The sequence below is a fragment of the Aegilops tauschii genome, chromosome 7, assembly GCF_002575655.3.
Source record: "Aegilops tauschii subsp. strangulata cultivar AL8/78 chromosome 7, Aet v6.0, whole genome shotgun sequence".
Classification (NCBI taxonomy): Eukaryota; Viridiplantae; Streptophyta; class Magnoliopsida; order Poales; family Poaceae; genus Aegilops; species Aegilops tauschii.
The window spans coordinates 27,006,277-27,077,978 of NC_053041.3; the positions used below are offsets into that span (position 1 = coordinate 27,006,277).

Here is a 71,702-nt window from a genome sequence, read left to right on the forward strand (position 1 = left end):
TTTGAGCAAGTTAGAAAGAGATTATTTTTTAAAAAAAATTATGTACAATTTTTTTAAAATACTAATATGTGTATTTTATTAAAAAAGGAAAATAAAAACCCGGGAGAAAACCGTGCATAAAAAAGAAAGAAAAACCAGAGTGTAGGTGCTGTGTTTTTTTTCTTAGCGTTATTTATCTTGCACAAGAGGAAGAAAACAAGGTTAAAAGGCACATCAAATTATCTACCCCAGATGGATATGTGCCTACGCATTGTTCATGAGGACTGTAGTTCGAATCCCGGGTTGGACATCTATTTTTTGATTTTTATAAATCTTAAAAAAGAACTAATCGGGCTGAGCCCATGAGGGAGGGTTGTACGATGGGAATGGTACGAACCTACGGGGTACACCTTTTAGTGGATATACAATTCGTGAAATGGCCATACTACACTTTATACGTTTTGTGAGGAGGGGCTACCTTTCGGAGAAGAGGCGAACATGCAAAGCTCCAGCAGAGAGGAAGAAAAAGAAGAAGAGAGCATAGGCATGGCGTGCATGGGAGGGTTTTACACTCATGATATATAAGTGTTGCATTTAAAGTATTAGAAACACAGTGCAGACGCATCCTCTCACAACACGCACACAAAATCACCCATATGAACGCACGCAGACAAACCGTAGCTATCCCTATGGATACAACTGACATATTGGGTGTGCCCTGGTTGATTGGATTAACTAATACAAAGCAGGAGTACTGTCGATTCCTTGCTTATCTGCCATGCAATCCTTTCCATTTCAAAACTAAGAACATCAAAAGACAAGAAGTTGAGTCGGGAGTTGTAATGGCTTCGGTAAAGTTTGTTCCCTCCACGTGTCTTCCATTTTCTACTGGCTAGGAGGTACGTCCCTACTACGTGCTTACACGCACACACAGTCTTTTCTTTCCTCCCCATAGAAGAGGAACGAATTTTCATTCCAAAGTTTGATCAGTTTGGACTTGGGACGCGGGAGCTCTCACAGCTTTGTGCTGCTCGTGCGTCTTTTGTTTTCTATACTAGCATGTAGTACATCCGTATGTTTTCCCACACTCTCCTTTTCCATTTCCCCAAGAAGAGGACTAAGAATCAATGTCTTTGGAGTTAAAATATGGCAATTCAAGATTGCTTTATTTTAGAATACTAATTACTAAAGCACATTGCCATGCTTTGTACTTGTTTGCGTGACATGATTGGCCAGAGTTTTTGTGCCAAATACGCGGCATTGCCATGCTTTGTGCTTGTTTGCGTGACATGATTAGCCAGAGTTTTTGTGTCAAATGCGCGGCAACTACAAATTTTCGTGATCATCAAGTTTGTTTCCGCGCACTTCTGACAGGACTATGACATGTGGAGTATCGTGCTGAGAAAGTGCGGTCCGGGCACTAGGCAGGAATATCTTTAGTAAGAAAATGGTTTGAAGCAGCCTTCAGGACAGTTCAAAACACTAAGTTAGGTGAAAATTCGTGGAATCCAACCAAGACTTGGTTCAGCTCAAAGGTTAAAAAAATGTACAAAATGGGGGAGATAGATGGAAGCCCGGTTCTAGCCATACCCGTACAGTGAGACAAGTGGAAATCATTCGGTAGTGGTAATTCCATCTTTTATCAATGTGCAATTCCTCAACAATGATTGTCAATCGTGGGGCATTACAATTATTTTTTCCGTGAGCCGATTCAATGGTAGAGAGATGGTTTTATTGGCTCTACAAATGATCCATTGATTTCCCGCAAACAAAATTTGATTAATTGATAACATGAGCCAGTGAACCACAATTACAAGATACATCATTGCAGATGGTTCCAATATATCTAGGCAACTTACTTTGCTCTATATGAAAGGGAGTCTGCCATGGCCCTTATATTGCATAATGTTCCCATGTCCCTAGAAGATAATGAATACGGCCTCGACAATAGTATGTAGGCGTGCGTGTATCAATGGCTATACGAAATTCCATTTCCACGGTGTGAATAGACTTTTGAAGACGTGTTCCTGTAGGAACTTGAAAAAACTAGAAATACATGATGATCGATACCTTTGCCGATTTGCTACAAACCAGTCCACATTATTTCTTTGAAAGATTAACCAACTATTATCATGTGTTTTTATTAGAGCTATGTGCTCCGGGGAGCTATTTTACGAGGCACCTGTCGTCAATATCAAGATGTTGTGCATGCTCGGTATCTCGAAGGAGCTCATAGGGATTGATAGTGAATCTTAAAGATCATTAAAAATAAAATCAATAAATTGCAATTTTATTTTTGAATTCATTTTTCCTAATTTTTAAATGGAGCTTCACCACGGGGTCAAAATGCACACAACAAATACATACTAGAATATGTTTTTTGGAAAACCCAGAATACAAAAAACCCTGGGAAAAAACAAAATACCAGGAAAAACCCAAAAAAACATGAGCAAACTGTGTAAAAGTGAAAATTTTAACTATGCAAGAATGCAAGATACACCCAACGGGACACCCAAATCCTAATTGGCGCCAAATATAGTGTACTCGGTACAGGGCGCACACACCCCCTACTATGTAGAATTAACTGGCTGCCGGCCCATGTATTCCCCCACCGGTGTCCGTCGTGAGTGGGATCATCCAAGCCCTGAATCCTATTTGGCACCGTTAGTGCCAAATAGAGTTTATTCGCTACATGGCACACACCCCACTGCTCATTATTAACTCGGCTGCCCGCCTATTTATTGCCCCAACCACTTTTGGGAACCTTCTCACCTAAAAAAAGTTTTTTATTTACCTTCTGTCTTTCTATTTTCTGTCTATCTCATTCTTCACATTTGTTGTATTTACCTAGAAATACATATATAGCTAGGCTCTTGCATGAGATCTCACTCCTCTTACTTTTTCCTAACTCTCTTTTCACATAGATAAAAGTGTCATGTAAGCATGCTATAAGTCCGCTATTGTACTTGCTCTTATAAGGGCATCTCTCCTTGTCCCTTGGATGAGGTGTTAGGATATAGTTATGCTACATGCACACCGAAAATATATCCAGCATGTGCGCTCGCGAATTTAGTCGCGAGATAGACTTAGGACTTTGGATGCTTGGCGTGGCGACGTTCGATGTCTTGTCTTTCTTTATAAAATTCTCCTTTTAATTTTCGATTGTTGCCACACTTCAATGACACAGCAAGCACTTTGATTCCCAAGGTAAGAAACCCGTAGAAAATTTCCCAATACAGGGCGATCTCAAACGAATGCCTTTTTCCTTTTTAGATTGTTGCCACGCGTCAATGACACAACAATCACTTTGATTCCCGAGGTATGACCCAAAGCAAATAATGACAAATTCTTTGACCCCGATTTTGTAGAGATTGCACTATTCCACAATATGCAATAACAAGCATATAGTAGTGAACTTATACAATTATTATGATTCAAGTAGATCGCCTACCAAATGAATTCCATTTTAAGTTCTAACACAAAACTAAGTAGTGGCACATTATGGCAACGTCAAATACATTGCCACGTGCTGTTGGGGAACGTAGTAATAATTCAAAAATTCCTACGTGTCACCAAGATCAATCTAGGAGATGCTAGCAACGAGAGAGAGGGAGTGCATCTTCATACCCTTGAAGATCGCTAAGAGGAACCGTTACAAGAACGCGGTTGATGGAGTTGTACTCGCGGCGATTTAAATCGCGGTAGATCCGATCTAGCGCCGAACGGACGGCGTCTCCGCGTTCAACACACGTACAGCCCGGGGACGTCTCCTCCTTCTTGATCCAGCAAGGGGAGAGGAGAAGTTGAGAGAGAACTCCAGCAGCACGACGGCGAGGTGGCGATGGAGCTCGTGGTTCTCCGGCAGAGCTTCGCTAAGCACTGCGGAGGAGGAGGTGTTGGAGAGGGGGAGGGCTGCGCCAGGGAAGGGGTGTGTCGCTGCCCTCTCTCTCCCTCACTATATATAGGGGGAAGGGGGGAGGAGGAGGCGCCCTAGGGTTTCCCTAGGGGAGGGGCAGCGGCCACAGGGGAAACCCTAGATGGGTTTGGGCGCCCCCACCCCTAGGAAACTTGCCCCCAAGCCGGGAGGGGTGGCTGCCCTAGGGGAGGCGCCCCCACCTCTCCACGTTACGTGAGATGGGGTGGGAGGGGTGCACAGCCCCTTAGTAGGCTGATGTGCCCCCTCCCCTTGGCCCATAAGGCCCCCCAACGCTTGTCGGGGCCTCCGAAACCCCTTTCGGACACGTTGGTCGTTACCTGGTACCCCCGGAATAATTCCGACTCCAATACCCTTCGTCCAATATATCGATCTTCACCTCCGGACCATTCTGGAGTTCCTCGTTGCGTCCGGGATCTTATCTGGGACTCCGAACAACCTTCGGTAACCACATACTATTTCCCATAACAACTCTAGCGTCACCGAACCTTAAGTGTGTAGACCCTACGGGTTCGGGAACCATGCAGACATGACCGAGGCACCTCTCCGGCCAATAACCAATAGCGGGATCTGGATACCCATATTGGCTCCCACATGTTCCACGCTGATCTCATCGGATGAACCACAATGTCGGGGATTCAATCAATCCCGTATACAATTCCCTTTGTCCATCGGTATGTTACTTGCCCGAGATTCGATCGTCGGTATCCCTATACCTTGTTCAATCTCGTTACCGGCAAGTCTCTTTACTCGTTTCGTAAGGCATGATCCCGTGGCTAACTCATTAGTCTCATTGAGCTCATTATGATGATGCATTACCGAGTGGGCCCAGAGATACCTCTCCATCACACGGAGTGACAAATCCCAGTCTCGATTCGTGCCAACCCAACAGACACTTTCGTAGATACCTGTAGTGCACCTTTATAGTCACCCAGTTACGTTGTGACGTATGATACACCCAAAGCATTCCTACGGCATCCCGGAGTTGCACAATCTCATGGTCTAAGGAAACGATACTTGACATTAGAAAAGCTCTAGCAAACGAACTACGCGATCTTGTGCTATGCTTAGGATTGGGTCTTGTCCATCACATCATTCTCCTAATGATGTGATCCCGTTATTAACGACATCCAATGTCCATGGTCAGGAAACCACAACCATCTGTTGATCAACGAGCTAGTCAACTAGAGGCTCACTAGGGACATGTTGTGGTCTATGTATTCACACATGTATTACGGTTTCCGGTCAATACAATTATAGCATGAACAATAGACAATTATCATGAACAAGGAAATATAATAATAACCATTTTATTATTGCCTCTAGGGCATATTTCCAACACGTGCAGCAATATTATAGAAAAATCCGCCGGACCAAACAAACCATCTAAGGTTGGATAAGCAAAGACATTTTTTTATTAAAATATATAATCAATCGAGGATTTTGGTATTGCCCTAAAGGTAAAAAAACTCAGAAAATGGTGACCAAAATTGTAGCTGATTTTATATAACTTTCACTATTCCCAAAAATGCAAGAACAAGAATATAGTATTTTAACTTCGATAGTAATAATCATATTACTATTCAAGTAGATCATGTGCAAAAATGAAATCTATTTTAAGTTCCTGAAACACAATAAGTAGTGTTACAAGATTGCAACATTAAATAAGTTATCGGATGCAAAAATATTGGAGAAAATCCAACCCTAAAATGACTAAGAATTAATAAACAAGGACATGATAATAATAATAATAATAATAATAATAATAATAATAATAATAATAATAATTAGAAGAAAGATAAAAAATTATTCCAATGTAGAATGAATAAATTCATTGAGATAAACAAAAAGAAGAAAGAAAATGAAGGAAAAATCAAAGCAAATGATGATCAATCTTTCAATAATTTTTCATCTAACTTGCATTAATTGTTCCACAATATAAATATTAAAATAAACATATAGCGGTGTAAATTTGAGACAATAATATGATTTGTACATAGACCAGAGACCACATAAAAAGCAAGAACACACAAAGCACGCACACACATCAAGAACACAAAAGACCACCCACATGCGCGCGCAGGCTGAGGCACACACGCACACTTCAAACCACTGGCCGCCCGAAATGGTTGCAATCTTCAAACCACTTTGCCGTAGGATGACGTGTCAAGGAAAGGGTCCAAGTCTGCCTACGCGTTGAATCGACCGACACTATAAAAATTTCCAGGTGGTGCCTGATTAATTGCAAAACCGGCAAAACTATTATATAAGAGAATTTTAGTCAAACTTCAAAACATGAGTGTCTTACATATATAAATAGACCTGAGAGTACACATAATGATGTGCATATGAAGATATGTATAGGTAGGCCTATACACAAGGACGTACTCCCTCCTCGACATCCTCGCCAACCGGCATGACAACCAACGATGTCGACGGTGGGCGGGTTACACCGGTGTGCGTGGCCAAGGCCCAAAGCAAGGTGATGAGCTCGCCACCTAGCACTAGCGCCTCCTCGTGCCATTTCACGTGCTCATCGCCGCTGGATGGGGCAACATACACAATCAGCTCAACCCAAAGGTCGGCAAGCAGTTTCCAAACGGCCCCATAGTCTCCATTGGCCTCTACCACCAACACGTTTCCAAGCACTATCCCCTTCTGGACCATAGTCATGGTGTTGTCCCAGCAGTCGGAGCGCAGCTTATCCTGGTTCGTCGCCATCATCTTCGTGTACCGCGCGTTCTCCGACCCTAAGTGGTAGTTCCAACTCCCGAGCGCCTCCTTGAGACCGGTCTTCATGTCCTCGTACACGCGCTCTGTGCACTCCCGGTCATCCGGTAGCAGCTCCGGGTGGAAGACCACGAGGTAAGAACAATACTTGGACAGTTTTGTCGCCACCGCCCTATGGTGATCCGTCGGCGAGGTCCCTCCTTTGCGATGTCCTGGATACGTCATCTCCAATAGGCTGGTGGCAATGTGCCAGGTGATGATGACCTCTGCGACACTTTGAGTATCGCAGAACCATGACAAGCGTGAGTACCGTTGCATGGAGTATAGTACGTATCTTCCGTTGCTAAGGGGGGCCGGGAAACCATCGCGGCCGTATGCCGCCGAGCGGAAGCGTTCCATTATGGACCTCTTTGCTTGCGTTGGTAGAGACGTGGTGGGCAGAGTCATGGAGAGCCAGCTAACCCTCAGCACGGAGAACTGCTTGAGGGTGACACGGCTAGGGTGGCTCAGCTTGCTACTGATCCAGGCGATGCGGCGGAGAGTGCCACGGTAGGTCTTACTCTCCTGCCAGCGTCGCCTTGCGGTGTATGTGCAGAGCAGCGACACCATGAACCAGTTGGAGAACACAAACACCATGTACTCCCACACCTCCTCGTAGACGAAAGCGATGAACAGGAGGTAGGTGATGGAGATGTCGATGATGGCGAAGAAGGCCGCCGGTTTCCGGAGAAAGTTCTTCCATAGGCACTTGGTGAGCGTGAATATGCCCGACGATATGGCGTAGTTGTCGTCCCCGACGCTGTGAAACGCCAAGAGCATGTCGCCGTTGCCGGCGAGGGCGATGGTCATGAAGCAAAGGACCAACACCACCACTGGGAAGGTGATGTAGTTGATCACAAAGAAGTAGGGGCTGGCCAGCACCACCGGGTGGACCGAGTGGTAGTACTCACTCACGAAGCTGATCTCGTCCTTGAGCACCTGGAATAGTGCCACCCCTGGGTCCACGTCGCCGTCGCTGACTCTGCACAGGCCTTGGAAGATGAGGTCCCGGCAGTGGTCGGTTTCTTGCTTGGTCATGGCCGGCAGGAGCTCGAACCTAGGCCGCAGCAGCTTGAAGAGCGCGAAGGAGAGGCTTAGCCTCTGGAGCCTTTTAAGCCTCGGTTTCTTCTCCTGCTCAACGAGTTCCCATATTTTCCCGACGGTGACGATGTGGTCGCCATCGTCGTACGTGGTGTTGAGCCTGTCGAGGTCGAGCTCGTAGCCATGCGGGCCGGGCTTCAGCATAAGGTTCTCTTCTCCCATGACGACGTACTTGCACATCTTCATCCTCTGCAACGGAGAGAGGTCCTGGTCCTGGACGGCGGTGCCGCCATGCCGCGGGTCCTTGACCATTTCAGCCATGTAGGAGGAGAGGAGGCGAGCGTTCTTGCCGTAGGCCAAGGAACGCTTCCCTATCTCGGTGAAGGCCACCCTCTGCACGAACTTGGCGGCGCAGAGCAGCCAGAGCGTGCCGAAGACGGCCACCCGGCCGGCCACCTTGAGGTTGAAGAAGACGAGGTAGCCCAGCCAGGCGACGGCGTTGGCATGTGTGATGATGTTAGAGTAGCCCTGCTGCATGCCGGCGGTGACCAGGATGGCCTCCACCTTCTTGCGGAGGAGCTCGACGAGAAGCATCCAGGTGAGGATGAGGCGAGCCCGCACCGGGAGGTCGGCGCCACCGTCAGGGGTGTTTTTGGCCTCGGAGAAGAGGTAGGACATGACGGGGAGGAAGAGGTTGAGGGCGGAGTTGAGAACGGCGCGGGCGGTGGGGTTGAGGACGGCGCTGGTGTTGGAGACGCGGCTGAAGAGGTTGAGGTTGAAGAAGACGGCGGCGAGGACGAGCATGAAGACGGAGGTGGCCACCACGGAGGACTCGTTGCTCTTGTTGGAGTAGGAGGAGGTCAGGTTCTGGACGTAGTGGTCGATGCTGCTGGGGCACGTCGTCAACAGTAAACCACGAGTGTCGTTCATGTACCCCATGGTCGGTGGCTTAGCTACTTGAGGTACATTTGCATGAATGGATTAGGGTGGTCTGGCTCAGATATATACCTGTTGGAAGGGTATAACAGGCGATCGATCAAGCTCAACCGAAGAGGAAGAAGAAGAAGAAGAAGAAGAAGAAGACAGCATCAGCATGGCGTACGATGGAGGGTTTTGCACTCATCATCATTAGTAGTTAGTTATAAGCTAAGATTGCTTTACTTACTATAAATAAGTGCACAAATTGACGTGCTTAGCTAATGTGCTTCCACATCAATAACTACTACTACTTGATATGCTTTAGATACAGGTGGCGTCACTTCAACGCATTCATGTGCCTCGTGCTTGGATTAACCAAGTACAAAGGTAGGTGTCTCAATGCCTTGCTTCTCCTTCATGCAACCCCTACCTTAAATTTAACAGCATCAAAAGACAGGAAGTTGTGCTTTCTGGAAGTTAATATTTTTCTCCTAGTTGTCTTTCGTTTTCTACTGGCTACGAGGTACATCCCACTAGTATTTGTCTACACGCACAGACCCTTTTTTTTGGGAAGTTAGAGCAAGGTCACTTCATCAGACTAAAAGAACACTCGAATACATGAGCCTATGTGTTTCTGTCTTTTATTTGTGTGTAAATTAAGTTCGATGGTCCTATTTTTGTGCCCTGAAAGAAAATAGTGCTCTAAAAAGCAATTGTTTGATTCTCCAAAATTGTATTTTTCATATTATAAGCGAGCTTGAGTGGTTCTTTAGTATCATGATAATGTACGTTTACACAACGGGCAGCTACAAGTAGATGCTTGATTCTCTACACATTTTCCAAACATTCAAAATCCTATATAGATAAATAGTTGATCGCTTACTTATAGTTCTCCAAACATGCAACTATGCAAACTCAACATGCCCCATGGATAGGAAAAGACGTACATTAAGGGCACCGCTAGGGATCAGACTACTGATACCTGCTTCCTATCAGACCAGTCAGATGCCATAGGATGAAAAGTAAAGGCCCCGCTGGCTGATTTGTTTCCTTCGTTAACAGCCTACATTTACCACGTCCACAAAAATCGCTACTCCACAGCCTACAGTTTGTTTCCAAAAACTGCTTCCGGTAATGATGTAAAATCCCAGCTTTTGTGGAAACAGTTTTCCTAAACAAATATTATTTGTCGCAATTAAATCCAACAGTTTGTTACGTTTCAAATTTGTGATGGAAGCATAATATGTGTACCATGAAAATATTCTTCTTGATGCTAGGAAGTATCATTTTCTGGTGTAATGGAACCGGTCATTCGCATGATAGTAATTTGGCACGGAGGTTGTATGTGTTAGGAAATTACAATTGTATTGTGTTAGGTTGCTATAGTACTATGCTAAGATTTTATGATCCATTTTTGTAGGAACACCTACACGAAGTTTGGATCAAGTTTTATTTAAAAAGTAAGACAATGCTATTAACTCTGCTATAGTAGTTATGCATGTTATATCTCTTTGGCTATTAACTTAGCAATGCATATATATGTATGATATTAAATATAGAAAATAACATGTAGTTTATTTATATGAACAGGAAACACATCATTACAATTGTGACCTTTTAGGGTACTCCACAAACCACTCTTGTTAAAGAGAGCTTTGTGCAGTGCATCTAAAATGACACATCGGCAACATTGCTTTATTGGTGCACTACACAAAAGAAGACAGTATTGTGTAATTGAAGAACGGAAAATGGGAGAAGTTAAGGGTGTTTTTCAGTGAGTTGAGGAATCATTGAAATTTTGGAACTCTAGAACGGAAATGGGAGAAGTTAAGGATGTTTTTCAGTGAGTTAAAGGTTCTCTCTCGACACCGTTGTTGATTCTTCGACGCCAAGACTCTTCTTCTTATAGGATGGACATCACGAAAAAATTATCTCAGAACTTAGTTGAATATGTTGCCCCCTGGAATTTATGTCCATATGACAATGTATGGTCGATCAAATGTAATGCAATTTTGCTGGATGTGAATAACTTTGTGTTGTAGTGCATCTCGGGGCTGCACTTCTAGCTATCCCAATTTGCCTAACCAAAAACTGTCATAACTTACCGGCTGTAGACCTAGGTCTGTCAGTTAACTAATACAACAGAGTATTGATTCTTTGCTTCCCCATCTTGCAATGCTTTCCTTTTGAAGAATTTAAAACATCAAAAGACAAGGAGTAGATCGTGAGTTCTCATGACTTTGTTGAATTTGCTTTGTTCTCTCCTGGCTTACGTTTTCTACAGGTTAGGAGGTACATGCCACTACGTGCCTTCACGCAGAGAACCTTCTCTTTTCTCCACAAAGAAGAGCAAAGAATGTCACTTCACTGTAAAGAATATATCAAATGGCATGATGAGTTGTTCCATGGCTTTGTTCTCCTACTGTCTTTTGTTTTCTATACTAGGATGTAGCACATCCGTATATTTTCCTACACACATTCCTTCTCCTCTTCCCTAAGAAAAGGACTACGAATCCATGTCCTTGGAGTTTATATATATGGCAAAGCAGCTTCGTTTGGGAAAAGAAAAAGGACAATTTTTTTACTAAAGTGGAATGGCATGCATGTACTTGATTGCTGGTCAGGATTTGCTAGAATTGCTTTGTGCCAAATGCACGGCAACCAACAACTTTTGTGGTGATCAATGGGGAGTATTACATTTGTGTCTGAGCCAACCCCAACAAAATTTGAGTACTCCGTCCAGATGCGATTATAAGTCGGGCATGGGTTTTGACGGCCTTAATTGTGACTAGTGAAACATGTATTATATGCCACAAATAATATATTTTTAGATCCATCGCCGAATGAAGTTTCCAAAAATATAATTTTAGTGGCATATTACACATGTTGCTAGTCAATATATTTTTGTAGCATATTATGTATGTTTCGGTAGTCAAACTAAAGACCTAAAATCACATGCCAGACTAATATCCCCCCCCCCCCCCGGGTGAGCTAATATATTGTTGGGATTATTGAGAAAAAAGAACGGACCCGAGCTAGCTAGAGCGCATGGGTATCCCAAAAAATTGGGAACCATCCAAACAAGAACATATTCTTGGTCATGGTTAAAAGTGGAATGGTTAGTTTTATTCACCATCCAAACACACCCCAGTTTGTTAGCCGCGCGTAATTCTGACCAAACCATGGTTGAGTTTGGAACTAACGTAACCTTATACACAAGCCATCTGTTTTCGTAAACCCGTCATAAACTGCGGTGGGAATTTAATTTGTTACAGTAGGTTTGAAAATTCTTACATATAGATGTGAGCTTGGTTTTGGTGGTAAATGATATGTAATACTCCCTCCTTTCCGGCTTATAGGGCTTATCTCAAAATTTTAGTTTTCCCATTTTATAAGTCTCAATTTGGTTGTTCCCCATCACATGTTCAGATTTCAAGGTGCAATAAATCATTGCATGCAAGTATTAAGAGAAAATTGACCAATGCATGTACTTTATGCATGCATGCATTGCAATTAATGCATTGGTAAACACAATTTTTGAGGAAAACAAGCACATTAATTGAGTGGTTTTGCAAACTACAAAAATTGTTCCACCACTCACCATCTACCTTGGTTGGTGAGATTTTTTAATTGAGCCCTATAAATCGGAAAGGAGGTAGTATCTGTAATGCCCTGGAGTGATTTTGTTATTATTTACTGGATTCAATGGTTGATTGGGATTGTTATTTGCACAGATCTTCATTTGACTATCATCACGAATTAACTTTTGAAAAAAAGAACTTGGACCAAGGAATAGCTATTTCTAAATGGACAAAATTAGTCTGGCCAAAGGTGATTGATCGATGTAGGAGCAAGGTTCTTTCTCGTTTCGGATGAAAACTCCAGTAATTGACCGGTTATCAGTTTTTCTGCTTGTCACCGTAATGGGCATACAGCCCGTAATTTCTGTTAGAATTTGGATTTGAAAGCTTCAGTAGGGACTAATAATGTAGCCCACGACCATGTTGAAGGAAAAGAAGAGCACTAACCAGTAACCACTATGCCACGGACGTCATTGCGCCAGAATCATGTAGCTCCTGCGTCCCATAATAAGTGTCGCTCAAATGAATATATCTAAGTGTCGCTCAACCAGATGTATCCAGCACTGAAATATGTTTAGATACATCTGTTTGAGCAACAGTTAATATGAGACGGAGGTAGTAGAATTTCTATTAATATTTATAATAAAACATGAAATGAAAATGCATTCAAATAGTTTTGGGCGAAAGAAATATTTCCGATATTTTCCAGAAACTAGTTCTTCCAGGCCCCTCCTAAAAAACTGGTATCCAGAAAAGAAACTGTGTAGGAGTACAGAAATAATGCAGTCCGGTATATGCATATACATACACGGTAGTAGTAAAAGCTAAGCAGACGTATCATGATTTTTTTTTTGTAGCTACGTATCATGAATTGAAGATACGTGGGTGTCACGTCAAGCATCACATATTACAGGAAAGCTAAGATTCTTGGCGCCAAAGTAGTCGATGGGGGCGCACAGCACCCTGACGTCGTACGGCCGCGTGTAAGCCGGCCCGACTATGAACCTCACCACGGCCAGCACCAGCACGCTGATCTCCGGCTTGCCACCGCCTTCCCCGGCTGTCCGGAAGGGATCCAAGGCAAAGCTGGCCGACACGCTCATGTTCGTCGTGGTTCCCGGTCGCTGGGGCGCCGGCGGCGCAACGTCCGCAGGCACCTTGTAGACCGTCCCCTTGGCCGTGTACTGAAGGTAGACGATGAAGCTGTGGTACTCCACCCAGGCGCGGTGGCTCGTGTCGTTGGCGGAGAGGGTGAGGTGCAGCTCCCACTTGTTGGACCTGGTGGCGTTGGTGACCGTGAAGACGACCTCTGCCGGGGTGAGGACCGCCGAGACGGCGATGACGACGACGCCGGTGACAAGCACCCCGAGGAGAGCCGCCAGGATGTAGCGCTTGGTGCTCCATCCCCTCGGACGAGGCGCTTTCGCCATTGCTAGCTAACTACCTCGGCCGTGCTATACTTGCAATGGCTATATATTACGTGTGAGCCTATGACCTGACCTGATTGGCCACTCCCTAGTCCCACCCATAGCATATATGGACCGATACGTCAGATTGATCGGGGCACATGACTCGTAAAAGGGTAAAGCCACGTATAGAGTATATTTCTCTTTTCTTTTAAGTACAGTGCTCCTTCTGTTTACATTCACTAAGAGGGGCGCCGGAGCTAGAAGAAGTGGAGGGAAGGTGGCCACCCACAAGATCAACTCGGTGATGCAGCAAGCCTGCTGTATCAAAAGGAAGGCAAAGCCTCAAGAGGGCGGTGGACTGGGTGCGGGGGCTGGGCGGGGGCAGGGACAAGATGCAGGGGCCAGGTGGGGACGGGGACACGGGGCACCGCCACTGTCGTGCATGCACACGCCGCCCTGGCCAGATCAATATTAGCCGCCCTACTTCTACACCACCAAACATGGGGCCAACAGTCCCCGGCTTCTGCCGCCGGGTACGTGTGCCATATTGCGTCGATGTGAACCCGGTGCTGCTTCATTTCGCCGACTCGGCATCGCCACAGCTTTTCCGATCGTGAATGCCAGGTGTGGATCAACTTGGTGCATGCTCTCTATTTGTCGGTATGTCTCAACCGAGCGAGACTATGGATGATGACATGGACAGGGAGTTGATGAAGATGATCCATGACGGAGGCGCGGGTCTATGTGAAGAGGGTGGCGGAGGTGGCTTCAAGGATGGACAAGTGGATGACTCGAACCCATAGGTGTATGCTCTGTGGCCGGGTACGTACACCAGGCAGCCAGGAGTGTACACCCAGCAACCGAGTGCAGACACCCAGTAGCTTGACTCGTACAACGGGTAGCCACAGACGGACGTGTACGACGAGACGAGCCTTGATCCAGAGGATTGGCCAGCCGATTCAAAGAAAAGGGGTAGAGGAGAAAGTTTCAACACAAGGGAAGGTAAATTGTTGTGCGATGTGTGGTTACCCACTAGCATCGATTCGATCCATGGAACAAAGCAAAGGAGCTTAATCTTTGGTCCAACATACGTTCTTGGTTCCGTGAGCGCAAGAATTTTCAGCCCTACCTCAACGAAGTTATCTACGATCATGAGACAAAGTAACTTAGCCATCGATCGTACACCATCCAAGACTTCATGAGTAAGTATTGCCATTTGAAACAACTAATCGATCGGTGGCCAAGTGGTGTGCAAATCACCGAGTAGGTAAGTTGTTCTATGTGTCGGTCATTAGACCGGATATGCTCTATGTCATTTGGCCAGATATGTAACTTGTTGGCCGGATATGCATCTTGTTGAGAATGTTTTCTTATAGCCCTCCCGTGCGTGCACCTCTATTTGAAGGTGGAGAAGATGAGTTTCGTCCTCATGCATTATTGGTTGAAGTTGAATGTGCAACCCAAGTGACAACGTCATTGCCAGTTCTGTCAAGACTGCCAACATCAGTAATGAGGAAGGCTGGTGATCCAGCCGACCCAACAAAGAGCCGCCCAAGAAGGTTAGGAGGGGGTTCTGGGGAAAGAAGTGGGAGAAGGAGAAGTTGAAGCGAGAAGGGGTGACATCCAACATGACAAGCGCTCTGACATGAAAGAGGAAATGTTGGCAGAGAGGCTTAACATCTTGATGGTGACGACTGACAAGAAGATTAACTTCGAAGAGAAGAAGACTAAGCTCAAAGAGAGGAGGGTTGAGCTTGCCGCCACTTCCAAGTATAGCAAAATGTTGACCATGAGGAGGGATAAGTTGGATTCCAATGCTGCAATAATCGTGTGTGCCGTCCGTCATAAGATGATGAAGCGCTTAGCGGTTGAGATGGAGGCGACTGAGAAGGAGGCGGCTGTTAAGGAGTCAGCTGGTGAGGAGGAGCCAGAGACAGATTGAGTGAGGAGGCTCGGGCAGTCGGTCTGGCAGGGCAAAAATGAAAAATACCTTCTTTGTATGGACATCATGGCAAAGAAGGAGAAGGCATGTAAAAACTATGAAAATTCGTCTTTTTGTGATGTGATCGAGTGTTATGAACAGTGTACTTTAATTTACGCACATTGCTATTCATTGGAAATAAAAATTAGGCTTATATAGGCGGACTTTAAGACTTAAGAAATGTGATTGAATGGCCACTTTCCGTATCTGTGTCCACAAGCTAGTTCGAACCAATCCGCGGCTAAATAGTGTTGTTGATGCCCTAAAGTGACCGGGCATACAACAGCTATGTGTTTAAATAACGAGCAGACATATAAATTTTGAGAGAAAAAGTAAGCCCATCCAAATAGGGGTAGTTTAGTGCGATCGATGAATGCTACTTGAGTGCGCCTTGACACTACTCATCTTTTCCTCTTTTCTCGACATAGCTTCCTTGTTTAAACTAAGATAGCTTCCACCGGAGTGCTAAGAACAATTTTCACTTTAACCTGTGCATATGCAGGCACGTGGTATCGTGTTAATGGATATGCATATAACTATCCATGGATTAGGCAGCTCCCTAGACCGACCGACCGATATCTACACTGCAGCAGTACTGGAGTAGTAGGTAGGCAGGCAGGTGCTAAACGCAGAAGACATCAAGAGTGTTATCTTGCCAGCTCTATGGGCAAGGATGACGACGACGGCGAGCCCACAAGAGTCCGATGGTTGATGGATGCGGCGCGGTACGCCGTGGCGGCCCTGGTGACTGCAGTCACCGTGGCGGTCATCGCCAGGGCCGTCGTCGTGTCGCTGCGCTCCGAGAAGCTCGAGATCACGGTCGTCAATGGCACCGTGACTGCGTCCGTGAACACGGCGGCGAATCCTACCCAGGTAAGGCTGCTGATGACCATCCACAACTACAACCCCAGCGGCCGCGTCGGCATCCAGTACGTGGGCGTCAACATCACCCTCCTCTACCAAAACGACACGCCGATCACCTGGATTAGCATTGAGGACGGCCCTGTCAACGGCATCCATGTGGAGCCCCAGTTCATACGGGAGTCCGTCGTGGACACGAGCCTCAACGTGCCGGACGACGTGCCGGCGGCGTTTGCCGGGGCCATGACGGCGCCCAACGGGTCCCAGCTGTTCGATAACGCCAAGGTGCACCTGAAAGGCACGCTCCAGACGCAGATCTCTGGGCTCAACTACACGCACGGCGGCCAGCCCACCGAGTACCTCTGCTCTCCGGTTGCCATCGGCGTCAAGTCAGAGAAGCTGCTCGCCCATGCCGTCGACGTATCTTGCGAGGAAGTTTAGTATGTCTTTGTTTTTTCTGATCGACTTGGAGAGCGTGATTAACTGGCTGATGTATTGATAATTTGATGTTTTTGGCTAACCTGCATTGGTATTGTTAATAATTCGTGTGGGATTAGTACTTGTGTATGTGTCAAACAATAATTTTGCCGGCAGGAACCACCTAGAAAGCAGTAATTTAGTTTCTTTTTCATCAAAGGAGAGTTTGAACTCCATACCTTTGCATCGACTGGCACGCCCAATAGTACTCCCTCCGTCTAGAATACGTCTAGATATATTTATTTGACCGACAAAGTAATTCCAGACGATGATAGTAGTATATACAGAAAGCACAAGTCTGAAGTCAGAAAACATACAGAAAGGATGGACGTGATAACGTCTCTCTTTTACCTGTTGAGAGTTCATCTTGCTCCATCACCTTGAACAACACCACCATCATGATGTAAAAAAACAAAAAAACAGCACAATCGCTCCTACATATACAAAAAATAACACCACGGTCGATTCTCTAATCCCCGATGCCTCTTCTCCTCTACGGCACCTCACGCAGGCAGCAACCGTCGACCTCCTCGCTCAGGTCTAGGTAGCTTCCCCTCAATCTGATCTTCTTCTTAATCAGCTCTTAATCTGATAGTTTGACCTTTCTCACACCGCCCATGTGCTACAACTATAAATCTACGCTTATTAGGTACGGGTACAACTCCCGTGATGCACTTCCTCAGTGTTCTCTATGTAAGATTACTACAAACCATTTGGTCAGGGTAATTAGCTAGTTTCACATGGTCTTGATTTTGTGCCCCTTTTATATGTACTAGTGGTTGGGGCGTCACCCTGTGGCGTCGCTTAAGAGGAAGCTATGCGCATGTTTCCATTTAAAAAATACATAGAGTCCTCACCTCCATCTAAAAAAACATCTCAGAAAAAAAATTCTCACCTCCATCTAAAAAAGTAAAAAATAAAATAAAATTACCACCATAGCCTACCAACGAGTGCCACTTTCCATAAGCCTCCATTTATAAAATATTAGAGGTCCTCATCTCCATCTAAAAAAATACATTTAAAAAATAATCCATACCTTCATCTAAAAAAATTTCAAAAGATTTCTCACCGCGGCCAACCAGCTTGCGCCACGTGGCATAACTGGTTGGCCGCCCTTCACGCGTAGCTTAATGGGTTTAATTTTTCAATGATCTCTGATTGTAAGGATCAGATCGGGTAGGGGCCTTACACTCCCTTGGTGTCCCTGCCAATGATGCGACTGGCAGCCATCATTGTCCAGCCGAATGGAGTTTTTTTTTATCCTTTTCTTCTGTATACGAATGTTCTTTTCTTAAGGGACAACTGATTGCCAGTAGTATCTCTTTGGGAGAGGACATGTTTCTTTGTTGGTTGTACTGACGTAATTAATTATTGTTATTTTCTAAACGAAGCTAATGAACCTAGCTAGCAACCTAATCTCTGGAGTAGCTAGTTTAGGCTTTCTTTGATTATCTTAGTTGTTGCATGGAACTTGCACGTCAATTCTATATACGATACCGATGAACAAACGCTGATGCTCTATTCTTTTGATGTCCTCACGGATAGTATATGTGCAACAAAATATTTATCTATACCAATGGGCCAAGAAATCATTTACGACAATCTCTCGTCATTCTTAAGTTGTGAATTGGCCTACAAAAAAATATATGTCAAGTAAATATGCTTTCTAGATAACTGAGTATTTCATTACCAACTTTACGATTTGTATAAGCAAATTTATTCACATAAAATTTCAAAACACAGGGACATTAATTTACTTTGCTTTTTAATTACCTCTCACGGATTTGTTCTCGGAACTGCTTAAATTAAATTACACATAACGTAGTAGTTAAGCAATCAGACATAAACCGAGAGTAATTAAGCGGGAAGTGGACAATTACTTTTTCCAAAGAGGCTACCTGGAATGTGAGTAATAAAGTTATATTATTCTTCGTTGGAAGGCTCTGAGAATTTTGCTTTATCTCTCAAAGGTTAGGTCAAAATTAGTTCTTTTAAGAAATTAGACATCATCATGATAAAGCAAAAGCGAGAGTCGACATGACACATCTTTAGTAACATATTGATGTGACCTGCAGAAATGTGTTATTATTACGCATTTAGTGCACATGAGATTGATATTCCAGATCATAATTTTGACATTATATCTCCATTTCATGCCTTGATCCATAGCATTTTCTGTTCTTTTCAAACCTAACTTTAGATGCCCACCGGTCTTCTTCCTCTCAGCTCGGCGAGACGTTACACTAGTACAAAACAGGGCTTTCGTCACAGGGCAATTTTCACATTAGTCCCGGTTCAGTCACAAACCGGGACTAATGTGAGCATTGGTCCCGGTTCGTGCGGCTAAGGCATTAGTCCCGGTTCACCTGGGCCCTTTAGTCCCGGTTGGTGCCACGAACCGGGACTAAAGGGTGCGATGCTCATTAGTAACCTTTAGTCCCGGTTGGTGCCACCAACCGGTACTAATGGGCTTTGAGGCATTAGTACCGGTTCATGGCACGAACCGGTACTAAAGGGATTCTCAAACTCTACCCCCCCCCCCCCCCCCGGTGGACTGCCTTTTCAGTTTTAGAAAAACAAAAAAAATGATGAAAATGTCAAAAAATAAAATAAAATAAGTTTCCCATGTGATATGTGTCTAGTTGTTGGGAAAATTAACAAATATGAATTTCGACTTTATTTGCAAAATCTCTCTGGAATTTCTTAAAATGGGCATAACTTTTGCATACGAACTCGGATGAAAAAGTTTTTTATATGAAAAATCATCTACTCGAAAAGTTACATCCGAATTTAACAGGGGGAATCCCATTAAACATTTTCTAAATCCTCAAAAATCTAACAGAAAAAAAGATACGGGGCTTTTAAGATCTGGAGAGGCAAAAAAATTCAAAAATTTTCAAATTGTGGTCAAACTGTGGTCAAACAATGGTCAAACTAATTATTCTAGAATATTAGTGTTACTAAATAATTATTTCAGTTTTTTTGAATTTTGGTCAAATCTGGTCAAACTGTGGTCAAACAATGGTCAAACTAATTATTCCAGAAATATTAGTGTTACTAAATAATTATTGTTTTTTAAAACAATAGTTTCAAACTCAAACAGTGAAATGCGTCACTTCATGCTCAAGCTAAATTCCTGAGGGTTAATAGAATTGACATCTTACTATTGTTAGGAAAACAACAAGTCCAGACTTGGAAACGAGGGAGAATAGAACCCGGAAGTTAAGCGTGCTCAGGCTGGAGTAGTGAGAGGATGGGTGACCGTCCGGGAAGTTAGATGATTTGGAATGATGAGGGGTGATTAGAGATTAGAGGATAAATTGAGCAGTGATGAGGGGTGGTGATTAGAGATTAGAGGTTAAAATAATTCAGAAATTTGAAAATCAAAAAAAAAATTAAAAAATCGCAAAAAAAAAATTCAAAAAAAAATATCATAAAATTTTTTAGTCCCGGTTCAAAAACCGGGGCTAAAGGCTCTTACCAACCGGGACAAAAGCCCCCTTTTCTACTAGTGTTATGCCACCACAACCATGCCAATCATCCTCTCCTAGCTTTGGTGGTTCTTCTTTTCAGGTCTACTTCGATCGCGTCACCCTAATCAAAGGACAAACTCATGTTCCGTGTGCATTACCACGCCCTTCGAACATAACACTCTACCCAACTATTTATTGTGGGACCAGCTTCGCACCAGCTACAGTAGGATTTCTTTTATTATCCTAGTCTTTGCATGGAACATGCGTGTGAATTCTATATACAGGTGTCGATGAACAAATACTGATGCTCAATTCTTTTGATGTCCTCACGGATAGTATATGTGCAACAAAATATTTATATAATATTGCCTAGTTTTTGAGGGATCTAAATCAATAATGGGCCAAGAAATTATTTACAAGAATCGCTCATCATTATCAGGTTGTGAATTGGCCTACAAAACTTAACTTTTTTAAGTAAATATGCTTTCTAGGTAACTGAGTATTTGATTACCTACTTTACGATTTGTATAGTCAAATGTATTTACATATGTGTTCTAAAAAAGTATTCACATACAATTTCTAATTTTCTATACACAGGGACGTTAATTAACTTTGGCTTATTAATTTGTTGGGACGTTTGCTCTTGATGAAGACAGGTATAACCAATTACAGAGCAAATTATTAGGTATTTGGTCCATATTATATTGTACTGACCATCCTGCACACAAGGATGCAACCTCTTCTGAACAGCCTCTAATGGTGTGTCGCCTACCAACTTAAATAGGCAGGTTGAGAGTTATGCCGATGTGCATGGACAATGTCCAGAGCAGGGTGACTAATGCTTCCTCATGCCGTTTCACTTGGAGGTCACTGCTTGACTGCGCCATGTGCATAATAAGCTCTACCTAAAGGTCAGCAAGTAGTTCCCAAATGGAGGCAACTGCCAGAGTATCGGCGAATCATATCAGCACATGCAAGTCACATTTTTATTTCTTTTTCAAAAGGAATATTGGCAACTTGGGCACAATATGCATCTACCATATTATGAAATGTAATGTCTACGTCTGATCCACCCATCCGAGAAAAAAAATCTTGTTATGAATGGCACGTGGCAAATTAAAACTGTCACCTTGTTCTTTTGGTAAGGTAATTATAGGTTGTGTCGATATATGTTGTCTTATGTTTGGGACTTACTTTCACCTTTCTCTCATCAAAACACAACCTCTCTCACCTCTTGAACTCCAGGGCCTTGCACGTCTAAGTAATGTGCTCCCTATCACAGTAATAAACAAGTAACCAAGCCCTAGTACAGAAGATCATGCAAAGGCTGAAAGATATGCATGCATGATTGAACATGATTGACTTAGCTTCTTGCAATTGGCCTTGCACGATTCTCTGCTACGTGCGGAAGTCCACAAATCAATATTAAAACCATGCATGGAAAAGAAAAGGTAGGTTATAAATCATGGGTTTTTTTAATCCTTTCCTTATATATACGGATGTTCTTTTCTTAAGGGCCAACGGATTGCCAGTAATATCTCTCTGGAGGGAACATGTTTCTTTCTTCGTGGTACTAATGTAATTAATTATTTTTATTTCCTAAATGAAGCCAATGAACCTAGCAAGCTACTCTCTCTCTCTCTCTCTCTCTCTCTCTCTCTCTCTCTCTCTCTGGAGAGCATAGGTACTTTAGGCTTTCTTTTATTATCCTAGTCTTTGCATGGAACTTGCGTGTCAATTCTATATACAGGTGTTGATGAACAAACATTGATGCTCCATTCTTTTGATGTCCTCACGGATAGTATCTGTGCAACAAAATATTTATATAATATTGCCTAGTGTTTGAGGGATCTAAACCAATGGGCCAAGAAATCATTTACGAGAACCGCTCATCATTATCAAGTTGTGAATTGGCCTACAAAAAAAATTAACTTTGTCGAGTAAATATGCTTAGATAAGCGAGTATTTGATTACCTACTTTACGATTTGTGTAGTCAAATGTATTTACATATGTGTTATAAAAAAAGCATTCACATACAATTTCTATACACAGGGACGTTAATTAACTTTGGCTTATTAATTTGTTCTTGCACCTGCTTAAATTAAAGTACACATAACATCATAGTTAAGTAACCACGCATAACCTGATAATAAGCAGGAAGTGGTCTATTGCTTTTTCTAAGAAGGCTGCCTAGAATGTCATCATTAAAGAATATATTCTTTGTTGGAAGGCTCTGAGAATTCTGCTTTATCTCTCAAAGGTTAGGCCAAGATTAGTTTTTAAGAGAAAAAGGTGATAAAGCGAAAACCACATATCTTTAGTAACATATTGATGTGACCTGCACAAATGCGTTATTATTATGCATTTAGCTAGTGCATATAACATTGAAATTTTAAAAATTAATTTTGATCATTACATCTCCATTTCATGCCTTCATCCTTAGCATTTTCTGTTCTTTTGAAACCTAACTTTAGATGCCCACCACTCGTCTTCCTCTCAACTCGGCGAGCCACGTTGTCACCACAACCATGCCAATCCTCCTCCCCTAGCTTTGATGGTTCTTGATTTCAGGTCTACTTCCATCGCGCCGTCCTAACCAATGGATAAACTCACGCGCATCATCGACGTGCCCTTTAAACATAACACTCCATTCTAATATTTATTGTGTCGGCTCAAATCTCATGGTTGCAAGTTGTATGGACATATCCAATTCACCGAATGGGTCAAGCCGATAAAGGAAGGTCGTGAAAGTAACAACATACAAATGATTTTTTAGCCTCTCAGACATTGAACCTCATGGTTAATACAATGTCGAGGTCCATGCACCGCCTGGTGAGCTTGGTGGACTCATATGTGCGCATATTATACACTACAAGGACAATGATGGAGAACGTGTGTCGCGGGGAAGCATCGGCCAAGCATGAAAGCACCCACAAACTTAATTACAATAATGAAAACAAAAGGAGAAGATCAAATCCTGTAAAGCAAAGGCGTCTATGTTCGTGCAAGCAATTCAGGGGCCGTGGGAATCAATTTCGGGTATGGCTGCTTTCCATCATACGTCCGCCCATCCATGCATGCATTCTTTTCCCTATAAATAGAGCTGATCGACCTGCAGAAATCATCAATCATCCCATCAACTCATCAAGGCATTGCCTAAACATTAAGGCATTTAGTTCGTGAACATGAAGGTTTCCACTCTGCAGCCGCTACTTCTTCTGATCATCTTGTCTAGTTCTTGTTGCCTGAGTGCAAATGCAGGTGCTCATGCGGCTCAGGGAAATCACCATGAAATCAATCAGTTCATGGTCGTGGCAACAAGCTCCCTGAAGCACATCCCAGACGATGCAGTCTGCTCTGGACACAAGGGTAAGTTTGTGGAGTACTCCCTCCGTAAACTAATATAAGAGCGTTTAGATCACTACTTTAGTAATCTAAACACTCTTATATTAGCTTACAGGGGGAGTAGTATATATTTCTTCAAAAAGGGTAAACCCTGGCCGCTATATCAGGTGATGCACGAGCGGTTGTATAAATATAATACTAACTTCAGCTAACATGTGCTTGGACGGTGAACAGTAATGCCGTCCCGCAACAGCACCGCCTGGGTGCCGATGAACCGCCCGCACGGCCCATGCTCGTCGTCATCATCAAGGGCAACGACGGTGGATAAGGGTGTTGATGTCGATGACATGCTCCTGTGGGACCAGCTTCGCACCAGCAACATCCGGACGCAGCTCTCCGCCGATGTTGGCAGTGCCGGTGCGGGTGTACCCATAATTGCCAGAACTACCAAGGTGTCTAACCAGGATTACATGCCGGCATCACAGGCGGCAGTGGGGCAAAACTCAGGGACGTCAAAATCGGTGAGAACCGGCCGGATAACATATTACGCTAATCCTTGGTATTTTGAAGTACTGGTGAACGTACTTGGGGTGTGTATCAATTTAAGTGAGATTTTAGTACACTTTTCTTGCAAACAAAAATACACTTGCTACCTTAACAGGACCTCACGTTGACGTATCAATAGCCAATAGCAAAGTTGGGTGGCAGAGATTCCAGTGAGAATGAGAAAGCCTGTATATCTAAATGGGGTAACAACTGATCTGTACAATTTTTGTAGATCCAAAAGTCTGATCAGACGGCGACTGGCGAGCACCACGCAACGGCGAGCCAGACGGTGGTCGTCGACACGAGCAGCGACATCCCGTGGGTGCAGTGCCTCCCGTGCCCCATCCCGCAGTGCCACCTTCAGAAGGACCCATTCTATGACCCGGCCAAGTCGAGTACATTCGCTCCAATCCCCTGTGGCTCCCCAGCCTGCAAGGAGCTCGGCAGCAGCTACGGCAATGGCTGCTCAGGCAGCACGGACCAGTGCAAGTACACTGTTAACTATGGCGACGGTAGGGCAACGTCCGGGACATATGTCACTGACACGCTGACGATGTCCCCCACCATCCTAGTCAAGGACTTCCGGTTCGGATGCAGCCATGCCGTGAGGGGCTCCTTCAGCGACCAGACCGCCGGCGTTCTGGCCCTCGGCGGCGGTGGTGGGTCGCTTCTGGAGCAGACGGCGGAGGCCTACGGCAACGCCTTCTCCTACTGCATCCCGCACCCGAGCTCCTCTGGCTTTCTCTCGCTGGGCGGGCCGGCGGAGGCCTCCTCCAAGTTCGCACGCACGCCCCTGTTCAAGAACAAACATGCGCCGACGTTCTACATCGTGCACCTGGAGGCAATCACCATGGCCGGGAAGAGACTTGGTGTGCCGCCGGCTACCTTTGCCGGCGGCGCAGTGATGGACTCTGGTGCAGTAGTCACGCAGTTGCCACCGGCAGCGTACGCTGCACTGCGAGCCGCGTTCAGAAGCGCCATGGCAGCATATGGCCCACTGGCGGCACCCGTGCGCAACCTCGACACATGCTACGACTTCACTCGCTTCCCTGAGGTGAAGGTCCCCAAGGTTTCTCTCGTATTCGCTGGTGGCGCCACCTTGGAGCTCGACCCGGCATCCATAATGTTGGATGGCTGCCTGGCGTTCGCGCCCACCCCCGGTGAAGAATCCGTCGGCTTCATCGGCAACGTCCAGCAGCAGACTTACGAGGTTCTCTACGACGTCGGCGGCGGGTCCGTGGGTTTCCGCCCTGCTGCGTGCTGACGTCGCAGGTTGCAGGACAACCAATCGTGTGATATGACCCACTACTATCTATTTGGGATCTACAAGCTAGCTCATTTGAGATCGAGCTAGTTTGCTTTAAATAAATGCAAGAAGAAGATGTAATGCGTGTAATGTTTTTTCTTTTCAAATGGCCTATGATTGTAAACCTTACATGGTGCATTTACTGACTGTTAAGCCAACTTATATAATTATTTTACCGATTGATGTGCAATACTATAGTTTGTCCTTTTCATGCCATTCTTATTGTGGAACTTGTTTTGTTTTGCTGCGTACCATTTACTCCCTCCGGATCGTTATACAAGACCTATCGAATTTCGAACTAGATGATTTCGGAACGCGTTGCTTTGGCCAAGTATGTTTTTGCAGGCCTAGAATGCATTCCATCCGTCTTGCCGAAAGGGCATTCAATGCAATCTTCATTCCCTTCCTTGCGGAAACTCAAAGAGATGCATAGTTATAGAGTATTGTTACTACATCCAAATGAAAAATTGTGGTATGTTAGTAACTCACGGTCCAAAGTATTTTGGCAATAAAATAAATTAATTTCTTGATAGAAAATATCTCAAGTCAGTTTAAGATTAATATATGATGGAGTCCACCTTCACCTCTGCCTTCCGTTTTAAATACAGTAGTACTGATCGCATGCTATTCCTAACGTGTGATTCATTGTGAAAATTTTCTACCTGTCTTGGGTGGTCCGTGTGATTCGCAGCGGCAGCATTTGAAGACGTGTATACTCATATGCATGAACTCCCTCGGATCCATATTAATTGTCGCTCATTGATTTAGTTCAATTAATATGGATAGGATAGAGTATACGTTTTACGTAAAATGTATTAATATATAAATCTAAGAAAAAGAAGATCTAATTGCACCACCAAAAAGGAGCGTGGTGACTTAGAGAGTCCTATGCTGGTCCCGCCTTGAGGTTTTTTCTTCGAGTTGTTACTGGGCAGGCCGTTTCTTCTCTCTGCATTGTATCGTGCCTAGCAAACCAGGTTGCGCTCGCTCGATCGATGTACCGCTGTTCGATGGCTTTTTTTCTTTGTTGTCTGCTGGTTCGTTGGTCCGGTTTTAAGTTTTCATTCTTCTTTCCTTTGTTTTTCCGTGATTTTCTTTATGGTTTTCAATGGTTTTTTGCTTTTCTTTCCTTTCTGTGTGTTTTCTCTACAGTTTTTCATGGGTTTTTTTCTTTCTTTTTTGTGTTTTTCTTCATGGTTTATGTCGGTTTTCAACGTTTATTTATCTATTTCTTTTTAATCGGTTTCCCAGGTTTTCTTTTTTTCTTCGTTATACTACGGCTTTTGTTTCTTTATCGGTTTTCTGTTGTTTTTTGTTTTCCTTTGTTTATTTTTCTTTTCTGCACTGGTTTCTTCGGTTTTATTGTTTTATTTTTCAGTTTTCTTGTTGTGGGTTTTTCTTTTGTTTCTTTCTTATTTTTTGGGGGGTTTTTCAACACCAGTTTACATAATTTGTATACATCAGTAACATTTTATAATAACATTTAACTATTTTCAAATGCATGATTAATATTTTCTCAAATATATGTTTTCATGCCTATTTCATTTCATACACATTGTACATTTTTCATATATATCAAAAATAATTTTGTACACATAACTAACATTTTTCAAATACATGATTAACAGTTTTTAAAAAATGTTTTTGTTTTTTAAAATAGACCTTCTATATTTTGTATACACCATGAATATTTTTATACATGTTTATATTTTTAAAAATACATGGTTAACATTTTTTCGTATTTTATGTATTCACGTCCAGTTTTTTCATACATGTTATACATTTTTCATATACATTAGAAACATGTATGTACATATATTAAACATTTTTTAAAATTCATGTTTAACATTTTTTATTTTACATTTTTACGTCCACCATTTCATACAAAATCTACATTTTTACATACACCGTGTACATTTTTTGTACACAACAAGAAAAAAAAAATCATAAATGTTTAACATGTTTTAAATACATAATTGAGATTTTTTTTTCCATATTTATGTTTTGATATCTACTTTTTCATACATGTTGTACATTTTTCGGACACATCAGAAACACTTTTCTGTACACCTTTAATTTTTTTCAGATGTATGATTAAGAATTTTTGAAAAATTTATGTAAAGTAAAGTTTAACCTATATTTTGAAAATTTTAAAAATATAAAAAAGGTGAAAAAGCAAAAAAACTAAAACAAAATTGCGAGAAAGAAAGAAAGAAAAAATGAGCGCTTAACGCCTCATGGGTTGGGCCAGCCCATTGGTGCAGGCACTTCAGGCGAGCTCTCCTACTTCCTCGCTACAAGCGAGGGATAGTCGGGTCCAGATAAAGAATATGAGATTGTTCCTCCTACATCTCCAATCATAAGTCCCCATGTTGCTCATTATGTTAAACCCATAATTAGCATTACGTAAGTCTAGCATTATTCCTCTATTATATCCATAATTTCAGACAAGTAGGGTTAGGCCTATTACTCGCATGGCGGGGGCCTAAACCTGGGTAAATCGTCTTTGTTTCCATCTCATCACTTCAAGTCACATCCCGTTGTTACAAGAATCCACATACTTTATTGTACAGATATTCAGGTACCTTACAAAACACAGTCCATGTAGAGGGGGCTTTAGGCGCCTCGTGTGCGGACTAGGTGGTGGGTAGTATGTATGTCCACTAGTAGAAACGGGCCTTTAGTCCCAGTTCTAGAACCGGGACAAAACAAACGGGACTAATGCTCATTACTTTTAGTCCCGGTTGGCTTACGAACCGGGACAAAAGGAGCTCCACGTGGCCGCTGTCTGGAGCTCCACCTTTAGTCCCGGTTGGTAACACCAACCGATACTAAATAATATTTTTTGATATTTTTTGTAAATGTTTTTTGAATTTTTTTTTTCTGATTTTCAAATTTCTCAATTGTTTGACAATTTAATCTCTAATCACCCCTCATCACTGCTCAAGTGTGGAGCACTCATTCCAAATCGTCTACCTTCCTGGCAGGTGACCCATCCCCTCACTACTCCAGCCTAAGCACGCTTAACTTCCGAGTTCTATTCCCCCTAGTTTCCAAGTCCGCACTTGTTATTTTCCTGACAATAGTAAACTGTCAATCCTATTAACCCTTAGGAGTTGAACTTGAGCATGAAATCACACGTTTCACCGTTTGAGTTTGAAATTATTATTCTAAAAAACAATAATTATTTAGTAACACTAATATTTCTTGAATAAGTAGTTTGACCACAGTTTGACCAAAAATTCAAAAAAACTTAATTTTGAGGATAAATTTTTTTCCTTTCAGAATTTGAGGATTCTAAAAATTTGCAAAACGGCCTACGGCGGTCCAAATAGGAACCGATTTTCGTGCTGAACGTTTTGATATATTATACGTTTTTTACATCATATGCAAAATTTATAGACGTTTTACTTTTTCATAACATTTTTTTTGCAAAACATTTCGAAATTTATGTTTTTTAACTTTCCTAACTAGTAGATGTAGTAACATAACTACATCTTGAAGGATTTTAATTTTTGAAGTTTTCATGACTTTCTTTTCTTTTCAATACAAAAATGGTGATACGGTGGGGGGCGTAGAGTTTGAAAATCGATGAACTCCTTTAGTCCGGGATGGTGTCCATCCAATCCTACCGTCGACTACATCTGCTAGCACTATCCCAACCAGAGTCACAAGTAAGGTTAACCAAGCTAGAGTCACGTTCTATTAAAGTGGCAAAAAGAATTACTTTTTAATATAGCAAAGCTAATTCTATCAACTATTATTAAAGGCTAAACAACTATTAATACAAAACAGTAGAAAATTTTATATTAATTAATTATAAAAATTTATCTATTGTTGTCTAACAGAAGCATACTACAACATGTTAAAATCTACAGAAATAACTAACTAAAAATAATTGAAAACAACAATTAAAGGACTAAAGCAACTATATAAGCAAAACAGTAATGTTTTAATTAAAATCCTAATTTAAATTATTCTAAAAATAACCAAATAAATCTTAATGTGACAACAATCTAACATGTGACTAGGAGCAAAAGGAATTAAATTAAAAACTATTTTTAAACTCAAATTATTCACAAATCTAGAGTTTGAAGCAAATTTGAACAAATTCAAATTCGAAAACTAATGACACAAACAGAAACTAGACAAAATTGTGAATCTAATGCAAAAATAATCACTCAAATATCCTAAAAGATATAAGCAATTTAAAACAGAAACTAAAAATAAAAAACAAATGAGAAAAAAATTCAGAACTCCTTTAGTCCCGGTTGATGGCTCCAACCGGATGAGAGAAGATGCGACGAGGACAATGACAACTATGGTTTCACCTAAGTTGTAGCCTGAATCCACGCCCAAGCGAGCCCCTAGAGCCACAACTGCTACAATGAGCTACTAGGCCACGGTCATAGCAGCCTGGGCCAGATTATTGACCTGATAGACGATCAGTTTTCATCATTTTTGTTGTAGCAAGAGATGTGAAGAAAAGTAGTTTCTCCACCCCATATTCATTGTTGATGAAATGATGTATCTACATACATCTGTTTCAATGACAATTAATATGGAACGGAGAAAATAGATTCCATGTTAACCTACTTTTGATGGGTCATATTTATTTAGGACCCTGATAACGCCGAACGTTTGTTTCTTGACCATGACAAACCGAATGTTTTTCATGACATTTTTAGTAACGTGAGGATGGCAAGTTTAGTTTACACGCATGGTAAATCTGTGCTCAGTATATTTTTGCTAGAAAATTACCATGCGTGTCAACTAAATTTGCAATCCTCTGAAATTGCCGTAAAAAAGTTTGATTTGCCATGATCAAATCATGAACGTTTCAGATTTATCATTTCGGTTTATTTAGGATGGGTTTGTATTTTTTTTTAAGGGAGAAGACAGTTCTTATTCGCGCGTCCTTCTGATTTCCGTTTGTAATTTCTCTATCCCCAAACACCAAATACCATGCCGGTGCGGCGCGCTCTCGACCTCACCCGCGCCGCCATGCCGCCGCGGCGCTGCCCGGCGGCGCCGCCTCCCGCCCGCGCCTTCTCCGCGGCGGCGCCGTCCGCCAAAACCACCGTGCAGCTCGCCCACCTCGCGCACCTCCCGTCCTCCCTCCCGCCGCCGTCCCACTGCACCGTCACCCCGCCCGTCCAGCCCTGGCCGCGCCGCCTCACCCCCCGGAGCTTCTCCCGCCTCCTCCACCGCCTCCCGACCCCCCAGCTCGCCGTGCTCGCCTTCCGCCACGCGCTCTTCCGCGCCACGCCCCCCCTGCCCCCGTCCATCCCCGTCTTCGCCGCGGTGCTCTCCCGCCTCGCCGGCGCGCCCCCGGACCTCCTGCCGCCCGTCCTCTCCGCCCTCCGCGCCGCCCGCCTCCCGGCCTTCTCCGACCGCGCCTTCCTGCCCCTCCTCCGCGCGCTCCCGCCGCTGCCCTCCCTCCGCCTCTTCCTCTCCCTCCCGTCCTTCAACTCCCACCCCTCCGTGCGCTCCTTCAACGCCCTCCTCCACTCCCTCGTCGCCGCGCGCCGCCTCCGCCTCGCCGCCGCCCTCTTCCGCGCCGCGCCCACCAAGCTCTACATCACGCCCGACCTCGTCTCCTGCAACATCCTGCTCAAGGGCCTCGTTGGCGTGCGCGACCTCGATGCCGCCCTCAAGGTTCTCGACGAAATGCCCGGGTGGGGGATCGTCCCCGATGTCGTCACCTACACGACGGTTCTCTCCGCATACTGTGCCAAGGAGGATCTCAAGGGCGCCCAGAAGCTATTCGATGATATAATTGCCGGTGGGCGTGTGCCAGATGTTACGATGTACACGGTGCTCATCGATGGGTACTGCCGGACCGGGAAGATACAGGATGCAGCTAGGATTATGGATGAGATGGAGGTCGCCGGGGTGCAACCGAATGAGGTTACGTATTCAGTCGTGATTGAGGCATGCTGTAAGGAGGGGAAATCTGCCGAGGCGTGCAATCTAATGGGCGAGATGCTTGGGGCAGGGTACACGCCAGATACACCACTGGCTGCTAAGGTGGTCGATGTGCTGTGCCAGGACGGAAAGGCAGACGAAGCACACCGAATGTGGAAATGGATGGTGAAGAAGAACGTCCCACCAGATAACACAATCACGAACACATTGATCTACTGGTTATGCAAGAGTGGAATGGTTCAGGAGGCAAGGAAGCTGTTTGATGAGCTCGAGAAGGGGTACAAGCCAAGCTTACTGACTTATAACTCGCTTATTTCCGGACTATGTGAAAATGGGGAGTTACAAGAGGCTGGGCAGGTGTGGGATGACATGGTTGAACGGGGATACGAGCCAAATGCCACGACTTACGAGGCCTTTATCAAGGGATTTTGCAAAATTGGGAAGCCAAATGAAGGGGCCACAGTATTTACTGAGATGGTGACCAAAGGGTGCACCCCAAGCAAGGTTCTTTACCAAGTTTTGGTCGATAGCCTTTCTGAGCCAATACATGACGATATTGTTGACAAAATTGTTGAAACTGCTGCCTTAAGTGGTGGGGATTTCTTGGATGGCGATTCTTGGGAGATCTTTATCAGGAGAGTGTTAGATACTAAGAGTGATACTTGGAACAAGCATCTCAATTCAGTGCTAGATACATAGCCATGAGGTGTGGTGTGCAGACTCCAGTTCAAAGCCCAAAACTGATCATTTTATTCTGAATAAATTTCTCAAGGAAGTTGATGCCTTGATGGCACTAGTCTTCCTCTGTAATTTCTCTGAAACATTCTTCCACTGAAACTAACACCGTCAATAGCACATTGATCTATTGATTGTGTAAGAATGGAATGGCTGTGGCGGTGATGAGGCTGGTTGATGAGCTCATGGAGGGCTCCACACCAAGCTTGGGACTTACAACCCACTTAGTTTCAGATTATGTGAAAACAGTGAGTTACAGGAGGCTTGGGTCATGTGAAAACTGTTCAGATTACCGTCGCAAGAACAAGGTTAGAGAATATTTGAGGAACTGGAGCTGCTAATTGTTAGCAACAAAACTTTCTGGATGAATAGTGTAGAGTCTAATAGTGTTCTTGGTTGCTGAACTGAAACACCATTGTTACTCTGTATTCAGTTCTCATTTGCCTTGTCATTGCCTCTGCAACTCAGATCTTCCTGGGACATTGTATTTCTGCGGTGTAGAAGAGGATGTGGTTCATGGCTTGCCCTATATTGAAGTACTTTGTGAGAGAACTCCAATGCTCCAAGTCAACTTGTAACTCTGTATGTGCTCGTCCCCATGGTCACTGGTGGAGACTGCTGGGCTGTGATCAGGGAAGGGAAAAACAATGGAGAGGAAGATGGCGATGTTTCTGACGACCATTTAGAGTTATCTCTGACGGTATTGTCGTTGATGTTGATACGAGTGTATTCCTCTTTGTTTTGTGAAATATAGTATGTGATAAAAAGGACCCTGGTGATCAGAAGCACGTATACAATTCTGCTCCCTGTGAGCAGCTCAGCTCTTGCTCCAACCTGATGAATTGCTCTTCTAAACTCAATGTCATAGAAGCTTCCCGCAGATTCATCTCAACTACAGGAGGAACTGGTAAAACATCTTTGTTCCCTATTTGTACCCTGATCAAAATAATCTACAATTTTTTAGACTGAACTGTCAACAGGTAGAGTTCTGCTCACTAAACTACCTGCATTCACGGCAGTAGGACAATTTAATTTCTGTTATCCAAAAGGATGCCCTTAACTTGGAACCAGGCCACATCCAAATCCCTAGTAGAATCATAAGAAGTAAACCTTATGTTGAGGGACTAAAAAGTACTCCCTCCGATCCATAGTAATGTCATGGTTAAAGAGTAGGACGTTTCGTTCAAATTAAGTCAATTTTGATATGTCGTTTATTCATTTATCAAGCTTCCTGAGAACTAGTGTAATTTTTTGTTGGTAAGTAAGTACAGATGTGATTCTGCTTCACATCCTGGGTACAAGTCCGTCAGGACTGTCCCAACTGAATTATTTTTAACTGAACTTTGTCGGCAGAGCGAGTCATGTCCATCACCTCTTTCCTCTGGCTCCGAAAGTCTGATGCCTGCTCAAGGGTACATGGACTGTCCAGCAGAGGCTCCATAGCGGCAGTTCATGTCCGACAGGAATCGCTCAAAAGCCGACCATGACGAGCCACCGTTGCTCCAGGCCATGGCGGCGCCTTTCTGGTGAACAGACACTCACTCCTGGAGTTCCCTGCCTGTGTCGGACTCCATCACAAGCCTAACCTTAGCCTCCACCTCGTCGGCCTGGACCAGCCCCTGCTGCCACCCAATCATCTCCACCGCGATCCTCAGATCATCCACCATGAGCACCTTGTTCATCCTGTGCTCCGCGTACAGTGGCCAGCCCAACATCGGCATGCCAGCCATTATTCCCTGCCTGATTAACAGAAAGGAAGGAACCATTTTGATGACCTTATCTGCTGCATGGACAAGTGACATTGCAATTTAGACTGTTTAGCACAAATGATTCATTCAGTTGACATAGCTCTGGATTCAGCAAAAATAACTTCTTTTGTGCATTTTTGGGAGGAAGGCGATACTTTTATGCCACATGACTTTGTTAAGCCCAGAAGTTACATCAAACATACATCACAGATGATGGAAAAAGTTTTCTGTGTCATAATTTAATAAAAAGAAGAAACAATCTCTATCACAAGAAAACAGTAGTCATATAGTGACAGGTTGTGGTACTGCATAGTTAGCACGAAATTGCGATCATAAAGTTATTTGTCGTGCTGCATAGCATGCAAGAAATCGCTGTTATGAAGTTGTGACTTGCAAGGTTTTCTGAAGACAATGAAATAACACCAATTTCTCATCTCTGAATGGTTTGAAAATAAACATTATTTACATTGATCCCTGCATGCTCGTTGGCACTTTCCAATTTCTGCAAACAGGGACTACCAGACATGAGGAAATGGTCAGGTATACACTGGGCAACCCTCAACAAATATACCTTTAGCAGTGGGGCAAGAAGCCAGGGGGCATCCATCCAAGTCATTGCCCCACCAGTTCAAACTGATGTTCTCCAAGCCTAGGCACAGGTAAATTAACACAGCCATGAATGCCAAACCAGCATCTAGCGCACCTGAAAGCAGATAATTGTGTCGCTCCCACCAGTCACGTCGGTATCTATAGACCACATAGCCTGACAAAAACCCAACGAATATCCATGTGATGTAGTTGACTGCAGTGGCGGGTGGCATCTGGCCAGTGGAACCAATCAAGACGGGCATGTTGATAAGCAAGATCCAGTTCTGGCCTGGGAATGCCTTGTGTGCAAACCAGACGAGGAGTGGGGCAATGGCTCCCCCCAAGAAGAACCAGTTCACCGCCGAGTAAGTTCCTAAGTCCCCAAATATTCTGCGTGGGCTAATGAGACCCCATATGACTGATGCGTCGTAGAACACATGATCACCGGGGCAGGTCCAAGGGCTGCCTGCTGGGAGGAGCTCGGTGTCGCAGATGTTGGGGATTGAGTCCATCAGCCACCATGCCGTTCCGAGGTACACAAATGCCGCAATCAGAGTTCCCACCACCTGCCATGTTTCAAGAAGTTGCTTAGTGACACAATACAACAGGAGTACTTGTGCAGTAGAAAGGACAGAAAATCTATTTGAGTAAAAGCTTACCTGAGCCATGAACATGGTCCTTGGGGGAATCTTCATGTAGTGGCCCAACTTAAAATCTTGCAGAAACGTCAGAGCTTGGCTCATGCTGATGTAGCCATATACCTTGAAGCACATATTCGCGACGGGCCGTCCAGGGTACAGGTACCCCATGATGTACTCTGTGATAATGTTCAATCCCGGAGTCTGCATATAATGGAAGAATAAAAAATCAGGGAACTGGTGGTCTAGAGTTGTATGGTATGATATGCAAGTTGTCAGATTGTGAACCTGGTTCGTAGTTGCTGTGATAATTCCGATTGGGAGGGTAAAGAAAAAGGCAATGGCACATGCCAGCAGTACACCCCACCAGGGCAGCTGGAGTTGCTCGATGTAGTATTCACAAGCAAATACGGTGACTGCAATGTTAACAATAAGGATGCAGATGAACCACCACTCAGGGACCTGCTTATATCTCCTCATAAGCTTTGTATGTACGTCCACTCTCTTCTCTTGAAAAGCTGATTTACTTAACTGCCAGATTTCACTGCACAAAAGCACCATGATCCTTAGTTGCTGCAGTTCTGTAATTCTGCGAAACTGATTGACTATTTTTTTGCAGAATTTTACCTTCCGTGGAAGAGGAGGACATGGACGATCGTCGCAGTAAGGGATGCAAAACCAACACCGTACGTGACAGCGAAGAAGGTGCTGAGGTACAGCGGTCCATTCTTCTCATAGGCCTTCGTGTCGAAATGGAACTGGGAGTCCACGATGCTTGTGATGTTGTACTTCTGCCCGGACTCGGTGAAGAGCCCATCAGAGAAGATGGGAAAATTCCGCGCCTTGTAGAAGTTGAACCAGTACGCGATGGGCGTGATCACGTACATGATGATGAAGAATCCTGCGGCGACGTTGGCGGTGGCGAACCAGGGGCTGGCGAGGGGGCTCCCAAGGTAAGAGGAGACGGACGCCCAGTCGAGGCCGATGGAGCCGATCCCGAGGCCGTAGAGGCCCGAGCCGAGCTGCTGGGCGAACACGGAGTTGGGGAAGACCCAACAGATCCAGGAGAGGGAGGTGAGCATCTGGAACAGGTAACCTGGGAATATGTAGTAGACGAAGCTGCAGACGAAGGCCACCAGGAAGAACTGGCTGCGCGTGAAGCCGCCTTTGCTCCGCACCTCCTTCTCGTGGAGCGCCCTGGTTGGAATTTCCAGGAGTGGTTTCAGAGAATGGTTCGAATCCGAATCCGCAGGTTTGTTGTGTTTTAGATTTTGGAGATGATACAAAGTCTATTTTGCTGCCATGCTCAGGAAAAAGAAACTGGCTGATGGCTATTTTACGCTCTCTGAATCTTTGGTGTTTTTCCCCGCATGCTCGAACTGATCTCCATCTTATTCTTGTCTTGCGTGTTAATTACCTCGCTGCCTTTCCTTGAGATAGACAAATGGAATGGAATTTCTCTCCAGTTTCGTACATGCTATCTTGCTGTTACTGAAGAGAAAAACATGTGTGCATGATCATTCCTCTCCTACTATACTATCCTGCGGCGCATGTCGACTAGCTCAGCGTCTTTCTCCTTGGGACTGACACAGGAGATGAAATACCTCTCCTGTTTTGTTTGTACAACTTATGTTGTATGATCATTAGCTGTCTCATCAGCCTCAGAGTTCAAATGTGTAAGTTGGTTGCCTCTATGGAGGGCTGTTATTCTACTGCCATGTTGAGAGATTAAAAGTGGTTGGATATAACTGAAGCCAGCCGCTGGAAAGCTACAGACGCAGCTTGGTCAAATGATGTGGTTTCTTTAATTTCATCGATTTTGTTTTCGCCATTTCTTGGGATTCTGCTCGAGGGTCCTGTAATATATTAATGCCCCGCATTTCCTTTCATTGATTTCATTTTGTCAATGAGAGGCAGACGAGCCAACAATTTCATGATATAGTTTGATTCAAGCCAAGGCCAGATCTGACGTGCCATGACACATGACAGATTGACAGATAGCCAACCAGCTACTGGTCTTGCTCAAACATCTAAGGAAAGTGAAGGTGGCCTATGACAAAAGTTAACTGGGCAATTATCTTCTTAATGAGTAGGCGGAGCTTGAAAAAAAGCCAAACCAACCTGTTTGTCAGCTTGGTCAAACGAACTTGATCTCACTATCTCAGTTAACTTATTTTTTGTGTTGGCTGCTGGCTGGTCCTGTCATCATCAGTGCTACTCATTTCTTTTCATCAATTTCATTTTCTTAACTAGAGGCAGACCGGCCAAAAGTTTTTTGTGGCCGTTGATTTCATGATGATCTGGTTTGATGCAAGCCAAGGCCATATCTGACGTGTCATGATCCATGACCGGTAGCTACCCAGCTACTGTTCTTGCTCAAACAAAAATCAAAGAAACTCCTATTTGCAAGTTGCAACTAAGCATACATAGTTAACACGCATTGCTGACCACAAGCAGTAGCGAGCAAATAGTTGTCATGAAATGTACGTTTTTTATAAAAAATAAATAAGTTGCAAATAATCGTGGCTTTGATTAAGTCCAAGCATCAACCAGTCAACCCTCTGACAAGCGCACAAGATGAGATTGTTAATTAAGCGATTGAGAGGCGTGCGTGCGTGCGTACCTGAAGAGGGAGACCTGCACGAGGTTGGACGGCCACCACATGGCCGCCGGCTCCACGAGGTACCGCCGGAAAATCCCCGCCCACCCGAACCCGAGCACCTGCGTGGTGAGCACCACGAGGAGGGAGACGAGGAAGGTGAGGTTCTTGCCGTAGAAGACGCGGACGGCGGTGACCACGTGGATGGCGTACACGGTGCCGGCGCCGGCGTTGGCGAAGATGGTGATCAGCACGTGCTCCTTCACGTTGAACGGCCCCGGGTTGAGGGTGAACTCGTACGGCCTGCCGCGGAAGAAGGCCCGCTCCGGCAGCGCGGCCGCCATGAGGCGGCCCAGCGGCACGACGGCGATCTGGGCCGAGATGGCCGTGATGGTGAGCGGCTCCTTGCGGTACCAGAAGAACTGGTTGAGGAAGGAGAGCACGGCGCAGGACGCCATGCCGAGGACCCACATCCGGAAGGTGAGCACGGGGGTGTCCGGGTCGTCGCCCACGGGCACCGTCAGCGCCACCTGCTCGATCGGCGAGTTCTCCTCCTCGTCGTCGTCGGGCTCCGGCGAGCTCCGCGACGTGGACGGCACTGCATGGGGATGGGGAGCAGAGATGCCGATTAAATGGGCAGCACCAGCAGCGGCGGGAGCAGAGGTGCGTGCGCGGAGGGAGCTGGGACGGCGAGCTTACGGAGCGGGGAGGTGATGCCGTCGCCATGGCCGCGGTGCCGGAGCTCCTCCTCCTCTGCTTCTCGGTGGGGCTGGGAGGAGGACGCCATGGGCGGATAGCTCTAGCTGAGCTAGCGTACGACGGGCTACCTCCCTGGGCCTGGCTGTCCTGCTTGGGTCCTCTACCTCCTCCTCTCCTCCTCCAGCCGTCGCCGCATTGGGATTAATTGCTCTTCGTTTTCGTGGGAAAGGGACGTCTGTGCAACAAATATCGATCAATGGCAGTGCCGTGGACATTAACAATTAGTTCGTTGAAACGAGGAGCGCGATGAGATCTGAAGCGCGGTGCACGCATCGACATGATCCGTCCATGGTCAACTAATCCAGGGCAAGTATTAGTGGTTAGCAGCAACCATGGGTGTCTGATAGTATTTGTTCTAGAGTATGCATGCATGAATAATGGGGGAATCAGGTGGTTGAACTTGTTTGTGTACTCACAGGAGGGAGCCATCGTATCACTGGCCACGTTCCCGGTCAGGTTCATCACTCAACCCATCATGTCATGTGGTGTAGCCTCAGTCGAGTTGTATATCTGCCTTTTCTTTTTTTTTTATAGGGGCGGTTAATTACTATTGGTAAGCTGCCTGAAAACAATTCTGCCGTCAGTCGATATACCGCAGCTAGCGTCGAGCCGGTGATAGGGCCGCGAGAACGGCGTCACCGGTGGAGGAGAGTCTGAATGTTTATTTAGCTTGTGTTTTTCTTGGCACTGGGATAGACAATGATAAACTCGTTTCTCTAACTGAAAATTGTCTTTACTTGACTATTTTCCGAATGGATATAAAATAAGCTTTGCATAACAGAGTTTATGCATGCATGGCCTTTTCTCGTGTAACTCGGTACTTTTGTGCGTGAGCGTGCCTGGGCCGTGTCAAGGGTTGTAGGGCCTTGTTGTACTCTACGAGTTCTTTGCTTCCATGAAATGCTAATCATTTTTCATTTTTGGTGAGGACACGAAATGGTAACCCATTTTCTTTTTGTCGAGGACATGAAATGATGATCCAAAGATAGAAGAAACCAAAATTCAAAGGCTGGGTCGGGCAGAAAGATACTTTCCGAGCTATAGGCACTTCAAGCGTGCACACAGAGGCTCCGCACGCGTAAAATTCAAGTGTGAACATCACGTAGAGTCTCTGAATCTTTTCGGGAAAAAACATTGATTTTAACGATTCCAGTCATTAAAATCATTGATCAGGTATAGAGCTCCATAGTCCCACTAAAAAGAAGTAGAGTTCCTTAGCCTCTTCCAGTCACATCATCTGTTTCTAGCGTATTAGAGTCACTAAATTATTAGCAGCAGCCATGCATGCGCGGATGATGTGTCTCGTCTCGTGGCTGGTATTTTTAATTCCATGCATGCATGCATGATGAATCTCATTGCCAACGGGAATTAATCAGGTGGTTGAGTTAGTTTGTGTACTGACAGGATGGAGTCATCGTACCACCGACCACGTTCCCGGCCAGGTTCATCGCTGAACCCATCGTGCGGCGTGGCCTCAATCGAGATGTACATCTGCCTGTGTTTTTTTCTTTTCTTTTCAGGTTTTGTTATTTCTAAGTTGTCTGAAAGTGAATTCGGGCATCAGTCAATTTTGCGCAGCATTGAGTCGACCACGGGTACATTGTGTCGCCGGTGGAGGGGATCCTCGAATGAGTCGGAGACAGTGATGGCCCGGGATGACTGACGAGGTGTCTCTAAAAGATGAGACGACAACGACACCAACTGTGGGTGGCGGGATACATTTGTCCATGTAGGTTTCACGAGAAAAGCCCATGCGTAAATTGTGTCTCGTCTCGTGGCTGGTATTTTTATTCCATGCATGCATGCGCGGATGATGAATCTCATTGCCAACGGGAATTAATCAGGTGGTTGAGTTAGTTTGTGTACTGACAGGATGGAGTCATCGTACCACCGACCACGTTCCCGGCCAGGTTCATCGCTGAACCCATCGTGCGGCGTGGCCTCAATCGAGATGTACATCTGCCTGTGTTTTTTTCTTTTCTTTTCAGGTTTTGTTATTTCTAAGTTGTCTGAAAGTGAATTCGGGCATCAGTCAATTTTGCGCAGCATTGAGTCGACCACGGGTACATTGTGTCGCCGGTGGAGGGGATCCTCGAATGAGTCGGAGACAGTGATGGCCCGGGATGACTGACGAGGTGTCTCTAAAAGATGAGACGACAACGACACCAACTGTGGGTGGCGGGATACATTTGTCCATGTAGGTTTCACGAGAAAAGCCCATGCGTAAATTGTGTCTCGTCTCGTGGCTGGTATTTTTATTCCATGCATGCATGCGCGGATGATGAATCTCATTGCCAACGGGAATTAATCAGGTGGTTGAGTTAGTTTGTGTACTGACAGGATGGAGTCATCGTACCACCGACCACGTTCCCGGCCAGGTTCATCGCTGAACCCATCGTGCGGCGTGGCCTCAATCGAGATGTACATCTGCCTGTGTTTTTTTCTTTTCTTTTCAGGTTTTGTTATTTCTAAGTTGTCTGAAAGTGAATTCGGGCATCAGTCAATTTTGCGCAGCATTGAGTCGACCACGGGTACATTGTGTCGCCGGTGGAGGGGATCCTCGAATGAGTCGGAGACAGTGATGGCCCGGGATGACTGACGAGGTGTCTCTAAAAGATGAGACGACAACGACACCAACTGTGGGTGGCGGGATACATTTGTCCATGTAGGTTTCACGAGAAAAGCCCATGCGTAAATTGTGTCTCGTCTCGTGGCTGGTATTTTTATTCCATGCATGCATGCGCGGATGATGAATCTCATTGCCAACGGGAATTAATCAGGTGGTTGAGTTAGTTTGTGTACTGACAGGATGGAGTCATCGTACCACCGACCACGTTCCCGGCCAGGTTCATCGCTGAACCCATCGTGCGGCGTGGCCTCAATCGAGATGTACATCTGCCTGTGTTTTTTTCTTTTCTTTTCAGGTTTTGTTATTTCTAAGTTGTCTGAAAGTGAATTCGGGCATCAGTCAATTTTGCGCAGCATTGAGTCGACCACGGGTACATTGTGTCGCCGGTGGAGGGGATCCTCGAATGAGTCGGAGACAGTGATGGCCCGGGATGACTGACGAGGTGTCTCTAAAAGATGAGACGACAACGACACCAACTGTGGGTGGCGGGATACATTTGTCCATGTAGGTTTCACGAGAAAAGCCCATGCGTAAATTGTGTCTCGTCTCGTGGCTGGTATTTTTATTCCATGCATGCATGCGCGGATGATGAATCTCATTGCCAACGGGAATTAATCAGGTGGTTGAGTTAGTTTGTGTACTGACAGGATGGAGTCATCGTACCACCGACCACGTTCCCGGCCAGGTTCATCGCTGAACCCATCGTGCGGCGTGGCCTCAATCGAGATGTACATCTGCCTGTGTTTTTTTCTTTTCTTTTCAGGTTTTGTTATTTCTAAGTTGTCTGAAAGTGAATTCGGGCATCAGTCAATTTTGCGCAGCATTGAGTCGACCACGGGTACATTGTGTCGCCGGTGGAGGGGATCCTCGAATGAGTCGGAGACAGTGATGGCCCGGGATGACTGACGAGGTGTCTCTAAAAGATGAGACGACAACGACACCAACTGTGGGTGGCGGGATACATTTGTCCATGTAGGTTTCACGAGAAAAGCCCATGCGTAAATTGTGTCTCGTCTCGTGGCTGGTATTTTTATTCCATGCATGCATGCGCGGATGATGAATCTCATTGCCAACGGGAATTAATCAGGTGGTTGAGTTAGTTTGTGTACTGACAGGATGGAGTCATCGTACCACCGACCACGTTCCCGGCCAGGTTCATCGCTGAACCCATCGTGCGGCGTGGCCTCAATCGAGATGTACATCTGCCTGTGTTTTTTTCTTTTCTTTTCAGGTTTTGTTATTTCTAAGTTGTCTGAAAGTGAATTCGGGCATCAGTCAATTTTGCGCAGCATTGAGTCGACCACGGGTACATTGTGTCGCCGGTGGAGGGGATCCTCGAATGAGTCGGAGACAGTGATGGCCCGGGATGACTGACGAGGTGTCTCTAAAAGATGAGACGACAACGACACCAACTGTGGGTGGCGGGATACATTTGTCCATGTAGGTTTCACGAGAAAAGCCCATGCGTAAATTGTGTCTCGTCTCGTGGCTGGTATTTTTATTCCATGCATGCATGCGCGGATGATGAATCTCATTGCCAACGGGAATTAATCAGGTGGTTGAGTTAGTTTGTGTACTGACAGGATGGAGTCATCGTACCACCGACCACGTTCCCGGCCAGGTTCATCGCTGAACCCATCGTGCGGCGTGGCCTCAATCGAGATGTACATCTGCCTGTGTTTTTTTCTTTTCTTTTCAGGTTTTGTTATTTCTAAGTTGTCTGAAAGTGAATTCGGGCATCAGTCAATTTTGCGCAGCATTGAGTCGACCACGGGTACATTGTGTCGCCGGTGGAGGGGATCCTCGAATGAGTCGGAGACAGTGATGGCCCGGGATGACTGACGAGGTGTCTCTAAAAGATGAGACGACAACGACACCAACTGTGGGTGGCGGGATACATTTGTCCATGTAGGTTTCACGAGAAAAGCCCATGCGTAAATTGTGTCTCGTCTCGTGGCTGGTATTTTTATTCCATGCATGCATGCGCGGATGATGAATCTCATTGCCAACGGGAATTAATCAGGTGGTTGAGTTAGTTTGTGTACTGACAGGATGGAGTCATCGTACCACCGACCACGTTCCCGGCCAGGTTCATCGCTGAACCCATCGTGCGGCGTGGCCTCAATCGAGATGTACATCTGCCTGTGTTTTTTCTTTTCTTTTCAGGTTTTGTTATTTCTAAGTTGTCTGAAAGTGAATTCGGGCATCAGTCAATTTTGCGCAGCATTGAGTCGACCACGGGTACATTGTGTCGCCGGTGGAGGGGATCCTCGAATGAGTCGGAGACAGTGATGGCCCGGGATGACTGACGAGGTGTCTCTAAAAGATGAGACGACAACGACACCAACTGTGGGTGGCGGGATACATTTGTCCATGTAGGTTTCACGAGAAAAGCCCATGCGTAAATTGTGTCTCGTCTCGTGGCTGGTATTTTTATTCCATGCATGCATGCGCGGATGATGAATCTCATTGCCAACGGGAATTAATCAGGTGGTTGAGTTAGTTTGTGTACTGACAGGATGGAGTCATCGTACCACCGACCACGTTCCCGGCCAGGTTCATCGCTGAACCCATCGTGCGGCGTGGCCTCAATCGAGATGTACATCTGCCTGTGTTTTTTTCTTTTCTTTTCAGGTTTTGTTATTTCTAAGTTGTCTGAAAGTGAATTCGGGCATCAGTCAATTTTGCGCAGCATTGAGTCGACCACGGGTACATTGTGTCGCCGGTGGAGGGGATCCTCGAATGAGTCGGAGACAGTGATGGCCCGGGATGACTGACGAGGTGTCTCTAAAAGATGAGACGACAACGACACCAACTGTGGGTGGCGGGATACATTTGTCCATGTAGGTTTCACGAGAAAAGCCCATGCGTAAATTGTGTCTCGTCTCGTGGCTGGTATTTTTATTCCATGCATGCATGCGCGGATGATGAATCTCATTGCCAACGGGAATTAATCAGGTGGTTGAGTTAGTTTGTGTACTGACAGGATGGAGTCATCGTACCACCGACCACGTTCCCGGCCAGGTTCATCGCTGAACCCATCGTGCGGCGTGGCCTCAATCGAGATGTACATCTGCCTGTGTTTTTTTCTTTTCTTTTCAGGTTTTGTTATTTCTAAGTTGTCTGAAAGTGAATTCGGGCATCAGTCAATTTTGCGCAGCATTGAGTCGACCACGGGTACATTGTGTCGCCGGTGGAGGGGATCCTCGAATGAGTCGGAGACAGTGATGGCCCGGGATGACTGACGAGGTGTCTCTAAAAGATGAGACGACAACGACACCAACTGTGGGTGGCGGGATACATTTGTCCATGTAGGTTTCACGAGAAAAGCCCATGCGTAAATTGTGTCTCGTCTCGTGGCTGGTATTTTTATTCCATGCATGCATGCGCGGATGATGAATCTCATTGCCAACGGGAATTAATCAGGTGGTTGAGTTAGTTTGTGTACTGACAGGATGGAGTCATCGTACCACCGACCACGTTCCCGGCCAGGTTCATCGCTGAACCCATCGTGCGGCGTGGCCTCAATCGAGATGTACATCTGCCTGTGTTTTTTTCTTTTCTTTTCAGGTTTTGTTATTTCTAAGTTGTCTGAAAGTGAATTCGGGCATCAGTCAATTTTGCGCAGCATTGAGTCGACCACGGGTACATTGTGTCGCTGGTGGAGGGGATCCTCGAATGAGTCGGAGACAGTGATGGCCCGGGATGACTGACGAGGTGTCTCTAAAAGATGAGACGACAACGACACCAACTGTGGGTGGCGGGATACATTTGTCCATGTAGGTTTCACGAGAAAAGCCCATGCGTAAATTGTGTCTCGTCTCGTGGCTGGTATTTTTATTCCATGCATGCATGCGCGGATGATGAATCTCATTGCCAACGGGAATTAATCAGGTGGTTGAGTTAGTTTGTGTACTGACAGGATGGAGTCATCGTACCACCGACCACGTTCCCGGCCAGGTTCATCGCTGAACCCATCGTGCGGCGTGGCCTCAATCGAGATGTACATCTGCCTGTGTTTTTTCTTTTCTTTTCAGGTTTTGTTATTTGTAAGTTGTCTGAAAGTGAATTCGGGCATCAGTCAATTGTGCGCAGCATTGAGTCGACCACGGGTACATTGTGTCGCCGGTGGAGGGGATCCTCGAATGAGTCGGAGACAGTGATGGCGTGGATGGTTCCGGCGTCACCAACAGAGAAGAGCCTGATGGTTGATGCTGTGGGTGCCGGAGGTTCGCCGGCGTAAGAGAAGGAGGGTGAGAGGGGGGGAGGGATGGCCGGGACGACTGACGAGGTTTCTCTAAAAGGCGAGACGACAACGACACCAGCTGTGTGTGGCGGGATATATTTGTCCATGTAGGTTTCACGAGAAAAGCCCATGCGTAAATTGTGTTTGTCTGACCAAATTTTGTCTCTTCTTGAATGTTTGCCCAATCTTGGTGCAACACAGTTTACGCATAGACTTTTAAACCTATATGGTGCGCAGCTCACTTTTGTGTGTGAGCCCGTGCGGCGTGTCAAGGATGGTAACTTCTTGTTTTTCTCTTTGAGTTCTTTGCTTGCACGAAATGCTAATCATTTTGGGGAGGACACAAAACGATAATCATTTTCCTATTCAGGCGAGGACACAAAATGATGATCCAAAGATAGAAGAAACAAAATTCCAAAGGCTGGGTCGGGGCAGAAAGATACTTTCCGAGCTATATATGCACTCCAAGCGTGCGCGCAGAGACGATGACACACGTAAAATTCACGTGTGAACATCAGGTGGAGTCTCTGATTCTTTTCAGACAAAAGAAACTTTTCTTTTTGTCAATTTGAGATAAAAAATCAAATGTTTTCTTATTTAACTATTCCAGTTTATAAAATCATAGATGAGGTAGAGTTCCGTAGCTTGTTCCAGGCACACCATCAGTTTCTTAGCCAATTAGAGTCACACATTTTACATCAGAAAAAGGAAATTCGGTAAGGTAAGTAGATGGAGCTGTCGGTTTGCTAGAGCGCGAGCAAGAATCTCAATGAATATGCGGTTTTGGACGGTTCCTTCCTCTGCCAGCAAGGCGAGAGGGAATCGCGAAGGAGAATCATACATTGACGTTGCAACTTGCAACATGGCCTTGGATCAACGTATGTCTCGTCCTATTCTAGCAGATATGACATGCTAGATCCAAACCAACAAGAGCCACTCGATGCACGGTGAGGTGGCTGGTTAGTTGGATCGTAGGGCGCAGGGATGTCAAGATGAAAAACAATGAAGAACGGGGGTGACCGTCAGCGCCACCTGCTCGATCGGCGAGTTTTCCTCCTCCTCATCGGGCTCCGGCGAGCTCCGCGACGTCGACGGCACTGCATGGGGATAGAGAGCAGAGATGCTGTACACCAGCAGCGGCGGGAGCAGAGGTGCGTGCGTGCAGGGAGCAGGGACGGCGAGCTTACGGAGCGGGGAGGTGATGCCGTCGCCATGGCCGCGGTGCCGGAGCTCCCCCTCCTGGCCCTCCTCCTCTTCTCGGTGTGGCTGGGACTGGGAGGAGGAAGCCATGGCCGGATAGCTCTAGCTGAGCCAGCGTACGACGGACTACCTGCCTGGGCCTGGCTCTCCTTGGGTCCTCTACCAGTCTACCTCCTCTTCTCTTCCAGCTGTCGCTGCATTGGGATTAAATTGCTCTGCGTTTTTTCGTGAAAGGGACGTCTGTACAACAAATATCGATCAATGGTAGTGCCGTGGATATTAACAATTGAGAAGTTGAAACGAGGAGCACGCATCGACATGATCCATCAACGGTCAACTGCTCGAGGGCAAGGATTAGTAATTAGCAGCAACCATGGGCGGATGGTGTATATCACCATATCTCGTGGCTGATATTTTTATTGCATGCATGCATGATCGATGCATGAATCTCATTGCCAAGGGAATCAGGTGGTTGGGTCATTTTGCCGTACGTCGTGCCACTGGCCACGTTCCCGGCCAGGTTCATCAGTGAACCCATCATGTGGTGTAGCCGCGGAGTAGCCTCAACCGAGATGTTCCTTTTGTTCTTCGCATGCAATTGCTATTTGTAAGCTGCCTGAAAATGAGTTCGGCGTCGGTCAATTCCGCGAATCACGGGTCGAGCCGGAGACGGGGCTGACGAGGAAGGCCGCGGCGTCACCGATGGTGGAGAGTTGCAGTGTTGATGGGTGCGGGTGCGGAGGGTTCACCGGCGGTGGAAAAGAGGAGGCTTTAGAGGGATGGTCAGGACGATGGAGGTGGCTCTGGAAGGCAGGACGGCATTGACACCATCCCGGAAGGCAAATAAGATGGTTCGGCTGGTGGCAGAGGGCGGGGTGACAGTGGAGGTGGCGCTGTCAGTAACGGGGAAGATGTGAAAAAATTGAATAGCGCTAGAAAAAAATCAGGTAACTTACTAATAGTCTGTCTCCCTTTTTCGAGATGATGGATCAGAGAGGGAACGTTCCACCACCACGTGGAAGACATGTGGATGCTAGCACTGGCGCGCACAAACGTGTGCCAAGAGGGAATGTTCCTTCTGAGCCGTCGGTTCCTTTGAGAGGCGATGTATGTGGCATCCCAACTCAATAGGAATGATAGGCAACTTATATCAACAACGTGGACATTTTTCTTTGGGAGCCCATCCGAAAGGAATCTCAAAGTTAAGTGTGATTGGCAAAGTGCGTCGAAAAGAAGGTCCGCGAGGCTACTCTATATCTCAAGCGCAACGGCCAGGAACCAATGGGTTTGGTCGGGCGTTATAGTACGTGTCGAGGATGGTAGCCTCTTGTTCTTCTCTACAAGTTCCTTGCTTCCATGAAATGCTAACCATTTTTTCGTTTTTGGCAAGTGCACAAAAAGGCAATCATTTTTCTTTTTGGAGAGGACATGAAATGATAATAATACAAAGATAGAAGAACCAAAATCCAAAGGATGTGCCGGGCCCAAAGATACTTTCCGAGCTATACACTCTAAGCGTGCACACAGGGACGGCGACACATGTAAAATTCACGTGTGAACATGAGGTAGAGTCTCGAATTCCTTTTCAGAAAAAGAAAACACCGATCTTAACTATTCTTGTCACTAAAATCATAGATCAATTTCTATGGTCTAGTAGAGTTCCATAGGTTCAACCCCGCAAAAAAAAAGTTCCATAGGTTCAAGTCACATCATCAATTGCTAACCTATTAATTAGAGTCACACATTACACCAGGAGATGAAATTCCTTATTAAGATAAGACGGATGGAGCTGTCGGTTTACTAGAATCTCAATGAATATGCGGCTTTGGACGGTTCCTGCTCGCCATCGCCAGCAGCACCGGCGTTGCGACATCAGTGGGGCATACTGCCACGTACGTGGCTTCTTCCTTGACACTAGTCCTATTCTAGCAGATATGACATGGGAAGCAGCGTTTTGGCTCCCGAGCTCAGCTGCTCTTGATATCTATACCATTCAGAGCCATGTGGGGATCTGTGCCAAAAGGGATTTCTGAGGAGATACCAGCTCTATACACCACAATATACAGGACCTGTACCTGGTATAAAATATGTCCCCTACCTGTCTCTATCGTAAGCCACTTCGCCCCCTCCCTCTCCGTCTCTCAACACGAACGAGCGCGTCTCCCTCCTCTGGCGCTGGATCTAGGCATGGGGTGTATACGTCGTTCCCCTTCTTTCCCGATGGCTTGCCCCCACTCGGATTAGGCCTCCTCCTTCGTCGATGGACTGCTCTATGGTGGACTTGAGGACATGCAAGGCTCGCTCGTCATGGCAGAAGGGGATTTGGGAGCCGAACTCACACTTGGAGAAGACGATCCGAGATGGCCGGAGTCTGCCCGGGCCAGGGGTTCGGGCAGGGTTCTCCATGCGTGGATCCAGCCATATCAGATCCATCACCATCTTTTCCTCTCATTGGTCCGCGGTCTTGGCCCATGGCGGTGAGGTCGTTGTTCTGGCCATGGGATGCATGGTCATCTTCTTTTATCTCAGATCGTCTCATCAAATAAAATCTGGTAAAGTTAGTTGGTGCTAATCTTGCCTTTTGTACTCCTAAATGCACATCTGCTCAATTAGCGTTGCTGTTCTCTTTAAAAGTACAGTGGCTAAGAGTATTTATTAGGACTAGGTTTTTTTTGGCAAAGCCTAACTAGACTTTGTGCATTTTTAGTGTGGTTAATGTGATGTTAAATTGTACCCTACGTCATGTTAATCGAGTATTAGCAATGTGTTCATCAGCAAGTCACCTTATGTTCGTCTTCAAAATGCTTGTGCAAAAATATACGTTTTTTCTTGTTTCAATTTTATCCTTGGCATCTATTTGACTGTTGTGATTGACCGAAAATTTAGTAGCAAGCCTTTAGCTCATGCAAAAGCTTTTTGTGGATTGGATTTTTCTTTTGCGAAATCCATCTCTGCAAACATTGTCTTGCTGAAACAATGGATCCTGATGATGGATCTATGCTCCAAGATCGTGCCTTCTGCATTTGTAATCTGCTGCTACCTGCCCGAGCAATAAATGGTGAATGGAGAGAGATGACAGTGAATAAATAGAGAGCAGATGTAGGCCTGCACCTACTGTTCACATGTCAGATCTGACGTGAAGAAAAGAGAAAATAGCTACATACGTGATCTTTAATCAAAGAATACAGCTGAAATACTCCTGCTTTTACCAATCTTAGAGCAGCTCGATGATCTAGATATAGAGAGTAGATGAGCTCAGGAGCCAGACTGAATATCCCATATGACATGCTAGATCCAAAACCAACGAGGGCCACTCGACGGACGGCGAGATGCCTCATTAGTTGGATGGTAGGGCGCAGTGATGTGACGGATGTTAAGATGAAAAATCTGTTAGGTAATCCAAACATAAGTTAGTTTTAACTAGGTACTAAGTTTTACTCCTTCCGTTTCGAAATACTTGACTTCCATTTGTTCAAAAATGGATGTACCTATATACTAAAACATGTCTAGATACATCTATATTTTGACAAATGGAAGTCATGTATTTTGAAACGGAGGGAGTAGTTATGTGCAAGCTAGCAGGCTGCGTGAGACACAGGGTTGAGTCCGGTTAGGATTAGTAATGTGATCAGCGTTGCCGGTAATTTGATTAGGAAAGCAAAGTTGATCTAGGTGTCATACGAGTACTAGTCCTAATTGGGGTAGGTATGCTAGGTTAGCTTTGGTTGCGTCCGTGTAGGACTAATGGTCATACACGTACGTACAGGTCAGGTTGTCTGGTCGGTCATGGTCATACACAGCCCCGGCCGTGCGTTTTGTAACCGTGAAGAGAAAAAGAAGAGAAATAAAAAGAGGAAGAAAAGAGGGCACGACAAGGGTCCCTTGGCTATCAGTTTTTGTGTGCGTGTGTTCGTCGAATCTTATGTGGTCGATTCTGAGGACAAATTTCCAACAAAATCAATCCAAATAATAAATGTCACACGTGTGGCACGAAGCACTCCGGTCCTGATATTTTTAGAAAAAGAGGCGCTTGCCCGGTCTTAGATTGAGGCCCTTACAAATGGCATAAGTCTGTTACTAGGCAGCATACAAAAATGATACATGCCTGAAGCCGGATACGGGCGACGCAGCGCCAAAGGGCTATCGAGGTAGCTAGGGGCAGAGTTGTGCCGGTGGTGTCCCCTCTGTCGGCCGCCGCATCTCAGTGCACCTTGCTCGCACCTTTGAGGCGAGCTCCTGCACATGTCCTTTGTCCTGACATTTTCCACAACTAAATTTGTCATTCAAAAAGAAAAAACAAACCCAATGACCATATTATTAGCTCGTTGCATATGCTTCACTCATCGTGGTCAACTGCTCGAGGGCAAGGATTAGTAATTATTAGCAGCAACCATGCGCGGATGATGCATCTCGCCGTCGTGGCTGATATTTCTATTCCACGCATGCATCAATGATGAATCTCGCGCGGCGGGGGGGGGGGGGGGGGGGGTGGTGGAGATCGTAGCAGAAATTCAAAATTTTCTACGCACCACCAAGATCAATCTATGGAGTTTAGTAGCAACGAGAGGGAAGGAGTGCATCTACATACCCTTGTAGATCGCGAGCGGAAGCGTTCAAGAGAACGGGGTTGATGGAGTTGTACTCGTCGTGATCCAAATCACCGATGATCCTAGCGCCGAACGGACGGCACCTCCGCGTTCAACACACGTACGGTTGGGAGAGACGTCTCCTCCTTCTTGATCCAGCAAGGGGGAAGGAGAGGTTGATGGAGATCCAGCAGCACGACGGCGTGGTGGTGGAAGCAGCGGGGATCTCGGCAGGGCTTCGCCAAGCTCAGCGGGAGGGAGAGGTGTTACGGGGGGAGAGGGAGGCGCCAGGGGCTTGGGTGCGCAGCCCTCCCTCCCCCCCCTTTATATAGGGGCCAGGGGGGGCGCCGGCCCCTGGAGATCCCATCTCAAGGGGGGGGGGGGGGCAAGGGGGGACTTGCCCCCCAAGTCAGGTGGGGCGCCCCCCACCCCCAGGGTTTCCAACCCTAGGCGCAGGGGGAGGCCCATGGGGGGCGCACCAGCCCACCAGGGGCTGGTTCCCTTCCCACTTCAGCCCATGGGGCCCTCCGGGATAGGTGGCCCCACCCGGAGGACCCCCGGGACCCTTCCGGTGGTCCCGATACAATACCGGTGACCCCCGAAACTTTCCCGGTGGCCGAAACTGGACTTCCTATATATAAATCTTTACCTCCGGACCATTCTAGAACTCCTCGTGATGTCTGGGATCTCATCCGGGACTACGAACAACTTTCGGGTTACCGCATACTAATATCTTTACAACCCTAGCGTCACCGAACCTTAAGTGTGTAGACCCTACGGGTTCGGGAGACACGCAGACATGACCGAGACGACTCTCCGGTCAATAACCAACAGCGGGATCTGGATACCCATGTTGGCTCCCACATGCTCCTCGATGATCTCATCGGATGAACCACGATGTCAAGGATTCAAGTAATCCCGTATACAATTCCCTTTGTCAATCGGCACGTTACTTGCCCGAGATTCGATCGTCGGTATCCCAATACCTCGTTCAATCTCGTTACCGGCAAGTCACTTTACTCGTTCCGTAATGCATGATCCCGTGACTAACTACTTAGTCACATTGAGCTCATTATGATGATGCATTACCGAGTGGGCCCAGAGATACCTCTCCGTCATACGGAGTGACAAAGCCCAGTCTCGATCTGTGCCAACCCAATAGACACTTTCGGAGATACCTGTAGTGCACCTTTATGGCCACCCAGTTACGTTGTGACATTTGGTATACCCAAAGCATTCTACGGTATCCGGGAGTTGCACGATCTCATGGTCTAAGGAAATGATACTTGACATTAGAAAAGGTTTAGCAAACGAATTACACGATCTAGTGCTATGCTTAGGATTGGGTCTTGTCCATCACATCATTCTCCTAATGATGTGATCCCGTTATCAATGACATCCAATGTCCATGGTCAGGAAACCGTAACCATCTATTGATCAACGAGCTAGTCAACTAGAGGCTCACTAGGGCCATGTTATGGTCTATGTGTTCACACATGTATTATGATTTCCGGATAACACAATTATAGCATGAACAATAGACAATTACCATGAACAAGGAAATATAATAATAACCATTTTATTATTGCCTCTAGGGCATATTTCCAACAGTCTCCCACTTGCACTAGAGTCAATAATCTAGTTACATTGTGATGAATCGTACACCCATAGAGTTCTGCTGTTGATCATGTTTTGCCCGTGGAAGAGGTTTAGTCAACGGATCCGCGACATTCAAATCCGTATGTACTTTACAAATATCTATGTCTCCATTTTAAACATTTTCACGAATGGAGTTGAAGCGACGCTTGATGTGCCTGGTCTTTTTGTGAAACCTGGGCTCCTTGGCAAGGGCAATAGCTCCAGTGTTGTCACAGAAGAGAGTCATCGGCCCCGATGCATTGGGAATAACTCCTAGGTCGGCAATGAACTCCTTCATCCAGATTGCTTCATGTGCTGCCTCCGAGGCTGCCATGTACTCCGCTTCACATGTAGATCCCACCACGACGCTTTGCTTGCAACTGCACCAGCTGACTGCCCCACCATTCAAAATGTACACGTATCCGGTTTGTGACTTAGAGTCATCCAGATCATGTCGAAGCTAGCATCGACGTAACCCTTTACGACGAGCTCTTCGTCACCTCCATAAACGAGAAACTTATCCTTAGTCCTTTTCAGGTACTTCAGGATGTTCTTGACCGCTGTCCAGTGTTCCATGCCGGGATTACTTTGGTATCTTCCTACCAAACTCACGGCAAGGTTTACATCAGATCTGGTACACAGCATGGCATACATAATAGACCCTATGGCCGAGGCATAGGGGACGACACTCATCTTTTCTCTATCTTCTGCCGTGGTCGGGCATTGAGCCGTGCTCAATCTCACACCTTGCAATACAGGCAAGAACCCCTTCTTGGACTGATCCATATTGAACTTCTTCAATATCTTGTCAAGGTATGTGCTTTGTGAAAGACCTATGAGGCGTCTCGATCTATCTCTATAGGTCTTGATGCCTAATATGTAAGCAGCTTTTCCAAGGTCCTTCATTGAAAAACACTTATTCAGGTAGGCCTTTATACTTTCCAAGAATTCTATATCATTTCCCATCAATAGTATGTCATCCACATATAATATGAGAAATGCTACAGAGCTCCCACTCACTTTCTTGTAAACACAGGCTTCTCCATAAGTCTGTGTAAACCCAAACGCTTTGATCATCTCATCAAAGCAAATGTTCCAACTCCGAGATGCCTGCACCAGCCCATAGATTGAGCGCTGGAGCTTGCATACTTTGTTAGCATTCTTAGGATCGACAAAACCTTCCGGCTGCATCATATACAATTCTCCCTTAAGAAAGCCGTTAAGGAATGCCGTTTTGATGTCCATCTGCCATATTTCATAATCGTAGAATGCGACAATTGCTAACATGATTCGGACGGACTTCAGCTTCGCTACGGGTGAGAAGGTCTCATCGTAGTCAACTCCTTGAACTTGTCAATAACCCTTAGCGACAAGTCGAGCTTTATAGATGGTAAAATTTCCATCCGCGTCCGTCTTCTTCTTAAAGATCCATTTATTTTCTATCGCTCGCCGATCATCGGGCAAGTCTGTCAAAGTCCACACTTTGTTTTCATAGATGGATCCTATCTCGGATTGCATGGCTTCAAGCCATTTGTTGGAATCTGGACCCGCCATTGCTTCTTCATAGTTCGAAGGTTCACCGTTGTCCAACAACATGATTTCCAAGACAGGGTTGCCGTACCACTCTGGTGCGGAACGTGTCCTTGTGGACCTACGAAGTTCAGTGGTAACTTGATCATGATCGTCATCATTAACTTCCTCTCTAGTCGGTGCAGGCACCACAGAAACATTTTCTTGTGCTGCGCTACTTTCTGGTTCGAGAGGGGTCATCTCATCAAGTTCCACTTTCCTCCCACTTCTTTCGAGCGAAACTCTTTCTCCAGAAAGGACCCGTTCTTGGCAACGAAGATCTTACCTTCGGATCTGAGGTAGAAGGTATACCCAATGGTTTCCTTAGGGTATCCTATGAAGACGCATTTTTCCGACTTGGGTTCGAGCTTTTCAGGTTGAAGTTTCTTGACATAAGCATCGCATCCCCAAACTTTAAGAAACGACAGCTTAGGTTTCTTTCCAAACCATAATTCATACGGTGTCGTCTCAACGGATTTCGGCGGAGCCCTATTTAAAGTGAATGCGGCAGTCTCTAAAGCATAACCTCAGAATGATAGCGGTAGATCGGTAAGAGACATCATAGATCGCACCATATCCAATAGAGTGCGATTACGACGTTTGGACACACCATTACGCTGAGGTGATCCAGGCGGCGTGAGTTGTGAAACAATTCCACATTTCCTTAAGTGTGTGCCAAATTCGTGACTCAAATATTCCCCTCCACGATCTGATCGTAAGAACTTTATTTTCCTGTCACGTTGATTCTCAACCTCACTCTGAAATTCCTTGAAATTTTCAAAGGTCTCAGACTTGTGTTTCATTAAGTAGACATACCCATATCTACTCAAGTCATCAGTGAGGGTGAGAACATAATGATAGCCACCGCGAGCCTGAACGCTCATTGGACCGCACACATCAATATGTATGATTTCCAATAAGCTGGTTGCTCGCTCCATTGTTCCAGAGAACGGAGTCTTGGTCATTTTGCCCATGAGGCATGGTTCGCACGTGTCAAATGATTCATAATCAAGAGACTCCAAAAGTCCATCTGCATGGAGTTTCTTCATGCGTTTGACACCAATGTGACCAAGGCGGCAGTGCCACAAGTATGTGGGACTATCATTATCAACCTTACATTTCTTGGTATTCACACTATGAATATGTGTAACATCACATTCGAGATTCATTAAGAATAAACCATTGACCAGCGGTGCATGACCATAAAACATATCTCTCATATAAATAGAACAACCATTATTCTCGGATTTAAATGAGTAGCCATCTCGCATTCAACGAGATCCAGATACAACGTTCATGCTCAAAGCTGGCACTAAATAACAATTATTGAGGTTTAAAACTAATCCCGTAGGTAAATGTAGAGGTAGCGTGCCGACGGTGATCACATCGACCTTGGAACCATTCTCGACGTGCATCGTCACCTCGTCCTTCGCCAGTCTCCGCTTATTCCGTAGCTCCTGCTTTGAGTTACAAATATGAGCAACCGCACCGGTATCAAATACCCAGGAGCTAATACGAGCGCTGGTTAGGTACACATCAATAACATGTATATCACATATATCTTTGGTATTGCCGGCCTTCTTATCCGCTAAGTATTTCGGGCAGTTCCGCTTCCAGTGACCGTTTTCCTTGCAATAAAAGCACTCAGTCTCAGGCTTAGGTCCATTCTTTGTCTTCTTCCCGGCAGCTTGCTTACCGGGCGCGGCAACTCCCTTGCCGTCTTTCTTGAAGTTCTTCTTACCCTTGCCTTTCTTAAACTTAGTGGTTTTATTCATCATCAACACTTGATGTTCCTTTTTGATCTCCACCTCCGCTGATTTCAGCATTGAATATACCTCAGGAATGGTCTTTTCCATCCCCTGCATATTGAAGTTCATCACAAAGCTCTTGTAGCTAGGTGGGAGCGACTGAAGGATTCTGTCAACGACCGCGTCATCCGGGAGATTAACTCCCAGCTGAGACAAGCGGTTGTGCAACCCAGACATTTTGAGTATGTGTTCGCTGACGGAACTATTCTCCTCCATCTTACAACTGTAGAACTTGTCAGAGACTTCATATCTCTCGACCCGGGCATGAGCTTGGAAAACCATTTTCAGCTCTTGGAACATCTCATATGCTCCGTGCTGCTCAAAAAGCTTTTGGAGCCCCGGTTCTAAGCTGTAAAGCATGCCGCACTGAACCAGGGAGTATTCATCACTACGCGACTGCCAGGCGTTCAGAACGTCTTGAGTTGCTGGGAAAACAGGTGCATCACCTAGCTGTGCTTCAAGGACATATGCTTTCTTGGCAGCTATGAGGATAATCCTCAGGTTACGGACCCAGTCCGTGTAGTTGCTACCATGTCTTTCAGCTTGGTTTTCTCTAGGAACGCGTTGAAGTTGAGGGCAACATTAGCGTGGGCCATTTGATCTACAAGATGTATTGTAAAGATTTTTTTAGACTAAGTTCATGATAATAAAGTTCATCTAATCAAATTATTAACGAACTCCCACTCAGACAGACATCCCTCTAGTCATCTAAGTGATACATGATCCGAGTCAACTAGGCCGTGCCCGATCATCACGTGAGACGGACTAGTCATCATCGGTGAACATCTTCATGTTGATCGTATCTGCTATACGACTCATGTTCGACCTTTCGGTCTCTTGTGTTCCGAGGCCATGTCTGTACATGCTAGGCTCGTCAAGTCAACCTAAGTGTATTGCGTGTCTAAATCTGGCTTACACCCGTTGTATGCGAACGTTAGAACCTATCACACCCGATCATCACGTGGTGCTTCGGAACAACGAACTTTCGCAACGGTGCACAGTTAGGGGGAACACTTTCTTGAAATTTAGCGAGGGATCATCTTATTTATGCTACCGTCGTTCTAAGCAAATAAGATGTAAAACATGATAAACATCACATGCAATCAAATAGTGACATGATATGGCCAATATCATTTTGCTCCTTTTGATCTCCATCTTCGGGGCGCCATGTTCATCATCGTCACCGGCATGACACCATGATCTCCATCATCGTGTCTTCATGAAGTTGTCTCGCCAATTATTACTTCTACTACTATGGCTAACGGTTAGCAATAAAGTAAAGTAATTACATGACGTTTCAGTTGACACGCAGGTCATAAATAAATTAAGACAACTCCTAGGCTCCTGCCGGTTGTCATACTCATCGACATGCAAGTCGTGATTCCTATTACAAGAACATGATCAATCTCATACATCACATATATCATTCATCACATCCTTCTGGCCATATCACATCACATGACACTTGCTGCAAAAACAAGTTATACGTCATCTAATTGTTGTTGCAAACTTTTACGTGGCTGCTATAGGTTTCTAGCAAGAATGATTCTTACCTACGCCAAAACCACAACGTGATATGCCAATTTCTATTTAACCTTCATAAGGACCCTTTTCATCGAATCCGATCTGACTAAAGTGGGAGAGACAGACACCCGCTAGCCACCTTATGCAACTAGTGCATGTCAGTCGGTGGAACCTGTCTCACGTAAGCGTATGTGTAAGGTCGGTCCGGGCCGCTTCATCCCACGATGCCGCCGAATCAAGATAAGACTAGTAACGACAAGTAAATTGACAAAATCGACGCCCACAACAACTTGTGTTCTACTCGTGCATAGAAACTACGCATAGACCTAGCTCTGATACCACTGTTGGAGATCGTAGCAGAAATTTAAAATTTTCTACGCATCACCAAGATCAATCTATGGAGTTTACTAGCAACAAGAGGGAAGGAGTGCAACTACATACCCTTGTAGATCGCGAGCGGAAGCGTTCAAGAGAACGGGGTTGATGGAGTCGTACTCGTCGTGATCCAAATCACCGATGATCCTAGCGCCGAACGGACGGCACCTCCGCGTTCAACACACGTACGGTTGGGAGAGACGTCTCCTCCTTCTTGATCCGAAAGGGAGAAGGAGAGGTTGATGGAGATCCAGCAGCACGACGGCGTGGTGGTGGAAGCAGCGGGGATCTCGGCAGGGCTTCGCCAAGCTCGGCGAGAGGGAGAGGTGTTACGGGGGGAGAGGGAGGCGCCAGGGGCTTGGGTGCGCGGCCCTCCCTCCCCCCTTTATATAGGGGACCTGGGGGGGCGCCGGCCCCTGGAGATCCCATCTCAAGGGGGGAGGCGGCCAAGGGGGGACTTGCCCCCCAAGTCAGGTGGGGCGCCCCCCACCCCCAGGGTTTCCAACCCTAGGCGCAGGGGGAGGCCCATGGGGGGCACACCAGCCCACCAGGGGCTGGTTCCCTTCCCACTTCAGCCCATGGGGCCCTCCGGGATAGGTGGCCCACCCGGTGGACCCCCGGGACCCTTCCGGTGGTCCCGGTACAATACCGGTGACCCCCGAAACTTTCCCGGTGGCCGAAACTGGACTTCCTATATATAAATCTTTACCTCCGGACCATTCCGGAACTCCTCGTGATGTCCGGGATCTCATCCGGGACTCCGAACAACTTTCGGGTTACCGCATACTAATATCTCTACAACCCTAGCGTCACCGAACCTTAAGTGTGTAGACCCTACGGGTTCGGGAGACACGCAGACATGACCGAGACGACTCTCCGGTCAATAACCAACAGCGGGATCTGGATACCCATGTTGGCTCCCACATGCTCCTCGATGATCTCATCAGATGAACCACCATGTCAAGGATTCAAGTAATCCCGTATACAATTCCCTTTGTCAATCGGCACGTTACTTGCCCGAGATTCGATCGTCGGTATCCCAATATCTCGTTCAATCTCGTTACCGGCAAGTCACTTTACTCGTTCCGTAATGCATGACCCCGTGACTAACTACTTAGTCACATTTAGCTCATTATGATGATGCATTACCGAGTGGGCCCAGAGATACCTCTCCGTCATACGGAGTGACAAACCCCAGTCTCGATCTGTGCCAACTCAACAGACACTTTCGGAGATACCTGTAGTGCACCTTTATGGCCACCCAGTTACGTTGTGACGTTTGGTACACCCAAAGCATTCCTACGGTATCCGGGAGTTGCACGATCTCATGGTCTAAGGAAATGATACTTGACATTAGAAAAGGTTTAGCAAACGAATTACACGATCTAGTGCTATGCTTAGGATTGGGTCTTGTCCATCACATCATTCTCCTAATGATGTGATCCCGTTATCAATGACATCCAATGTCCATGGTCAGGAAACCGTAACCATCTATTGATCAACGAGCTAGTTAACTAGAGGCTCACTAGGGACATGTCACTAGTAGAAAACATGTTATGGTCTATGTGTTCACACATGTATTACGATTTCCGGATAACACAATTATAGCATGAACAATAGACAATTATCATGAACAAGGAAATATAATAATAACCATTTTATTATTGCCTCTAGGGCATATTTCCAACAGGGGGGGGGGGGGGGTTCAGGTGGTTGAGTTAGTTTGTGTACAAACAGGAGGGAGCGTGTGGCCAGGTTCACTGGTGATTGGTGAACATCAAGTGGGGTAGCCTCAATCCAGCTGTATATCTGCCTTTTTTTCCCGGCAATTGCTCTTCGTGAGTTGTCTGAAAATGAATTTGCTGGGAAATTGTGTCGCATGTGGAGGGGAGCCTAGAGCGGGCCGAGGATGGGGACAACAAAGATGATTGTAACATCACCGGTGGAGGAAAGTCCGAGGGTTCATCAGTGCGGGTGTACCGTGGGAGAAGAGGGGGGGGGGGGGGGGGGCGTAGAGGGATGGTCAGGACGATGGAGGAGGTCGCTCTGGAAGGCAGGATACGATGGTTCGGCTGGTAGCGGAGGGCGGGTTGACGGTTGAGGACTGGAGGTGGCGATACTGGCAATGGAGAGGACATGAAGATCAACTAGCACAAAAAAATTGGGTAACCTATAAATAGCCAGTCTCTCTTTTTCGAAATTGTTACATGAGCCATCCATGGTGCGTCATTTTTAACGTTTATTTATGCTGTGTTTTTTACACTGGGATAAATATTGATAAGCTAATTTGTCTAACCAAAAATTGCATTTTCTTAACTATTCCTGCATACCAAATAAGCTTGCCGCAACAGAATTTATGCATGGCCTTTTCTTGTGAAACCTGGCACTTTGTGTGTCAAGGATGTTAGCTTCTTGTTCTTCTGTACGAATTCTTTGCTTCCACGAAATGCTAATCATTTTTTGGCAAGGACACAAAATAATATAGTTTTATTCTTTTTGGCAAGAACATGAAATGATAATCCGAAGATAGACAAAACAAAAAATCAAGGCGGAAAGCTACTTTCTAGCCATATACACTTCAAGGCTGCACAGAGAGGCGGCAACACATGTAAAATTCACGTGTCAACATCAGGTGGATTCTCTGACTCTTTTTCAGGAAAACATTGATTTTGATGATTCCATTTACCGAACTCATATATACAAGTGTGCAGCCCGAACTAATGCTCACGACCCGTCGCTCATGTCGCCTCCAGGGTGGCGGCTCAGGCGAACCCTAGCCGCCGCCCCTGACCCCCCTTCCCATGCTTCCCCGCCGCCGCCGGAGGAGGTCGACGAGCAAAGCTCGCCCGATGGACGGTGGGCTTTCCTCCTCCCCTGCGTGGGAGCCCCTGTCCAGTCACGACGGCGCCCTTGGGCACCCGGCATGGCGGCGGAGATGGAACGCTGTGGTGGCGGTGACGGCTGTGCCACCACGGCTGCGAGGGCAGCGTGGGGGTTGGCCATGGTGGCTGATGGCGGTAGGTCTAGGGTTCCCGACCCAGATCTGTTCCCCTTCGGCGGTGGTCCTAAGGTTCTTCTAGTGTCAAGACTGTGTTTTGCCTGATGCCGGCTCTCATTGTTTTGGCCGTTGATGAGTTCCGGAACGCTCAATCGGAGATCTTCATTGGGTGCTTGACGCTTGTAGATTGCTGGATCAGATGGGATTCGGTCGTGTGCGCCCCAAATTCAGCCCGTGTGGCTTCAGGAGGGCGTGACGTGAAGCTTCGTTGTCTGTTGACATTATGGGATATGTCTGTATTTTGATTTCCATCGTGAAGACAGTGACGGAGAACATCATGGTGGCTGAGGTCTGAGGCCTAGTAATGGCGGATCGAGTCTTGAGGTGATGAGGACTTTGCTTGGTAATTCATGACTCGTAGCGGCGACATCGACAAGTGGGCGTGGCAGCACATGAGGATTACATAGCCTTAGCTTCTAGTTGTAAACCCAAGGTCTGACCTTAATTGGTTGTGCATGTCAGTGGCCCTGTTGAAGGCATTGTTTTGAGAGCGCGGATTTTCTTCAGGATGAAAACCTAAGATCTATGATCGGGCGACGACGGCCCTTGTGCACTGTTTCCTTCTTGGAGGCGTCACTTTTGGAGAATTTGGACTTCGGGTGTTGTCTTGGTGGTGGTTCATGCCGCAGTTACAAGGAATTGATCACTGTAGCGGGATTTTTTGTTTTTCCTTCTTTTTCCTTTTGCTTTTGGGTTGTGTGTGGGATTTTTTGTTTTTTTCTTATTTTTCCTTTTCCTTTTCCTTTTGCTTTTGTAGTCACAGAAACCGAGTGTAATTAATATCTCCATGATATTAATATATTTCTTTTGTCAAAAAATTGAAGTCATACATCAGGTAGAGTTCTATAGCTTCAAGTCATACCATCAATTTTTAGGGTCTGCTAGAGTGGGCAAGGATACCAATGAATATGCAGTTTTGGACGGTTCTTCCTTTGCCAGTAGGGCGAAAGGGAATCTGAGCCAGGCAGCCAGCGCGTGGCCAATCACCAAGGAGCAGCAGCGGCATTGCAGCATCTGTGGGTACCATTACATCTCCTTCACAATCATCATATTCTGCCAAATTTCACATGCCAGATCCGAAGACCAACGTCCAACGAGAGCCACTCGATGCACTGTGAGATGGCTGGTTAGTTGGATCGTAGAGCTCAGAGATATGCAGATGGAAATCCATCAAACGGTGATATTATTAGATCGTGGCATATGCTTCACTCATTTTACTTTCTATGTGCACCCTTGTGTATGAGCATGAGTTTGGTTGAGAGACCCATCTAGCTAATTAACACCTCGCATATGGTCATCAACCTATGAATTCATGGTGGAACGTGACCGCCCACGAGGCACATATATAAAGAACCTAGGAAGATCTCCAACTGGCGGCTGATCTATGCGGTATCAGGGAAAGTCCCCCAGGAAAATGTGTGGAATGGGCGGATAGACGCATTTTCACCGGGGTGCACCTCACTTACATCGATGAATTTGAAAAAAGTGTTCATGAACTTTTAAAATGTTCACGAAACTGGAAACATATTTATGAATTAAAAAAATGTTTCACAAATCTGAAAAAATGTTCACATATTTCAATAAGGGACATTTACATTTCCTCCCTAACTTTATCCCGACCTCATCTTTACCCCTAAAAAAATCAGTGCTCAACTATACCCCTCTTCCGTTTGGTGCCCTTATGAAAATACCCTTCCGTGACGTTTCCGTCCGGTCAAAGGCCTTTGATCATTAGTGGGCCATTTCCTGGACATTTTTACCCTCCCTGCATATTTCACTTACATGTGGGCCCCTTCATCCCTGTAAAAAATGAAAAAACTCTCACCCTCACCTCTCTTTATCTCACTTACATGTGGGCCTAGCAAGAAAAAAAAGGAAAACTCTCTCTCTCTCTCACCTCTGTCTCTCCCAACTCCGGTGAACCCGATGCCCGACCTGTGGCGCTGCGGCCGTGAGCTCCGCACCCGTCTTCGCGCTCCCCTCTCTCTCTCTCTCTCTCTCTCTCTCTCTCTCTCTCTCTCTCTCTCTCTCTCTCTCTCTCTCTCTCTCTCTCTCTCTCGCCCTTGTTCTCTCTCCCATCTCTAGCCCGCTCCCGCAAGAACGCCCGAGAGCCCAGGTCATCTTCCCCGTCTTTGACCTCAGCTCGCCGCCGTCGATTTGTTGTCGTGGAAGTTCCCCGCCCGATATCTGCCGCTCCTCGAGGATCCCGAGGTGTCGCCGAAGACGTAGGCGTCCTCCACTGCAAGCCAAGTGACCTAGGGCCTCTTCCCCGCGAGCTCCAAGCACTGTCATGGCCGCTGCCGACGCGAGATCGGTCTTTGTCATTGACTCCGGCGACGTATGGCCCTAACCCACCACCTCTCGATGCGCAGAGCCAGGGCTATTGCCGGGTGCCCTTGGTCGGCATCCCCGCGGCTTCGCGACGTGCCTCCGCCGAAGGATTTGGTCGTCGCCGGCAATCCTTAGACCAAACCCTCTATTATCCTTTTCTTTTTGCTTTTTGTTTTTTGTTTTTTTTCTTGTTTGGCCCACATTTAAGTCAGACAAAGAGAGGTGTGTGTGAGAGAGAGTTTAATCTTTTTTCTTTTTTGTGTGGGTCCCACCTGCATGTGACATAGGCAGCGAGGGGTACAAATGTCCACAGAACAAGTCACTAACGGTCAAAGGCCTTTGACCGGACGGAAACGGCACAGAAGGGTATTTTCATAAGGGCACCAAACGGAAGAGGGGTATAGTTGAGCACTGGTTTTTTTAGGTGTAAAGATGAGGTCGGGACAAAGTTTGGGGGGAAATGAAATCGACCCTTTTAATAATGTTCATGAATTTGAAAAGGTGAAAATTTTCTCTGGAATTTGGAAAGGGACATAAAATGAAGAATGAAAAGAAAGTGAGAAATAAAAATAAAGTAACCGAACAGGAAAAGGAAAACCACTAAACTGGCAGAGAACACAGAAAAGACCCAAGCGAAAGAACCTTATAGTGTTCCTAGAAAAAAACTCTCAAGACACTTCCCCATGGCAAATCCTATATGCGGCCCACGGGTGGCAAATAGATGAGGCAACGCCAACAGTGCGGCACCGTTGGCCAGCCTAGTACTCCATTTTCCCGTGCAGTTGTTTCGTTTGCAGACGCTACTTTTTCCGTTTAGCTTCCTATCTGTCATTTTTTTGGTTTTTTGTCCTGGGTATTTTCGGTATTTTCATTGTTTTGGTTTATTCATTTTTCTCTTTTTCCACGTTTGGTTTTTTTTCCAGGTATTCCTTCTGGTTTTTATTTATTTTGTTTCTTTTTCTCATTTTGTGTATTCTACGATCATCATAAATTAAGAAAATGTTCACCATATATTTTAAAAAAATTCAATGTGCATTAAAACGTCCATTGTATATTAAGAAAATCTTCAACATATAATACAAAAATGTTCAATGTGTATTTACAAACTCTTCAGCATATCGTATTAAGATGTTCATCATATATTACAAAAATGTCACCATATATTAAAATAATGTTCTTTGTATATTAAGAAAATGTACAAGGTATTTTACAAAAATGTTTATTCAAAAATCGTTCAGCATATATTAAGAAAGTTCACTCTATTTAAAATGTTCATAAATACGTAAATGCCCTTTCCTTAAAAAATCAAGTTTTCTGAGAATTTTTAGAATTAGAAACGTGAAAAAAATGATTCGCTACAGCCAATCGAGCTACAGTACTTCTACAGAGAATATAGTGCTTTGCAGTTGCTACAGTGTTGGACAGCCCAGTTGGATCACTCCCTGTGCGAGGCCGCATCAATTTGACGCGCACAGGCATCCTATAGGAGCTCTCCTTCCCGCAGCAAGTTTTTTTAGGATTGCCAACACTTTATTGATCAATTTTAATGTTTATGGGGATACATGCTGGGTCATGAGGATGAATAACCCACAAATGGCGACCTTGATCAAGCATAGCAGAGTGTTTGGCAAGATTGCGAGCTTCATAATTTGATGCTCTTCCTTCCCGCGGCAAATGGAGAATATGATTTCCCATCCGCTTCGTTTCTTTTTTTATCCAGCTATGGGCTAGCCGACCATGTTCCTAGTATAGGCTTGGATCGTCCTTTCAACTTCAAAATCATGCGTGATATGACCCATGCTAGCCAAGATCCTATTTGGTGCTCTAGGCGCTGGTTCCTTCATTACTCGTAAATGGGGCACTTTTTTTTATCTTTTTCTTTAGATTTCATTTTTTATTTTGTTTACTTTTCCGTTTTCTTTGGATTTTCTTTTTCTTTACTTTGTTCCCTTCAAATGCATGAACTTTTTCTCAAATTTGGATATGTTTCTCAAATTACTCGATGTTTCTTTCAAATTCGTGAACTCTTTTCAAATGCGTGAACTCTTTTCAAATTGGTGAACATATTTTAATCCACGAACTTTTTTCAAATCTGACAATATTTTTCAAATGCATGAACTTTTTCCAAATGCGTGAACTTTATTCAAATCTGTGAACTTTATTTCAAACTTGTGAATTTTTTCAACTGTATAATTTCTTTCAAATTGATGAACTTTTTCCAAATATTCGAACATTTTCAAATTGATGAAATTTTTACAAATTCTCAAACTTTTAAAATTGCTGAACCTTTTTCAAATCCATGAATGTTTTCCAGATGTGGGAACTTTATTCAAAAAATTTAACTTTATTTCAAATTTGTGAAGTTAATAAAATTCATGACATTTTTTCGAATTCACAAAGTTTTCAAATGTGTGATACTTGTTCAAATACATGAAATTTTCCAAATGCGTGAACATTATTCAAATCAATCTTGAAGTTTTTCAGTGCGTGAACTTTTTTAAATTTACTTAACATTTTTTAAATGCGTCAACAAATGTTTAAAATAGTGAACCTTTTAAGAATTAACGAACCTTTTGCAAATTGATGAACTTTTTCAAATTCGTGAACATTTTGTATCTCATGAATTTTTTTAGATTCCCCCTTTTTTTAATTCGTGAGATTTTTTCAAACCCACGAACATTTGTTCTGTTTCACCAAATTTTTTAACACTGAAAAACAACCGTTCTGGTTTTTCCTTCCGGAACTTAAAGATTTCTATAGAGCGAGCAAAAAAACGATCTGTAGACGACGGTGTAAATCGTTAGCGAGCGATTCGTGCGAGCGACAGAACTGCCAAGTCATGGGGTGGCCCTCGTCCGTCGGCCCCTATGCGCTGCAGCAAGAAACTGACGCTTAGCACGCCGAATAGTCGCTCTCCCATACTAGTTAGTGGGCAGGCTCATTTTTATCTGTTAATTTATCGTTCGCTGGTATTGATGAGGTGAATGGTTTCCTTCGCTACATTATTTTCTCTTTTTGGGTTTGTTCTGTTTCTTCTCAGGTTTTTCTAGTATTTCTGTTTTTCTTTATTTTTGCAACGGTTTTCCTCGTTTCTTTCTTGGATTTCAATTATTTGTTTGCCTTTTACATTTATTTTTTACACTGGTTTTGCTTCTTTCTTTCTTGGTTTCCACTGATTTCTTTCTTTCTTTCTTGTTTCCTTTCTCTGTTTTTCTTCGGTTTCCTTTGTTTTTGTTTTTATTTTTGTCCATTTTCACTGATTTTTTACACGCGTCTACCTTTTTTCAATACACAATATAAATTTTCAGTGTACACGTGAAACATTGCTTTGATACACATTGAACATTGTTCAAATACATGATGTACAATTTTATTTTTATACATATTTTGAGCCCTTTTTGAATACAGGGTCAGCATTTTTTCAAATACATGTTGAAATGTTTAATTGTAATAAACAATTTTCTAGAACTATGCAAATATTTTTTGACATTGTATAAACATTTTCCTAAATGCCACACACATATTTTTAAGCACGTGAACATTTATTTAAATGTCATGCACCACTTCTAAATGGTAATAAACCTCTTTTATACTACAAACATATTTTTACATTGTGTAAACATTTTCTAAAAACTTCACATACATTGGTTTTAAATGTTGGCACATTTTTTCATGCCAGGAACATTTCTTATATAACACTATGAACTTTTTTTATTTCTTTCACATTTTTATTGTGTGTTAACATTTTTTTCAGATTTATGGGTTTTAAAATTTTAAAAAATATATATAAACATTAGCATTAAGTCAGTGCGACGGGGCGAGCCCATTTTTGTGCTTGCACGTGCCGGCGAGGGTGAAGCGCTGCTGCTGTGTTGGGCGGGGGCCCACTACGGCTCCTCTTGACAGGAGGTTGCCCTACATCGCTCTATAAGCGAGACATGCCGGTAGGCAACATGCACAATATAAATTATAACTTGTACTTTCATTTTTACACCTAATTCCCTAGAACTAAAACTCAAGTTAATCATGTAGTGGCACGACAAGTGTTTCCCACATCACTAAATCGTTCTCTATCGCTTTCTCATAAGTCCATCGTCATCACGTACTAGAAATATAAATCAAGGAAAGAATCCCTAGGCCGATCCACACACTTCGTCCTATTTGAAAAATATGAGAAAAATCTATACTACATTGCATAAGCAAGAACATAAGCTGTATACTATTGTGGTAGTAGGTTTTTGCCCCATAGTGACTGTTAAGATAATGTACATTTGCAGCGGGTTTCCTTCTAGTTGCCCCAACTCAATACCCCATCTTCCTCCCCTTCTATGTTCTTTTTTTCAAAAAGAAGGTTGAAACCCATGGCCTGCGCATCATTGTGATGCACTGTATATTTAGCTTAAGACTTTGTATTTCCATTAAGCAATCAATGATAAAGGGTAGGCCTGGTTATAAAAAACTTGGTCTGAATCCATTTTTGTGACTGATATACCTTTTCACGCGTATACCCAAAGTGTAGGTGCAACAAGCTTTGTGCAACCAAAGAGTTGCAGGAGAGCATCAACCTTGACGAAGTCGTGTCTTAATGATTTGTTGTCAATGGCCTCATCCTCACCGATTGGGGGAAATGATAATTATAGGACCCGCTATTTGTTCAGTGTCACGATCCTGCTCATTGTCCAGGAAGCGCCATGACAATGCTCACCCAGCGGAACACTACCATCTCGGCCAACAAGAAGGAGCATGTCTTCCCTACCTACTCTGATAACCAGTTGGGCAATCGTGATGCTGGTCTTCCAGGTTTTTCTTGTGAAACTATACCCCCTCCCTTCGGCACCTCTTGGTCAACTTTCGTTAAGGAAAACGTCATCGACCATAGTTCTTACAACAAGACAAACTAAATGGAAAACATGCAAAAAATAAAACTTAATACATTTAGACGAGGGCGTGCGGTCTGAATCTCGAAGCAACCAGGAACGGTTGATTCTTTGCCGGTAGGTAATGTACACTGTATAAATTACTTTCACGCAGTAAGAACAACAAATTAGCCAAAAATTTGGAAATGTAGCAAGTTTGTTTAGCAATTGTGAGTAGCTACCGTGATACCAACCCATATAGCAAATCTGCTAGAATTTGTTTTTTCCATTCAAAATTGATATGTTTCCATAGCAAAACTGTTGGACATGCTCTAAGAGAGATAAGTAAAGTGGCAACTGGGGCTGCAATCTGACCACACGCTTTTCTCACAGCGATCTGCGCATAGTCCGGCGTTAATTGGCATTACGAGTAAAATACCGTCATAGGTCTGCAGGGTATCTGACTTGGCAGATGAAGCAGGTGCACAAAAAGGTTGACATGGTCTGAGATATTCCAATTATTTACTGTGGCGGGTGGTTGGGGGTTGTGGGTGATTTGCTTCGTGCATGCCAGCGTGCTGTCCTTGGTCTATGCCTCGTACGCGCTTCTCAGGTCGCCATCACACTCATGCTTAGTAGTAGTACATCGGTGTACTGCTAATGGAAAATCTAGGCTTCGTGTTAAATTAATACGGAATAGTTCTTACATGGCAGATCTCTAATTTTATTCAGTAGTGGTCGGACACCGCTTGCACAAGTACCACCGCGAGCATGAACACGCATAGCATTTGTGTGTTCTTGGTTCGTTGCGTGCCTGCGTACGTCCTGCAGTGCTTCCGCCATCCTGAACCTGACATTGTTGCCGCCCCCAGCAGTTTGGATTAGCAGATTGATGTCCACTCCTGTGATGAAGAACGTGTACTGATTCTCCCAAAGCCAAAAATCACATGGTCCGTGGTTCTGCACGTCCCAAACGAAAATGACATGTGCATGTTAAATCAACAAGCTAGTTACTTATTGATTGATTCGGGCACTTGTAGAAATGGATGCCAGGGAGCACAAAGTTGTACTGGTGCGTGCTCTTATAGCTGGTAAAAAGAAAGTACGTCATACATTATCGCAATGGCACATAGCAATGGCAATGGTATATGCGTTCATACTGCCAGAATCACGAAGGCCCACGCCGGGGGCAACTGTCGGCTCCATACTGACATTTGCAGCATGCACTTGCCTTTGTGTCAGGTTGTTCTGCCTATAATACATATATAAGCTACAAAACGATGTCTGACACCCATATACTCTAACTAGCAGCCTGCTCTGTTCCGAATCGCAAAGGCCTGCGCGCCGTCGATGGCGTGGGATCAGATGGCGCTGCGTCCAGTGCTGCACTTCTCGGCAACTGGGTAATAAAGAATGTAGCCATAATATTAGTAGATAGTCGAGTTAATGGTTGTGAAAGAGAATATGTCCATATATATAGTACCCGTGACAAAAGTGCAGCAGCCCCATCATCACGACATCATATCACCATTCTGGTTCTTGTTCTTGGTTTAAACTTTTGGTACTATGACAGAAGTTAATACTTAGCCTTGCACTGCACAAGCGGGGGCGGAGCCAGAAAAAATTTGGCCATTGGATTCGCTCATTGACTCGTCATAAGAACTTGGCACTATTTATGTTTCAGGCGTTAATTGCAAATGCATCACTCTCAGTTTGTCCCTCATTGTAATCTTGAAAAGGTAGCAGCACAAACAGAAGGCCTTATGCACTTTGTCACTATACTCAAACCAATGATCATATTCATCAAACCAATATGGATTAAATCACTTTTGAGTATCTCCAATCTCTCTCTGCGGATAATCAAAATAAAGTGGCGGCCTATAAAGTTCCCTCGCTAAACATCGGTGTCTTGTCTCATCTTGCTTCTTAGGATTTCTTGTGCACTCTAAAATTCTCTTCCGATCAACGGGATCATAAGGCAACCCATCTAAATTAATTTATACATGAATCAAAGCCTTTGGGAGACTAGCTGCAGAGACATTTGATAGACTTGCCTACACCTAACGGCAAATCTTGATGTGATTGTATCATTATCTGGATCTATTTCTTTTTGATAAATACCGTTCCATAGCCTAGATCAATCAAAGTCCATGCAAAATACTGTCTGAAAACTAGGGCAACTTTTTTACAATCGTGTTAGGGTATATATTATGCATTCACAAGAGGTAGGAGACGTGGCGGGTAACCTAATTACCTCAAATTCTGATGTCTTGTCGATGTCGAATTGTCCATCTGCAGCGGTCTGCTCGCCGCTGGCATCCGGCGGCCGAGCTACCCCTCAAGATGCGAGTTGAGAAAATGAACAGAGGAGAGTCCCCAGGCGTGTGGCGGCCGTGCGTATACAAACAACATGGTACGTGACTAATCAACAGGGCCTGCTAATCAAGTCAAGGTGTTTTAGGCCTGGGCATGCGTACGTGACTAAATAAATGACTAATCAAGACATTTGCTTGTGGGCTTTTGGGCCTTCGCTTAGCTATCCACCACACATTAGATGGGGTCAGCCTGGACTTTGTATTGGGTTCAACCAAGCAAACATGCATGCCTACACACACGTAGCAGAGAAAATCTGTTGGGTTCACTTGAACCCAACGATTGTATGCTGGCTCCGCCCCTGTGCACAAGTTTATAGATGTCTTTATATATAAGTTTTCGTCTTAAACTCTTAATTTTGTACTTGAATTCTTGGCATGTTTCTTTGTGTCTTCTTTGTAACATGCTTTTAAGGGGAAACTACGTCTTGGTGTAGCATTTCTAAACCTGGTCAAGATGTGGACATCTTGTTCCACTAAAACTAAAGTGGCAACTGGTAATAAATGGTAGCCATATATTGTAGATAGTGAAGATAATGGTTTTGAAAGAGAGTATGGCCATATATAGTATGTAACAATAATAATACATGTGACCAAAGTGCAGCAATGCCACCACGACAGCATATTACCCTTCTAATTATAGTTTTTGCTTAAAATTTTAGTTTGACAAATCTGTAGTAACCTCATGCTATTCTGCCCTTTTCACCGGCTCTACTACGTCCGAGCACTGGCGCCTCGTGTGGAAGTCGAGTGCCCCCCTCTCTGTCAAGTTCTTCATTTACCTTGCCTCCGTCAACCGTTGTTGGACGGCTGACTGGCTTGAACGCCGGGGCCTTCCTCACGAGCCGGTATGTGTGCTGTGTTCCTAACATGCGGAGACCCTTCAGCATCTCC

General features: G+C 45.1%; 5 protein-coding genes and 1 long non-coding RNA gene across 6 annotated transcripts; 4 read left to right on the top strand and 2 right to left on the bottom strand.

Annotated features, from left to right (window-relative positions):
- Positions 1-5,813: 5,813 nt before the first annotated feature.
- On the bottom strand, positions 5,814-8,949 carry LOC109768613 (uncharacterized). The gene has a single exon (XM_020327363.4). It carries the CDS (start codon positions 8,660-8,662, stop codon positions 6,284-6,286), a length of 2,379 nt encoding a protein of 792 aa, XP_020182952.1. The 5' UTR covers positions 8,663-8,949; the 3' UTR covers positions 5,814-6,283.
- A 7,220-nt stretch (positions 8,950-16,169) lies between these two features.
- Positions 16,170-17,990, top strand: LOC109768618 (uncharacterized). The gene has a single exon (XM_020327368.3). The coding sequence runs from the start codon at positions 16,276-16,278 to the stop codon at positions 16,912-16,914; it is 639 nt and encodes a 212-aa protein (XP_020182957.1). The 5' UTR covers positions 16,170-16,275; the 3' UTR covers positions 16,915-17,990.
- A 5,533-nt stretch (positions 17,991-23,523) lies between these two features.
- On the top strand, positions 23,524-25,811 carry LOC109768614 (aspartyl protease family protein At5g10770). The gene is made up of 3 exons (XM_020327364.4): positions 23,524-23,793; positions 24,004-24,290; positions 24,548-25,811. Exons 1-3 carry the CDS (start codon positions 23,610-23,612, stop codon positions 25,577-25,579), a joined length of 1,503 nt encoding a protein of 500 aa, XP_020182953.1. The 5' UTR covers positions 23,524-23,609; the 3' UTR covers positions 25,580-25,811.
- Positions 25,812-30,572: 4,761 nt separating this feature from the next.
- On the top strand, positions 30,573-33,051 carry LOC109768617 (uncharacterized). The gene has a single exon (XM_020327366.4). It carries the CDS (start codon positions 30,587-30,589, stop codon positions 32,246-32,248), a length of 1,662 nt encoding a protein of 553 aa, XP_020182955.1. The 5' UTR covers positions 30,573-30,586; the 3' UTR covers positions 32,249-33,051.
- A 1,379-nt stretch (positions 33,052-34,430) lies between these two features.
- Positions 34,431-38,876, bottom strand: LOC109768616 (oligopeptide transporter 7). The gene is made up of 6 exons (XM_020327365.4): positions 38,557-38,876; positions 37,882-38,455; positions 35,886-36,455; positions 35,547-35,802; positions 35,280-35,462; positions 34,431-35,186 (listed from the first exon to the last, which is right to left on the bottom strand). The coding sequence occupies exons 1-6, from the start codon at positions 38,642-38,644 to the stop codon at positions 34,569-34,571; spliced, it is 2,289 nt and encodes a 762-aa protein (XP_020182954.1). The 5' UTR covers positions 38,645-38,876; the 3' UTR covers positions 34,431-34,568.
- Positions 35,525-36,731, top strand: LOC141027972 (uncharacterized). The gene is made up of 2 exons (XR_012190036.1): positions 35,525-35,749; positions 35,878-36,731. It is a non-coding gene; the product is annotated as an uncharacterized lncRNA (long non-coding RNA).
- Positions 38,877-71,702: the final 32,826 nt, after the last annotated feature.

Coding starts and splice junctions, on each gene's coding strand:
- LOC109768617 (XM_020327366.4), top strand. CDS start 30,587: ATGCCGGTGCGGCGCGCTCTCGACCTCACCCGCGCCGCCATGCCGCCG.
- LOC109768618 (XM_020327368.3), top strand. CDS start 16,276: ATGGGCAAGGATGACGACGACGGCGAGCCCACAAGAGTCCGATGGTTG.
- LOC109768613 (XM_020327363.4), bottom strand. CDS start 8,662: ATGGGGTACATGAACGACACTCGTGGTTTACTGTTGACGACGTGCCCC.
- LOC109768616 (XM_020327365.4), bottom strand. CDS start 38,644: ATGGCGTCCTCCTCCCAGCCCCACCGAGAAGCAGAGGAGGAGGAGCTC. Junction 36,456..37,881: donor GTGCAGGTCTCCCTCTTCAG/GTACGCACGCAC, acceptor AATTCCAACCAG/GGCGCTCCACGAGAAGGAGG. Junction 35,803..35,885: donor GTCCTCCTCTTCCACGGAAG/GTAAAATTCTGC, acceptor GCTTTTGTGCAG/TGAAATCTGGCAGTTAAGTA.
- LOC109768614 (XM_020327364.4), top strand. CDS start 23,610: ATGAAGGTTTCCACTCTGCAGCCGCTACTTCTTCTGATCATCTTGTCT. Junction 23,794..24,003: donor AGTCTGCTCTGGACACAAGG/GTAAGTTTGTGG, acceptor GACGGTGAACAG/TAATGCCGTCCCGCAACAGC. Junction 24,291..24,547: donor ACTCAGGGACGTCAAAATCG/GTGAGAACCGGC, acceptor CAATTTTTGTAG/ATCCAAAAGTCTGATCAGAC.